Genomic DNA, 72089 nt, shown 5'->3' on the forward strand with positions numbered 1-72089 from the left:
ACTTCTCGAAGTTTGTGAATTCGTGTGTGTTTAGGGGTTTATGAGAATATTCCCATGGAATCTTACCCGGAAACTGCTAAAGATCCATCGTTCTTGCGAAGTTCTAGTCCAATAGTAGTCCACTCCTGGCCAGGTTTAGATCTCCGAACAAGTTCACTTCTCGAAGTTTTCGAATTCCGATATGTTTAGGGGTTTATGAGAATATTCCCATGGAATCTTACCCGGAAACTTCTAAAGATCCATCGTTCTTGCAAAGTTCTAGTCCAATATTAGTGCACTCCTGTCCAGGTTTAGATCTCCAAACAAGTTCACTTCTCAAAGTTTGCGAATTCGTGTGTGTTTAGGGGTTTATGAGAATATTCCTATGTAATTTTACCCGGAAACTGATAAAGATCCATCGTTCTTGCGAAGTTCTAGTCCAATAGTAGTCCACTCCTGGCCAGATTTCGATCTTCGAACAAGTTCACTTCTCGAAGTTTTTGAATTCGTGTGTGTTAAGGGGTTTATGAGAATATTCCCATGGAATCTTACCCAGAAACTGCTAAAGATCCATCGTTCTTGCGAAGTTTTTGTCCAATAGTAGTCCACTCCTGTGCAGGTTTTGATCTCCGAACAAGTTCACTTCTCGAAGTTTGTGAATTCGTGTGTGTTTAGGGGTTTATGAGAATATTCCCATGGAATCTTACACGAAAACTCTTAAAGATCCATTGTTCTTGTGAAGTTCTAGTCCAATAGTAGTACACTCCTGGCCAGGTTTCGATCGCCGAACAAGTTCACTTCTCGAAGTTTGCGAATTCGTGTGTGTTTAGGGGTTTATGAGAATATCCCCATGGAATCTTACCCGGAAACTGCTAAATATCCATCGTTCTTGCGAAGTTCTAGTCCAATAGTAGTCTACTCCTGGCCAGGTTTAGATCTCCGAACAAGTTCACTTCTCGAAGTTTTCGAATTCGTGTGTGTTTAGGGGTTTATGAGAATATTCCCATGGAATCTTACCCGGAAACTGCTAAAGATCCATCGTTCTTGCAAAGTTCAAGTCCAATAGTAGTCCACTCCTGGCCAGGTTTAGATCTCTGAACAAGTTCAATTCTCGAAGTTTGCGAATTCGTGTGTGTTTAGGGGTTTATGAGAATATTCCCATGTAATCTTACCCGGAAACTGATAAAGATCCATCGTTCTTGCGATGTTCTAGTCCAATAGTAGTCCACTCATGGCCAGGTTTCGATCTCCGAACAAGTTCACTTCTCGAAGTTTGCGAATTCGTGTGTGTGTAGGGGTTTATGAGAATATTCCCATGGAATCTTATCCGGAAACTGCTAAAGATCCATCGTTCTTGCGAAGATCTAATCCAGTAGTAGTCCACTCCAATCCAGGTTTAGATCTCCAAACAAGTTCACTTCTTGAAGTTTGTGAATTCTTATGTGTTTAGGGGTTTATGAGAATATTCCCATGGAATCTTACCCGAAAACTGCTAAAGATCCATCGTTCTTGCGAAGTTCCAGTTCAATGGTATTCCACTTCTGGCCAGGTTTCGATCTCCGAACAAGTTCACTTCTCGAAGTTTACGAATTCGTGTGTGTTTAGGGGTTTATGAGAATATTCCCATGGAATCTTACCCGGAAACTGCTAAAAATCTATCGTTCTTGCGAAGTTTTAGTCCAATTGTAGTCCACTCCTCACCAGGTTTCGATCTCCGAACAAGTTCACTTCTCGAAGTTTGCAAATTCGTATTTAGGGGTTTTTGAGAATATTCCCAAGGAATCTTATCCGGAAACTGCTAAAGATCCATCATTCATGCGAAGTTCTAGTCCACTCCTGGCCAGGTTTCGATCTCCGAACAAGTTCACTTTTCGAAGTTTGCGAATTCGTGTGTGTTTAGGGGTTTATAAGAATATTCCTATCAAATCTGACCCGGAAACTGCTAAAGATCCATCGTTCTTGCGAAGTTCTAGTCCAATAGTAGTCCACCCCTGGCCAGGTTTCGATCTTCGAACAAGTTCACTTCTCGAAGTTTGCGAATTCGGGTGTGTTTAGGGGTTTATGAGAATATTCCCATGGAATCTTACCCGGAAACTGCTAAAGATCCATCTTTCTTGCGAAGTTTTTGTCCATTAGTAGTCCACTCCTGTCCAGGTTTTGATCACCGAACAAGTTCACTTCTCGAAGTTTGTGAATTCGTGTGTGTTTAGGGGTTTATGAGAATATTCCCATGGAATCTTACCCGGAAACTGCTAAAGATCCATCGTTCTTGCGAAGTTCTAGTCCAATAGTAGTCCACTCCTGGCCAGGTTTAGATCTCCGAACAAGTTCACTTCTCGAAGTTTTCGAATTCCGATATGTTTAGGGGTTTATGAGAATATTCCCATGGAATCTTACCCGGAAACTTCTAAAGATCCATCGTTCTTGCAAAGTTCTAGTCCAATATTAGTGCACTCCTGTCCAGGTTTAGATCTCCAAACAAGTTCACTTCTCAAAGTTTGCGAATTCGTGTGTGTTTAGGGGTTTATGAGAATATTCCTATGTAATTTTACCCGGAAACTGATAAAGATCCATCGTTCTTGCGAAGTTCTAGTCCAATAGTAGTCCACTCCTGGCCAGATTTCGATCTTCGAACAAGTTCACTTCTCGAAGTTTTTGAATTCGTGTGTGTTAAGGGGTTTATGAGAATATTCCCATGGAATCTTACCCAGAAACTGCTAAAGATCCATCGTTCTTGCGAAGTTTTTGTCCAATAGTAGTCCACTCCTGTGCAGGTGTTGATCTCCGAACAAGTTCACTTCTCGAAGTTTGTGAATTCGTGTGTGTTTAGGGGTTTATGAGAATATTCCCATGGAATCTTACACGAAAACTCTTAAAGATCCATTGTTCTTGTGAAGTTCTAGTCCAATAGTAGTACACTCCTGGCCAGGTTTCGATCGCCGAACAAGTTCACTTATCGAAGTTTGCGAATTCGTGTGTGTTTAGGGGTTTATGAGAATATCCCCATGTAATCTTACCCGGAAACTGCTAAATATCCATCGTTCTTGCGAAGTTCTAGTCCAATAGTAGTCCACTCCTGGCCAGGTTTAGATCTCCGAACAAGTTCACTTCTCGAAGTTTTCGAATTCGTGTGGGTTTAGGGGTTTATGAGAATATTCCCATGGAATCTTACCTGGAAACTGCTAAAGATCCATCGTTCTTGCAAAGTTCAAGTCCAATAGTAGTCCACTCCTGGCCAGGTTTAGATCTCTGAACAAGTTCAATTCTCGAAGTTTGCGAATTCGTGTGTGTTTAGGGGTTTATGAGAATATTCCCATGTAATCTTACCCGGAAACTGATAAAGATCCATCGTTCTTGCGATGTTCTAGTCCAATAGTAGTCCACTCATGGCCAGGTTTCGATCTCCGAACAAGTTCACTTCTCGAAGTTTGCGAATTCGTGTGTGTGTAGGGGTTTATGAGAATATTCCCATGGAATCTTATCCGGAAACTGCTAAAGATCCATCGTTCTTGCGAAGTTCTAATCCAGTAGTAGTCCACTCCAATCCAGGTTTAGATCTCCAAACAAGTTCACTTCTCGAAGTTTGTGAATTCTTATGTGTTTAGGGGTTTATGAGAATATTCCCATGGAATCTTACCCGAAAACTGCTAAAGATCCATCGTTCTTGCGAAGTTCCAGTTCAATAGTATTCCACTTCTGGCCAGGTTTCGATCTCCGAACAAGTTCACTTCTCGAAGTTTACGAATTCGTGTGTGTTTAGGGGTTTATGAGAAAATTCCCATGCAATCTTACCCGAAAACTGATACAGACGCATCGTTTTTGCGAAGTTCTAGTCCAATAGTAGTCCACTCCTGGCCAGGTTTAGATCTCCGAACAAGTTCACTTCTCGAAGATTGCGAATTCGTGTGTGTTTAGGGGTTTATGAGAATATTCCCATGGAATCTTACCCGGAAATTGCTAAAGATCCATCGTTCTTGCGAAGTTCTAGTCCAATATTAGTCCACTCCTGGCCAGGTTTCGATCTCCGAACAAGTTCACCTCTCGAAGTTTGCGAATTCGGGTATGTTTAGGGGTTTATGAGAATATTCCCATGGAATCTTACCCGGAAACTGCTAAAGATCCATCATTCATGTGAAGTTCTAGTCCACTCCTGGCCAGGTTTCGATTTCCGAACAAGTTCACTTCTCGAAGTTTGCGAATTCATGTGTGTTTAGGGGTTTATGAGAATATTCTCATGGAATCTTACTCGAAAACTGCTAAAAATCCATCATTCGTGCGAAGTTCTAGTCCATTCCTGGCCAGGTTTCGATCTCCGAACAAGTTCACTTCTCGAAGTTTGCGAATTCGTGTGTTTAGGGGTTTATGAGAATATTCCCATGGAATCTTACCCGGAAACTTCTAAAGATCCATCGTTCTTACGAAGTTCTAGTCCAATAGTAATCCACTCCTGTCCAGGTTTCGATCTCCGAACAAGTTCACTTCTCGAAGTTTGCGAATTCGTGTGTGTTTAGGGGTTTATGAGAATATTCCCATGTAATTTTACCCGGAAACTGATAAAGATCCATCGTTCTTGTGAAGTTCTAGTCCAATAGTAGTCCACTCCTGGCCAGATTTCGATCTTCGAACAAGTTCACTTCTCGAAGTTTGTGAATTCGTGTGTGTTAAGGGGTTTATGAGAATATTCCCATGGAATCTTACTCAGAAACTGCTAAAGATCCATCGTTCTTGCGAAGTTTTTGTCCAATAGTAGTCCACTCCTGTGCAGGTTTTGATCTCCGAACAAGTTCACTTCTCGAAGTTTGTGAATTCGTGTGTGTTTAGGGTTTATGAGAATATTCCCATGGAATCTTACACGAAAACTCTTAAAGATCCATTGTTCTTGTGAAGTTCTAGTCCAATAGTAGTCCACTCCTGGCCAGGTTTAGATCTCCGAACAAGTTCACTTCTCGAAGTTTTCGAATTCGTGTGTGTTTAGGGGTTTATGAGAATATTCCCATGGAATCTTCCCCGGAAACTGATAAAGATCCATCGTTCTTGCGATGTTCTAGTCCAATAGTAGTCCACTCATGGCCAGGTTTCGATCTCCGAACAAGTTCACTTCTCGAAGTTTGCGAATTCGTGTGTGTGTAGGGGTTTATGAGAATATTCCCATGGAATCTTATCCGGAAACTGCTAAAGATCCATCGTTCTTGCGAAGATCTAATCCAGTAGTAGTCCACTCCAATCCAGGTTTAGATCTCCAAACAAGTTCACTTCTCGAAGTTTGTGAATTCTTATGTGTTTAGGGGTTTATGAGAATATTCCCATGGAATCTTACCCGAAAACTGCTAAAGATCCATCGTTCTTGCGAAGTTCCAGTTCAATGGTATTCCACTTCTGGCCAGGTTTCGATCTCCGAACAAGTTCACTTCTCGAAGTTTGCGAATTCGTGTGTGTTTAGGGGTTTATGAGAATATTCCCATGCAATCTTACCCGAAAACTGATAAAGACGCATCGTTTTTGCGAAGTTCTAGTCCAATAGTAGTCCACTCCTGGCCAGGTTTAGATCTCCGAACAAGTTCACTTCTCGAAGATTGCGAATTCGTGTGTGTTTAGGGGTAAATGAGAATATTCCCATGGAATCTTACCCGGAAATTGCTAAAGATCCATCGTTCTTGCGATGTTCTAGTCCAATATTAGTCCACTCCTGGCCAGGTTTCGATCTCCGAACAAGTTCACTTCTCGAAGTTTGCTAATTCGGGTATGTTTAGGGGTTTATGAGAATATTCCCATGGAATCTTACCCGGAAACTGCTAAAGATCCATCATTCATGCGAAGTTCTAGTCCACTCCTGGCCAGGTTTCGATTTCCGAACAAGTTCACTTCTCGAAGTTTGCGAATTCATGTGTGTTTAGGGGTTTATGAGAATATTCTCATGGAATCTTACTCGAAAACTGCTAAAAATCCATCATTCGTGCGAAGTTCTAGTCCATTCCTGGCCAGGTTTCGATCTCCGAACAAGTTCACTTCTCGAAGTTTGCGAATTCGTGTGTGTTTAGGGGTTTATGAGAATATTCCCATGGAATCTTACCCGGAAACTGCTAAAAATCTATCGTTCTTGCGAAGTTTTAGTCCAATTGTAGTCCACTCCTCGCCAGGTTTCGATCTCCGAACAAGTTCACTTCTCTAAGTTTGCGAATTCGTGTTTAGGGGTTTTTGAGAATATTCCCAAGGAATCTTATCCGGAAACTGCTAAAGATCCATCATTCATGCGAAGTTCTAGTCCAATCCTGGCCAGGTTTCGATCTCCGAACAAGTTCACTTTTCGAAGTTTGCGAATTCGTGTGTGTTTAGGGGTTTATAAGAATATCCCTATCGAATCTGACCCGGAAACTGCTAAAGATCCATCGTTCTTGCGAAGTTCTAGTCCAATAGTAGTCCACTCCTGGCCAGGTTTCGATCTCCGAACAAGTTCACTTGTCGAAGTTTGCGAATTCGTGTGTGTTTAGGGGTTTATGAGAATATTCCCATGGAATCTTACCTGGAAACTGCTAAAGATCCATCGTTCTTGCGAAGTTTTTGTCCATTAGTAGTCCACTTCTGTCTAGGTATTGATCACCGATAAGTTCACTTCTCGAAGTTTGTGAATTCGTGTGTGTTTAGGTATTTATGAGAATATTCCCATGGAATCTTACCCAGAAACTGCTAAAGATCCATCGTTTTTGCGAAGTTTTTGTCCAATAGTAGTCCACTCCTGTGCAGGTTTTGATCTCCGAACAAGTTCACTTCTCGAAGTTTGTGAATTTGTGTGTGTTTAGGGGTTTATGAGAATATTCCCATGGAATCTTACACGAAAACTCTTAAAGATCCATTGTTCTTGTGAAGTTCTAGTCCAATAGTAGTCCACTCCTGGCCAGGTTTAGATCTCCGAACAAGTTCACTTCTCGAAGTTTTCGAATTCGTGTGTGTTTAGGGGTTTATGAGAATATTCCCATGGAATCTTACCCGGAAAATGCTAAAGATCCATCGTTCTTTGAAAGTTCAAGTCCAATAGTAGTCCACTCCTGCCCAGGTTTAGATCTCTGAACAAGTTCAATTCTCGAAGTTTGCGAATTCGTGTGTGTGTAGGGGTTTATGAGAATATTCCCATGGAATCTTATCCGGAAACTGCTAAAGATCCATCGTTCTTGCGAAGTTCTAATCCAGTAGTAGTCCACTCCAATCCAGGTTTCGATCTCCAAACAAGTTCACTTCTCGAAGTTTGTGAATTCTTATGTGTTTAGGGGTTTATGAGAATATTCCCATGGAATCTTACCCGAAAACTGCTAAAGATCCATCGTTCTTGCGAAGTTCCAGTTCAATGGTATTCCACTTCTGGGCAGGTTTCGATCTCCGAACAAGTTCACTTCTCGAAGTTTGCGAATTCGTGTGTGTTTAGGGGTTTATGAGAATATTCCCATGGAATCTTACCCGAAAACTGATAAAGACGCGTCGTTTTTGCGAAGTTCTAGTCCAATAGTAGTCCACTCCTGGCCAGGTTTAGATCTCCGAACAAGTTCACTTCTCGAAGATTGCGAATTCGTGTGTGTTTAGGGGTTTATGAGAATATTCCCATGGAATCTTACCCGGAAATTGCTAAAGATCCATCATTCATGCGAAGTTCTAGTCCACTCCTGGCCAGGTTTCGATTTCCGAACAAGTTCACTTCTCGAAGTTTGCGAATTCATGTGTGTTTAGGGGTTTATGAGAATGTTCTCATGGAATCTTACTCGAAAACTGCTAAAAATCCATCATTCGTGCGAAGTTCTAGTCCATTCCTGGCCAGGTTTCGATCTCCGAACAAGTTCACTTCTCGAAATTTGCGAATTCGTGTGTGTTTAGGGGTTTATGAGAATATTCCCATGGAATCTTACCCGGAAACTGCTAAAAATCTATCGTTCTTGCGAAGTTTTAGTCCAATTGTAGTCCACTCCTCGCCAGGTTTCGATCTCCGAACAAGTTCACTTCTCTAAGTTTGCGAATTCGTGTTTAGGGGTTTTTGAGAATATTCCCAAGGAATATTATCCGGAAACTGCTAAAGATCCACCATTCATGCGAAGTTCTAGTCCAATCCTGGCCAGGTTTCGATCTCCGAACAAGTTCACTTTTCGAAGTTTGCGAATTCGTGTATGTTTAGGGGTTTATAAGAATATTCCTATCGAATCTGACCCGGAAACTGCTTAAGATCCATAGTTCTTGCGAAGTTCTAGTCCAATAGTAGTCCACTCCTGGCCAGGTTTCGATCTCCGAACAAGTTCACTTCTCGAAGTTTGCGAATTCGGGTGTGTTTAGGGGTTTATGAGAATATTCCCATGGAATCTTACCCGGAAACTGCTAAAGATCCATCGTTCTTGCGAAGTTTTTGTCCATTAGTAGTCCACTCCTGTCTAGGTTTTGATCACCGAACAAGTTCACTTCTCGAAGTTTGTGAATTCGTGTGTGTTTAGGGATTTATGAGAATATTCCCATGGAATCTTACCCAGAAACTGCTAAGGATCCATCGTTCTTGCGAAGTTTTTGTCCAATAGTAGTCCACTCCTGTGCAGGTTTTGATCTCCGAACAAGTTCACTTCTCGAAGTTTGTGAATTCGTGTGTGTTTAGGGGTTTATGAGAATATTCCCATGGAATCTTACCCGAAAACTGATAAAGATGCATCGTTTTTGCGAAGTTCTAGTCCAATAGTAGTCCACTCCTGGCCAGGTTTAGATCTCCGAACAAGTTCAATTCTCGAAGTTTGCAAATTCGTGTGTGTTTAGGGGTTTATGAGAATATTCCCATGTAATCTTACACGGAAACTGATAAAGATCCATCGTTCTTGCGAAGTTCTAGTCCAATAGTAGTCCACTCATGGCCAGGTTTCGATCTCCGAACAAGTTCACTTCTCGAAGTTTGCGAATTCGTGTGTGTGTAGGGGTTTATGAGAATATTCCCATGGAATCTTATCCGGAAACTGCTAAAGGTCCATCGTTCTTGCGAATTTCTAGTCCAGTAGTAGTCCACTCCAATCCAGGTTTCGATCTCCAAACAAGTTCACTTCTCGAAGTTTGTGAATTCTTATGTGTTTAGGGGTTTATGATAATATTCCCATGGAATCTTACCCGAAAACTGCTACAGATCCATCGTTCTTGCGAAGTTCCAGTTCAATGGTATTCCACTTCTGGCCAGGTTTCGATCTCCGAACAAGTTCACTTCGCGAAGTTTGCGAATTCGTGTGTGTTTAGGGGTTTATGAGAATATTCCCATGGAATCTTACCCGGAAACTGCTAAAGATCCATCGTTCTTGCGAAGTTCTAGTCCAATAGTAGTCTATTCCTGGCCAGGTTTCGATCTCCGAACAAGTTCACTTCTCGAAGTTTGCGAATTCGGGTATTTTTAGGGGTTTATGAGAATATTCCCATGGAATCTTACCCGGAAACTGCTAAAGATCCATCATTCATGCGAAGTTCTAGTCCACTCCTGGCCAGGTTTCGATCTCCGAACAAGTTCACTTCTCGAAGTTTGCGAATTCGTGTGTGTTTAGGGGTTTATGAGAATATTCCCATGGAATCTTACCCGGAAACTTCTAAAGATCCATCGTTCTTGCAAAGTTCTAATCCAATAGTAGTGCACTCCTGGCCAGTTTTAGATCTCCAAACAAGTTCACTTCTCGAAGTTTGCGAATTCGTGTGTGTTTAGGGGTTTATGAGAATATTCCCATGTAATTTTACCCGGAAACTGATAAAGATCCATCGTTCTTGCGAAGTTCTAGTCCAATAGTAGTCCAATCCTGGCCAGATTTCGATCTTCGAATAAGTTCACTTCTCGAAGTTTGCGAATTCGTGTGTGTTTAGGGGTTTATGAGAATATTCCCATGGATCTTACCCAGAGGAATATTTTTTTGGTCACCATATATATTTATTTCGCGACAAAAGGTAAATTTTGTCTTAAAAGTGGTCACCATATATATTTTTTGGTCACCATATATATTTATTTCGTGACAACTTGCTGGTGACCAATTTTATCTCTGTCTCTAAATATTTCTTTTGTGACCAAATATAGTGACCAATTCTGTCTCCGTCTCTAAGTACTTCTTTGTGACGAATTATTTCGGTCAAGAAATTGGTTTCTAGCGACGAAGAAAAATTATAGTCTCCAAACATATTATTGCTAACAATCCAAGACTTTTGTCCCTGAATGTATCTTACGCCGACCAAATTAGTTTGTTGTCGAAATGAATGCCCGTCAAACAAGGATTTTGCCGTTAGAACTATTAGTATCCAAACAAATTGTTGTCACAAATGGAATGTTTTATACTGACAGAAAAAATGTTGGTCTCCAAAAAAAGTATTGATGACAACGTGTAACTTTTATCCCTATATCTATTTTTGCGGACAAAATTTAATTCGTCCGAAAAACTATTGCTGGCGACGTGTGACTTTTGTTCATATACCTATTTATGCAGATAAAAATTAATTCATCATCTAAATGAATACGAAGCAAATCTGAAATTTTTCCGTTAAAACTTTGTTAGTGGCAAGACAAATTGTGGTCTGCAAATTCTAATATTCCGCGACTCAAACTATGAGGCCCAAAACCCTCACCCAAACCCATTTCCAATATCCATGCCCGCCTTCATCTTCAGCCGTCAGATTGGATCATCTCAGCATCCTACGGTGGCTTCATCATAGTGCATCAAAATCTGAAGCTCCTGTCAAATACTATAGCACCTAACTCCATCTTGAGCCGTCAGTTTCGTTGTACTTCCGCATCCAACGGTCGCTCCTCGCTTCCTTCTAAAGATCCATGGAATCTTACCCAGAAACTGCTAAAGATCCATCGTTCTTGCGAAGTTTTTGTCCAATAGTAGTCCACTCCTGTGCAGGTTTTGATCTCCGAACAAGTTCACTTCTCGAAGTTTGTGAATTCGTGTGTGTTTAGGGGTTTATGAGAATATTCCCATGGAATCTTACACGAAAACTCTTAAAGATCCATTGTTCTTGTGAAGTTCTAGTCCAATAGTAGTCCACTCCTGGCCAGGTTTCGATCGCCGAACAAGTTCACTTCTCGAAGTTTGCGAATTCGTGTGTGTTTAGGGGTTTATGAGAATATCCCCATGGAATCTTACCCGGAAACTGCTAAATATCCATCGTTCTTGCGAAGTTCTAGTCCAATAGTAGTCCACTCCTGGCCAGGTTTAGATCTCCGAACAAGTTCACTTCTCGAAGTTTTCGAATTCGTGTGTGTTTAGGGGTTTATGAGAATATTCCCATGGAATCTTACCCGGAAACTGCTAAAGATCCATCGTTCTTGCGAAGTTCAAGTCCAATAGTAGTCCACTCCTGGCCAGGTTTAGATCTCCGAACAAGTTCAATTCTCGAAGTTTGCGAATTCGTGTGTGTTTAGGGTTTATGAGAATATTCCCATGTAATCTTACCCGGAAACTGATAAAGATCCATCGTTCTTGCGAAGTTCTAGTCCAATAGTAGTCCACTCATGGCCAGGTTTCGATCTCCGAACAAGTTCACTTCTCGAAGTTTGCGAATTCGTGTGTGTGTAGGTGTTTATGAGAATATTCCCATGAAAGCAACAAAGATGGAGTGCCATGGAATGCCAATAGGTTTCGGCGCATACAAAGTAACTGTGACTACTTCTCGTGTTGATGATGCTCATCTCTACAAGCCATCGGGTAACTTGAAGCGTGTGTTGGATGCTGTAGGAACTTATGTCACATGGGCCAATGATCTGATAATGCCTGCCATCTGATAATCTATTAATTTTTTTAAATGTTGATCAGGAGACAATGGTTCTTTTTTTTGTTGCTTTCATCAGTTTAAAACAATGAGTGTTTCAGGAAACAATGCTGATCGGTTAACTTGTTTAAATGTTGATCTGTTGACTTGTTACATTTTAATGGTTTTTATCTGAATAAATGGAAGTCAATTTATATATATTTGTGTGCATCGAAAAGCAATTTTATATATTTTTTTTCTAAAAAGTAAAAGAATCACAACTTCTAAACATGGTTGTAAATCGAAAACCTATAATGAAAAAAAGGATATCACTACACAGGGCATGGGTTGTGAAACAATTCATTACAACCAAGCTAAGAGTTGTGAAACTGTAATTATACAACACAAACAAATATTGTGATACATTTTTATGCTAAACAAAGTACGGGTTGTGATACAAAAATAATGGTTGTGATACTTGTTTCTGCTACACATCGGATTTGTTGTGAAACAGTTGATTACAACAATGCACTGGATTGTGGAAATAAACTTCTACTATAAATACAAAGGTTGTGATACATGTTTATGCTACACAAGTTAGCAGTTGTGAATATGATGTCATACTACTATGAACATGGTTGTGATACGAGTTTCTCCTATACATATTTTTGTTGTGTAAGAAATACTTACAACCCAAGTAATGATTGTGAAACATGTCTTATACTACGCTGCCTTAAGTTGTGATACGGGTTCCTGCTACACAACCCTCTTGTTGTGAAACATGAGCTGGGAATGTCCTACAACTATAATAATAGTTGGGAGAATGGTATAGACACAACTGATATATTGGTTGTGTTAGATGTTTATAAGACATATAACTTGGTTGTGAAACAAATTATTACAACAACTTGAAGAGTTGTGTGAGACGTTGCCCAGTAATTTGGATGAAGTTTCACAACTGAAGCAAGTGTTGTACAAAACTGAACCACAACCACGTTTACGACTCTAACTGAAGAGTTGCAATGAATTGAAGACTTTCTACAACCCCGCTATTTTTCCGTAGATGTTGATGCATCTTTTCTTAAATCTACTTCTTTTGCAGGATAAGCTATGCTGGTTTGTAATGCTGATGGACTTTTCAATGCAGCTATGCTTCTTTTACTTATGCAGCTAATGCTTCTTTTATTTATGCAACTAATGCTACTCAGGTTGAATACAAGCCTTTAACTGCATCTCTTCAGTGGCTTCATCTGCTTAATAAATTACCAGCATGTAATAGATAATAGATTGTTTGCTTCCATCTCTGGTCCTTTGGAGTTACCACCATGTCAAAAGTAGAACCCTTGTATGTTATTTGTACATGGCGATTGGTCCTGTTTATATAACCCTCGTGTTTATAATCAACCAGATGACGCTTTAGCTAAACGTACGTGCAGGGATCAGGAATACTGCAAACTCGTGCTTATAATCAACCAGCTAACGCTTTAGCTAAGCGTACATACAGGGATAAGGAATAACTGTTTGCACTTTGCAGCATGAATGGTGGACTAATCCACCAAAGTGGCTAGTTTTTTCTAAACTGGCTGGAGATGTATAAGAAAAAAAACAACATCTTTCATCTATTAATTACCTACACAAGTAATTACAAGAGACCCAAATGGGTTTTATATAGTATGAAACTAGGAATATATGAGTCGATACACGTAACCACCAAGGATAACTATTAGCATACCCCCGACACGTCGTAGCTTCTGTGGCTTTGCCTAAGGCATGCATGGTTCATGCATGATGACACATACTAATTTACAACAAGCTCTTTCTTATAAAATTCTACTTTTGACATTCCTCAAGTCAGAGTTCGGACGTCATGCATATTAAAAGCATGAACCCTAAGTATAACCATTCTTCTACTCTACTGCCCAGAATTTATACCTAAAAGATCAAAGAAATAACCATGTCCTTCAAAATTAAGCAAGTAAGCTCAAAGCTAGTAGGACCAATGTACAATTGTCATGAACCAAAACCTGTTCCTGACTTTGTTCCGCTTTCTGTCTTTGACAAGTTAGTAGAAGATGAAGACAATCATGAAGCGATCATATATGTGTACAAACCACCGAACCCATCAAATACATTATTAGAGCAAGGTCTCCGTAAGGCTTTAGTCGAATACCCAGAAATGGCTGGCAGGTTTTCTACAAAGGATATTTGTGATGAACGTGTAATACTACTAAATGACAAAGGTATGAGATTCATTGAAGCAACCGCTGATTGCACTCTCGATGAGGTTATTCCATTCAAGCCAGCTACCTTGTCGAGTTTCAACCCAAATGAAAGAGGACTAGATGAATTGCCCCTTGTTCAGCTTACTAGATTCACTTGTGATTCACTGGTTATATTCTTTTCCAGCAGCCATACGGTGGCTGATGGAGCATCTGCAAGTCAATTCGTTGTTGCATGGAGCCAAGCTTGTCGAGGTTTACAGATTCCTCCACGCCCTTTGTACAACCGGAACATATTTGTTCCACGAGATACGCCTATAGTCGCTTACGACCACAAAAACATTGAAGTTGCAAAGAGGGTGATCAATCATAATGAGCTAATGGATCAACTACTTCCTTTCTCGGCAGATGATGTGGTCTATCATAAAGCACATTTCACGCCCGAATTTATTGCGAAGCTTAAGAATAAGGCTAATTCTCCAATTCCGGATATGGACAATGGTGAACAAAGGCCTTATTCGACTTTTGAGAGCTTGGTAGCTCATCTTTGGAGAACCATGGCTAGGGTCCGAGGTCTTGCAGATCTTCAGACAACCGAAATGAAGATTTCCGTGAACGGACGAAGTAGGTTGAAACCTTGTGTTCCAGATGAGTACTTCGGGAATTTGGTTCTTGCAGCATTTCCTCAATCTCGAGTAAAAGAACTTTTGGATAATTCTTTGAGCCACGCCGCAGAGGTAATTCATCAAGCTATAGTGAAGTTGAACTCGGATTACTTCAAATCTTTTATAGACTTTGCAAACAGTGACATGCAGAATGAGGATTTAATATTAGATGAAGCGAACTGGAAAGTTCCAACTTTGTGGCCGAATTTGGAGGTCGATAGTTGGCTTGGGTTTCCATTCAACACGGTGGATTTCGGTTTTGGAAAGCCTTACATTTTCATGCCATTATTTGGAGCTTGGGAGGGTGTGGTATATTTACTTCCTTCGTTTGATGGTGATGGAAGAAGCATAGATATCTACATAACTTTGTTTCAGCAACATTTGGATATGTTCCAAGAAATTTGTTTCTGCATAGACTAATTATTAATAAGAACGTGAAGAACAAAGACTTGAAATTACTACTACTGGTTCTACTACTAATGAACTCTGTATTTTACTTGTGATTTCGAGTTTGCAACTTGTTATTTACTACTCCCTCCGTCCCCTATTAAGTGACCTATTTACTTTTAGATTTTGTCCCATTGTTAAATATCCTATATCACTAAATAAGGAGATATTTCTTAAATTATCCTTTTAATTGATTATAAGAAATATATAAAATATGCATAATTTGATAGGCATATTTATATTCGTTACATAGGTGTTTTAAAATGTTTTTCAATGGTATAAAGTTTGCGAACATCAATGGTGTAGTTTAGAGATAAATCATTTCAAAATTTCACTAATTATTAAGGGTATAATTATAAAATATATTTAAAAATATTCTTTTCCATTGCTTGCCTTAAAAATTGTGCAAATTTGAACTAAGTCACTTAACAGTGGGATGGAGGAAATATGAACCTTTATATTGCTCAAGTGGATGATTTGTTTTCAGTAAAAAGATAAGTTCATATGAAGTTGTGTGTTATCTATCTCCCTGTCTCGCTTTCTAATCCCATTGAAGTGCGCTACTTTTCTTTACAAGGTTTCATAATGTAAGAATAACTTCGCTAGCTTGCAAGGGTTCGCTTACAATGGTAGAAAAAACCAAAGCAATGGCATTTGGTATTTAGAAAGTACCATTCTAATGCTTGTTCCTATTGACCGCTAATTTGCATTTCGCTTATTCATCAAGGAAGTTTGAAAAGTTGGGGAGGAATTTTTGGCCAGTTATGCTACGACAAAAAAGATAACATCATTAAGGTTTTGTAGTCCAAAGAGAGGTGCCTTGACAATCAATCATCCTCATTGGAACGATAACATGAAAAAAATCAAAGCTACGAGACAGAACTACTAGATATTACGATTGTATTATTGAATGAGATAATTTACATTGAGAACCCATAAGGTATATATAGCGACACCATAACTTGGTATGCAAGACTAATACTTGTAAATCAATTCATACTAAATATATCGAATACTAAATATAACTCTAAACACTAAAACTTTCCATATAATATTTGTATACTCTAACACCCTCCCTCAATCTCATCGGGATTGGAAAAATCGCATGAGCTTGGCCATGAAAGTTGTTGATGAAGTGCGGTGCCAATAAACGCCCGAGAATTATAAGAAGAAGCGTGTAACTATTAAAAAGAATACCGATTCGGAAAACCATAACTTGTGCGTCACCATAACTTGTTTAGCACGACAAAACCAAGTGAGAAAATGACGTTGTTGGCTGATCATCAGTGACCAAGACTGGCCATGATGGAGAAATTAGGCCGAGAAGAGATGAAAGGATCAAGACAGTGATCGGTGGAACGAGAGTGGAATGATCCCTGCTTCCAATGATGGTGGTGACTGGAACAGATGATGACCATAAAGAATAGGCCATAATGCAGAGAAGGGGAAATAGACAGACGTGTATGCTAGGCTTGGACTAATGGCTACAGGAATGACTTATGTTTTGGGAACTGGTGGTCTTGGTTTAATGGATGAGCTTAGAGGATTTGGTGGGCTTAGATAGTGAACTAGGAAAGCTCAGGTGGTGGACTGGACGGGCAGTAGGATAGAATTGGAGAGAAGAAAAATAGGGGATGGGAACAATCAACTAATTGATCGACAAGAGAGGAACAGTAGTCAGAGGTAGTGATGGAAGAATTTAGAGGCTCGGGATTGAATAGTGGACCAGAATCGGGGAAAACGAGTGATATACTTGGACAGAGAGGTGAGAAGAAAAGATGGTGGGGTAAAATTAATGGGACAGAAGAGGTGATGGAATAAGGCAACAAGATTAGAAGAACAATATAGCACCCGGTGATTTTTTTTTTTTTTTTTTTTTTGGTAATTGGAAAAATAATAGGATAGTTGATAATATGGTTTGGTTGGCAAATTAATTAAAGAATATAGAGGAAAGGTGGTGATGTGAAATATTGGACTAGGTGGAGAAGTGGGGTACTTGACGGATTAATGTTCTAAACAGTCAGTTGGGAGAGGAGAGAAGTTACGCATGAAAACTCAACCGAGGAAGGAAAAATGGAAACGAAGAGAGAAAGGAAAGTGAAGGAGGACGAGATGCGTTGGATGCAAACCTAATAAGAAAAACTAATCATATTGCAGCGGAGGAAAGATCCGGCGGACGGTAGCATTGAAGGCTACCGCCGACGGTTAGAAAAGAAAACGAGGTGAGCAACAGGTCCGGATCGAACCTTCTGATACCAAGACAGAACTACTAGATATTACGATTGTATTATTGAATGAGATAATTTACATTGAGAACCCATAAGGTATATACAACGACACCATAACTTGGTATGCAAGACTAATACTTGTAAATCAATTCATACTAAATATATCGAATACTAAATATAACTCTAAACACTAAAACTTTCCATATAATATTTGTATACTCTAACACTACGAAAAGTTATATGTTATTTTCAGAATTCAGTTGCCAAGAGTCTAAATCGTACTCCAAAATTTTGTATCCTAATAATCTTATAAACTTCAAAATAAACAAAATTCCAATTTGACTTTAACCGTTATGAAAATGTAGGTTTTTAATTATATGTCAAAAACCAATAAGTTACTCGAGATCGATCTTGCTACTGAGAACTCTCGAGGCAAAAATCACAACGGACTATGATCTTAAACATGTTGTGGACCACAATAATTCTACACAACAGATTCCACGATTTTTAGATGAGATCAAGTTGCGGACAAAAGTCGACACAACAATTAGCACGAACATCATGTTGCGGACGGAAAAGATAGGACAAATTAACATTTCACGTACACCCCTAAAGCTTAAAAGAACTTTGACCTTGAACACGAGTACGTTGTGGATTGATAATCGATACAACAGCATTTTTGATCCTTGAAAATAATATTGAGTTTTCATTTGATGGTGGCTGATGACCGTTTTCGAGGTAGCTGCACCATGCCTTGGATTTAATTTTTCAAAAGCAACACTTTTTGCCTCTATGTTGGTGGGGATTGAAAGACGGACGTAATAAAACAAAGATCAGCGGGTCAATCGAATCGGTTTCTAATGTAACACTGATGACTAGAGAAGGTGCTGATGCAACAGATGATTTTCCGATGTTTTACGCTGACAGTGTGCTTACTAGACTAGTTGGATTGGTTTGGTCCAATTCATGAATCATTTGTTGAACCGTATCCAACTGGTCAGGTTGGATGGAGATATCTGTAGGTAAAATTGAACGGGTCAGAAATGTCCAGTCTATTCTGGTTTAGCTCATGCTTCGGCTTGGGAAAAAAATTTACAAGATTCCTGTAGTTGGTTGGAAACATCCGAGAGCTTATGGATCCGCACAAGAGGCTCTGACGTGGAAGTTCGTCTAAGGTGATTGCGGCTCGGTTGAAAGAACGGCGTAATCGTCAGCGTCAGCCTTATGTAATGGCTTGGCTTCACTTAATGCCGAACTGTGGTCTTTCCTTTCAAACTTTTTGTAACAGTCTTTTCGAACTGTTATCTTTTCCTACAGAACTTCTTGTAACGGTTATTCGACATTCCTTTGTAAACCTTTTCATCAAACTTTCGTGATACTTTTCTGGAGGTCTTCTCTAGGGTTTTCCCCTCCAGTTTCTGTCATATATGTAGTTGGTGTTATTGATGGAATAGATGATGCAAACATCTAGAGATGCAGGTAGCTAGACGGCCCTGCGAACATGGTAGTAGTTATTCTGAAAAACTACGAACTCGAGTATGTGGTTGATGCGTTATTTAAAAAGCAATTTCTTTAAACTTTGGACTTGAACATGCTGCGGGTCGAACATCCTGCCAATTATTTTAACGATCTTTACAGTAATAAAGTTTTGGTCGCTTTCAAAGGTAATAGCTTCATCAAACCTCGAACTACGAAGTTGGATTGCAGCAGTTGCAATCATCTGGACTGCAATAACTATGATTTGCTAGATTGCAACAACTGCGATCAGCTGGATTGTAGAAATTGTGATCAAAACTGGATTGCAGCAGTTACGATCAACTTGGTTGCAACAGTTATTGTTGACAGCGTCCAAATTGCTTTTCTCGTAGTTCCCATTAGTCGGCGTCAACGTTCGTACCTAGAAATATTTCCAGGAACGTAAAAAACACATTGTGTTTGGTGATGATGATGAAAACATGGGTTTACACAAAACAAGCATAAATAAAAGAGACACGAATTTAACGTGGTTCAACATGTTTTGCTTACATCCACGAATAAATCACCGTAGGGAGAGATATTATATTGATGTTTGGGTTACAGTGATTTATGATCCCTTTTAGGGTTTTCTTGTGTAATTTCGAGACAAACTTCATATGGAAGCAACTTGGTCTGCAAGTCATCCAGAAACTTCTAGAATCTTCTTCCAGGGTTTTTACACCGGGTCGGTGTTAATGGGACAAATTGACATGTGCTAGCGGGTTTGACCAGCGACCTTGTCTTTGACTGATATGGTTGACTTTTTGGTGTTGGTTGCAACTGTCGATCTTTGACTGAAAGACTGCCTTGAGTGGAACCCTGACTGGAGGACGGATAGTTGTCAACATGGATGGAGGCTGGCTGACAACACGATTGGAAAGATGGCTGAAATCTGGATAGCAGCGCAGTTGGCAACATGTTTGGAAAGAGGCTGTCAGCATGGCTGTGTGGTTGGAAACAGGATGGTAGCATGGCTGGAAACATGGCTTCGACAGTTGACTGACGGTTGACCAGCCATTGACTTTGACGACTGACTGGTCGTTAACTTTGACCACTGACCGGTTGTTGACTTTGACCGTTAACCGACCAACAAATTCGGTTATTCCGTAACTGAGTTGACTGGCTGAATGGAAGACTTGAACGAGATCCAAATGGTGGTTCAAGTAGCAATCATGCCTAAAATATAGCATTTTTACTTATGGTACAAACACCCTGCTTCCAAAAGAATTAGAACACGCGCGAAACTTGATGAAGCTCTTGAATAACTTGAAATATCTGACATTACAATTTTGTTTTTCCCAAAAAAAATGCTATCTCTAGAGATACCTATAACTTCCAAAGAGAATGTTTACTGGGAAGGGACCTAGAAAAAGGTCCAATTTGGTAATTTTACTATTCCTTATCAAAAATTCCAAAAGGGATGTTTTAGAATTTTTGCGATGTTTTTAACCCTTTTTACCCCTTGCGATAGATTTTTCACAATGATTTTGGTCAAGGGGTCCTCTTAGAGTCTAGTTGACTGATCAAGGACAAAAGACTTCCGTCCTTCACCAGTTGACTCGTCAAGGACGAGTGTGAACTGCTACTAGATATAATATTGTTAACCAGTCAGTATGATTCTATTAACCAGATAGTATCTCGAGCGCACTCCAAAAATTTCATCATGCAGTCATGTACATCATCACTTCAGAGACATAGGCGGTATATTTTTGGATAAAATTTGCCCTTTTGGTCATTTGAACCTGTTTTTGAATTGAGTAGGATTCTGGGGGCGCCGAATTTCACCTTTTTTTAAGTCCTAATGGCAAAAATCTCCTTCCAAATAATTTGCATTCTTCGATTTTAGTTTCAACCAACTTATTTCCCTTGCGTTGCTAGTCCTAATGTGGCAAAAATCTCCTTCCAAATCTTTTGCATTCTTCAAATTTAGTTTCAACCACCTTATTTCCCTTGCGGTTGCTAGTAAATGGAATCACTTAAGATATTGTAGAAATGAAACTGCATGCATACCTTATTTAGTGAAAGTTGGATGAATTGTGGTTTAATTGAGAATGAAATGAGCTAATGATGGTTCCTTTGGACATTCTCAAATTACTGCAAAAACGAAAGTATTTCAGCTCGAAATAAAAATAACCTTTGAATTTGATAAAAACAAGTCCAAAAAAATGGTTAATTAATTAGTCGATACATTTTGTGATCAAGAACCTCACGCAGTGTCCATACCACACCATATCTCAATGCTAATGTCCCGGCTTAACATTTCACAGGAGCTATAAATATTCTTTCCTGCTCAATGCACTTTTGACAGGAGCTAAATCCTGAAAGAGCACAGTTAAACTATTTAGTTTGTTTATACTGGTAGGCCTGAGAGGCCCAAGTGCTTTTGTGACGTAACATAGATATATAAAATGTGAAAACAGGAGCAGAAAGATATAAATGACCAACATGGCTGGAATTATTTAATCAAAAACATCATTTCCTCTCACCTAATTTACTCACACCGACATGCCTTATTACGCTGCATGGGTTGTTGTTGCATTAGAGGGTTATTTTCTTTGCATACCGTAAGCTATTTGGTTTGTGCTTTTACTATACAGATTTCTTTTGGCCCCTGGGGTCGTATCTTTTCTTTTTCTCTCTGGTAAAGCTGTCTGTTATAAAACTGTATTAGTACCTCTGCCATTCAAACAAAACAATTACATACCTAATATATGTTACGTTACATCCGCAAGTCAGAGTTGAGAGACAGATCACAATACTAAAAGCATGAACTCTCACATATAAAATCGCTTCTAAATAGGTACAACTAACTACAACGCCAACCTAAGTTTCTTCTACTTCCCAGCCATGTCCATTATCAAAGTTGTTCAAGACAGTTCAAAGCTTATTAGACCAACATTTTACGATGATTCGAGTGATGAAGATCATTATGGTCGAGCATCAAGTCTCACTACTAGCGAGTTTGTTCCTCTTACTGTCTTTGATAGGTTAGCAGAAGACGAGCATTCGTGTACATTGTACGCTTATAGACCACCAAACCCATCAAACATACTGCTAGAAGAAGGTCTCCGGAAAGCTTTATCAGAGTATCCAGAATGGGCTGGAAGGTTTGGTATAGATGATTGTGGTCGACGTGTAATTCTACTCAGCAATGAAGGTATGAGGCTCATTGAAGCATCGACTAACTGCACTCTCGATGAGGCTATGCCCTTTAAAAAATCTACATTACTGAGCTTTAACCCAAGCTATGAAGGAATTGAAGAATTAGCTCTAGTTCAGCTCACTAGATTCACTTGTGGTTCATTAGTTTTAAGTTTTTCATCAAACCACATGGTTGCAGATGGTATTCTTATGAGCCGATTCATGATCGCATGGGGTCAAGCTTGCCGTGGAATTGACATGCATCCGTGTCCTTCACATGACCGAAACATTTTTTCTCCTCGTGTTCCTTCTTGTGTCAAGTTTGATCATATGACTGCTGAGATCACAAAGAGAGATATCATTCAAGAATTTGTCAAACCTCCATATTCAGGGGATGATGTGATTCAACACAAGGTTCATTTCAGCCCCGAGTTTCTAGCCAAGATAAGGAGTAATGCTTCTTCTTTACGGTCAGGTATTGTGAATGGCGAGCAAAGACCTTATAGCACATTTGTAAGCTTAGCTGCTCATTTATGGAGAACCATTACAAAGGTTCGAGATCATGCCAAATTTCAGAAAACTGAAATGCGGATATCCGTGAACGGTCGAAGAAGGATGAAACCACGAATTCCTGACGAGTTCTTTGGTAATTTAGTACTCTGGGCTAACCCTGAAGCTCAGGCAAAGGATATATTGGATGAACCACTGAGTAGTACTGCGGAGACAATACATGATGCAGTAGCTAAGGTGAACGATGATTACTTCAAATCTTATATTGACTTTGCAACTTACAACATACAGGAGGAAGATTTAATACCTAAAGAAAATTGGTCAGTGCCATCTTGGTGGCCAAATCTGGAAGTTGGTTGTTGGCTTGGATATCCATTTAGTGACATTGATTTCGGGGTTGGGAAACCGTGTATTATCATGCCTCCGTTTCATGATTGGGAGGGTGTTATATACTTACTTCCATCCTGTGGTGGTGATGAAGGTATAGATGTTTACTTGAGTTTATTTCAACAACAATTGGGTCTTTTTGAAAAGTTATGTTACTCCATAGACTAAACGCTTTTTCTTGTATTTTCATAGTTAGCACATCACTGCTGAAATTAATAATCCATGGTGTTTTTCTCATTACAAGCTGACACCGACTTCATCCCGGAAAGTAATGTTTTTTTTTCGAAACACCAAAATTCATTCCATGAGTGATGCGAAAGCACAAGAAAAACATGAAGTACAATAATCACAATAGTTAAGCGATGGGATTACGTGTTGTCTCTAAATTTTTCCCATATACACATAAAATCATCGAAAGTAAAGATTCTAAGCTCTTTATACATAGAATCCCAGGTGTGCAGAGTTGCTTTAACATTAATGAGCAATTTCTCGTAAGTGATTGATTTACTCCTGAACACCCTGTTGTTCCTTTCGGTCCAAAGAACACACCATATCGCAAATGGGAGGCAGTACTTGATGAATATCGACGGTTTCAAGCTAAATTAAAGTTTCCAATCGGTTAGAACATGGAGCACTGTATTGGGAGGAGACTATGTTGAATCAAGCAAACCTAAAAATGCAACCATAAATCAGCTGCGACCTTGCAGCTAATAAAGAGATTGTTTGCGGACTCATCTTCGTTATTGTTGCAAAACCTACATCTACCGTTCTCAATTAATGTTAAAACACACTACTTTCCAAGTTTCCAGTTCTCCGGATATCTGAAAATGTTCAGTTTCCGACTACAATATCATCCGTACGAGAATCATCGACTCTATATGTTTGATGTTAGGAATATCAGAGATCGCTTTCAAAATGTTGTTATTTATCAGTTTTATTACTTTTATTATTAAACAACCGGTTGTAGTCTTGTACATGTGGGTCATGCATGAGTAGTCTCGGACTCTCGGTTGTAATAATCAACTCTGGCCAGAAGAGCAGATTATTATAGGCAATCAAACCAAATGTTTTGACTCGCGTGTTCCACGTTTATCGGTCGCCTTTGCTAAGGTGTTGAGTCGCTCCATATTAAGACCATACTCTTAAGATTGGAAAACCGGTTGGGATAGATGTCTAAACCAAAGACCCACCATTTGCCATGTCTGCACTGGCATATTCCATGCTTGTTTTGCAACATTTTCAAAAAGTTTTGTCCAAGTGGGAAGGAATAGAGGTGTAAAACGTGCGGCCTGGTTAACCCAGCCCACAAAATCACGTACTTAGCGTGATACGTGCTGGCTAGGTTGTGCCAGAGATTCAGCTGTGCCGTGCTAAATGATGATATGACACAGAGGAAACAGTCGATTAGTAAATGTAACCTAGGAGAATCCACTCCTAAAAACAGTTTAACAACTACAATCCACGAGCTAAATCAAAAGGATATGCAACTCTAATACAAGAGTTCAGAGAAAGAAATAATGGTCTAATCACAATTAACTGATTGATTAATTTTAATATCAAAAGAGTGAGCTACACTATGGGAAAAACAGTTATCCACAGCTGTAGCTTTACAACTCGTATTTTTAAAGTTGTAGAAGAGGGTATGTTTTACTACTTTTTTCAAACAAAGAGTTGTCAAACTAAAAAAGGTCTAACTCTTAGGCGGAAAGAGGACCAAAGAGTAGTGATGAGAATCAAAACCACAACGGTTTGCGTGAAAAGAGTTGCGTACAGGAGGGACCACCTTTAGACTTTAACAACTGATATCGTAAAGGTAGTGAATATCTATATAACAACATTGTTAAGGGTTGTTGAAGCAAAAAGAAAATATCAGTTATATAACAACATTCTTAAGGGTTGTTGAAGCAAAAAGAAAATATCAGTTGGAAAAATAATGTTTGAGAGATTTGAACACGAGACTACTGTGTGCTTAGCACAAGTCATCAACCATCCTTCCGGATTCACAATTTTGGTAGTTTTGTGGTTGTTTTTTTTTTGTCATTTATAATCACAACCCCTATAAGAGTTGTAAAAATAAAAATTGATTTTGAAAAAAAAAAAATTTGGTAGTTTTGTGTTTTTTTTTTGTCATTCATAATCACAACCCCTATAAGACTTGTAAAAATAAAAATTAATTTTGAAAAAAAAATGAGGTTGAGGTTAGTCGAACCTGAGCCACCTCCTTTCAAGTCTAGGATTCCAACCATCCTTCCACATTTACATGACTGATTATATTTTACATCTACTATAAAAAAAGTGATAAGAAAAAAAATGTTAAGGAAACAAAATAAATGGAAGGTTATGATGTAAATGGATGGTTATGATAGGAGATTGAAAAGATAAGGAGAAAAAGATAAATAGACCTTCTATAACCCCTTAAGAGTCGTCGTAGAGGTATAAACACTTTTGCTAAATTTTTCTCACTTCTGCCAGATTTTATTAACTTCTGGAAAAAAAAATCTCACTTCTGCTAAAAATTATTTTGGTCTCCGGTTCCGTTAAATTTGTCACTTCTGCTAAATTTTTCTCACTTATGATAAATAAACCTTCTACAACCCCCTTAAGAGTCGTCGTGAAGGGTTAAACGGTTCTGCTAAATTTTTCTCACTTCCGCTAGATTTTTTTCACTTCTGCAGAAAAAATCCCACTTCTGCTAAATTTTTCTTACTTCTGCTAAAAATTATTTTGGTCTCCGGTTCTGCTAAATTTTTCTCACTTCTGCTAAAAACTATTTTCTCTAACACCCCTCACTAAACTCTAGAAATCTAGGCCTTTCAAGATTGGGTAGAAATATCTAAAAGAGGGTCTTTTAAGGTTTTAGAGAATATTCAGATGAAATCTTACCTATAAATGGTTCATCTTTATGAGTTTCTATGATATATCCTGATAAATTTGGAACTGGAACCACTTCGAATACTGAGGGTTCATGGTTCGTATGTCCTTGAACCACATTTGAAGATATTAATGACACATAAGCTCCACCTTTATGATTTTCTATAATATATCCTGCTAAATTTGGAGTTAGAACCACTTTGGACACTGAGGGTTGATGGTCTTATATATCAACCTCCTAATGGGTGGATTCATTGTTCTTACGAAGTTTCCAACTTATAATAGTCAACTCGCGGCCATGTTTCGAGCTCGGAACCAATTTATTTCTCGAAGTCGCCAGAAAAGGGTTTGTATAAGGTTTCAGAGAATAGTCCATGGAATTTTAACTATGAATAGTTGGATTCATAGTTCTTACGAAGTTTTCAACCTATAGTAGTCAACTCGCGGTCAGGTTTCAAGCTCGGAGCCACTTTCTTTCTCGAAGTCGCCATAAAAAGGTTTGTTTAAGGTTTCAGAGAATATTCCAATAGAATCTTACCTATACATGGTTAGATTCATCGTTCTTGCGAAGTTTCCAACTTATAATAGTCAACTCGGGGCCAGGTTTCGAGATCGGAGCCACTTTCTTTCCCGAAGTCGCCAGAAAAGGGTTTGTTTAAGGTTTCGGAGAATATTCCGATGGAATCTTACCTATGGATGGTTAGATTCATTATTCTTACGAAGTGTCCGACTTATAGTAGTCAACTCCCCGCCAGGTTTCGAGCTCGGAGCCACTTTTTTTCTCGAAGTCCCCAGAAAAAGGTTTGTTTAAGGTTTCGAAAAATATTCCGATAGAATCTAACCTATGAATGGTTGGATTCATCGTTATTACGAAGTTTCCAACTTATAGTAGTCAACTCGGGGCCAGGTTTCGATATCGGAGCCACTTTCTTTCCCGAAGTCGCCAGCAAACGTTTATTTAAGGTTTCAGAGAATATTCCGATGGAACCTATGGATGGTTAGATTCATCATTCTTACGAAGTTTCCAACTTATAGTAGTCAACTCCCATCCAGGTTTCGAGCTCGGAGCCACTTTCTTTCTCGAAGTTGTCAGAAAAGGGTTTGTTTAAGGTTTTAGAGAATATTCCGATAGAATCTTACCTATGAATGGCTGGATTCATCGTTCTTACGAATTTTCCAACTTATATAGTTAACTCGGGGCCAAGTTTCGAGATCGGAGCCAATTTCTTTCCCGAAGTCGCCAGAGAAGTGTTTGTTTAAGGTTTCAGAGAATCTTTCGATGGAATCTTACTTATGAATCCAACTATAGTAGTATCTGTTTAAGGTTTCAGAGAATATTCCATGGAATTTTAACTATGAATGGTTGGATTCATCGTTCTTATGAAGTTTTCAACTTATAGTAGTCAACTCCCAGCCAGGTTTCGAGCTCGGAGACATTTTCTTTCTCGAAATCGTCATAAAAGGGTTTGTTTAAGGTTTCAGATAATATTCCTATATAATCTTACATATGAATGGTTGGATTCATCGTTCTTACGAAGTTTCCAACTTATAGTAGTCAACTCGGGGCCAGGTTTCGAGATCGGAGCCACTTTCTTTCCCGAAGTCGTCAGAAAAGGGTTTGTTTAAGGTTTCAGAGAATCTTCCGATGGAATCTTACTTATGGATGGTTAGATTCATCATTCTTACGAAGTTTCCGACTTATAGTAGTCAACTCCCAGCCAGGTTTCGAGCTCGGAGCCATTTTATTTCTCAAAGTTGCCATAAAATGGTTTGTTTAAGGTTTTAGAGAATATTCTGATAGAGTATTACCTATGAATGGTTGGATTCATCGTTCTTACGAAGTTTCCGACTTATAGTAGTCAACTCGGGGCCAGGTTTCGAGATCGGAGCCACTTTCTTTCTTGGTTCATAGTTTGAATACCGTTATACCACATTTGAAGTTCGAATCGACACCGAGCTTCATATTTATCGATTTCGATGACGTATCCCGCTAATTTTGAAGTCAGAACCCTTCCGAATCTTCTTAGTTCATAGTTCGTATGCCATTATACCACATTTGAAGTTCGAATCGACAATGAGATTCATATTTATCGGTTTCGATGATGTATCATGCTAAGTTTGAAGTCTGAACCCTCTTGGAGCTTCTCGATTAATAGTGTGTATGCCGTCATGCCACATTTGAAGTTCGAAACAACACCTAAGTTTCATATATATCTATTTCGATGATATATCCTGCTATGTTTGAAGACAGAACCCTCCCAGAGCTTCTTGGTTCATAGTTTGTATGCCATTATACCACATTTGAAGTTTGAATCGACATTGAGATGCATATTCTTCGGTTTGATGATGTATCATGCTTAGTTTGAAGTATGAACCCTCCTGGAGCTTCTCGGTTCATAATTTTTATGCTTCTTGAGTCTACGAGTGTGAACTACAGTTACTTCATGACCTGTATGACTAGTCGAAATAACTTCGTGACCTATGTGACTAGTCGAAATTCAAATCGGAAGCACAAAGAGAAAGCACAAAAGCACAAAGAAACACACCAATTATCGAATTCATTTCTTATTTTTTAGCTTCATTTTTATAAATTTTTTGGATTTTTTTATATCAGAATGTCGATAACAATGTCTTAAATTTATTAATATTTTTTTGGAAATGTTTTTCGTGATTAAGGTCGATAAGTAAACCCGAATACATGAGTTCGTATTAGCACAAAGAGAAACACATGCTTCTCAATCCGTATGACCATCCCAAATACAATCTCAACCGTCCAGATTTTTTCTTAATCTGTATGAGTGGATCAAACATAATGTGGTCCGTCCATCATTTTCATTCGGATTCACTCATCAAATTTTTTCTGAAGCGTATGTTTACTCACTCGTTCTTGGTTGTATCACCAAACCCTCCCTCAACCACTCAAATCCAATTCCCATCAGTTTTTCTCTCAATCACCACTGCTGAAGAACACCTCTCCTCTCCTCCACATATGACCGTCGGCGCTCCATCACCACAACTCTCTTCTCTCAATCCCTCTTTTTCATCATCTTCTCTCAATCTCTCTCTTTAACTCCCCCTTTCTCTCATCAACAACAGTCAACAGTAGCAGCTCATCAAATCCATATCTGAACCAAATTCTAATCAACCCCATCACTGGTGGTGATAGAAAGATGATTTTGGAGATGTTGATGATGAATTAGAAGATGGGTTAAACTCAGATTTGAGTTTGGTTTGATTTTGGTGGGGTTCTCGAATTGCAAGTAGAGAGATGGATGAGAGGTTGCAGGCTGGTAAAGGCAGTAACTGTAGCTTGAAGTTTCAGCATCTCTCTCTGTTTATATAAAAACAAAACGTCCAAAAAAATACTCATCTTCTAATCTTTTTCCAGTCCATAAAAATACTCATCTCCCACAACCATGGCGTTCGAAATTTGTCTGAAAGCAGTTGCTGGTGCTCCCAATCTACTTGGTGACTGTAAGTTCATCCCGCAATTAAAATCCTCAAAATTCTTATTTTTATTTTCTTAGAGAAATTTCATGGTTTTTTTTGTTTTGTTTTGTTTTGATTGCTTGAAATTCAGGTCCTTTCTGTCAAAGAGTTCTTTTTAGTTCAATTTTGGTTGTTGTTTAATTAGTTTTTTTTTTTCAATCTTACCTATGGCAGCTTCATTTGGAGATGGAACTGGTGCCGGAAAGGATGCAGTGCTGAGCTGCAATGAGTTATAGAGAGTGCAGGTGGTAGTTGTCTCGAATGGTTTGAGCAGTTCAAGTTATTGCAGTGATGGTATCGTTGCAGCTACATGAGATGGAATTTTTGGTGGAGCTTCAGCTGTTGATACTGGTAGTTGTAGGCGGTGCTGTAATGGGTTAAAGGTGGCAGAATTGTTTAAGATGGTTATGCTCGATGAGATGGGAGTAAAGGTTATGTTGCAGCTGATTTGTTTAATGTGGGTCGATTTATTTTTATCATGTGAGTGAAACCATAACTAATTGCTTAGTATGGATTATATTTCTGTGATTCTGCTCTCTATTGTATCGTTCTTTTTATGTTGTGTATGTATTGTTCTGATCTCTTGTTATTTTCTATTATGAAGGCCTTGGACAAAATCAGATTTGAGGGTTGATTGATAAGAGCAAGCTCGATTCTCAACCCAAGCTCTTCTGTCTATTGTCATATAACCTAAGTAGTCAGATTGCTAATTTGCTGTCTACTATTGGCTGTTTCAGATTTGGTGAACAACCTTGGTACCATTGCAAGGTCTGGAACCAAAGAATTCATGGAAGCTTTGGCTGCTGGTGCTGATGTTAGTATGATTGGACAGTTTGGTGTAGGTTTCTACTATGCATACATTGTAGCTGACAAGGTTATTGTTACCACCAAGCACAATGATGATGAGCGATATGTCTGGGAATCCCAGGCTAGAGGATCTTTCACTGTTACCAGTGATACCTCTGGTGAAGTTCTTGGTAGGGGTACTAAGATTACTCTTGTTCTCGAAGTCGACATGGGTACGTCGACCGAACTTGCCTGTTCTTTGAATTGGACATTGGGACTATAGAGGAAACAATCTATATTGTAAACCGTATTCTTTAAACTTCTACGTAGAAGCGAGGTGAACTTGAATTTTATTTATATTGTAATTGTTAATTCACCCATTTAACAAGCTAGTGTTTGATTGCAGCCGCAGTTTGGTGTTGTTTCTGGTGACCTTGTTGTGAGAGATAGGTGCTTTGCAGGTTGTGTGCAATTGCTAGGTTGGAGTAGGTTATGTTGCAGTTAAGTAACTGTTAGAGATGGCCTGGTTTTTGATGAACCGATGGCTAGGGAGTTGTATTTCAGGCTCTAATGTTGTGTTGATACAATGAGTGTGTGCAAGTGTTAGATGCAGGCAGGAAGGGGATATGTTGGAATGATGTTGGTGATGAAGCAGTGTCATATTGAACTCATGGAGGAGATGCAGATGTGGATGCTTAGATGTATGTTTAGGTCTCAGGAGGTGGAGATGTGAAGCTGGTGATATTCAGATGGAGATTGATACTGTTTCAATGGGTCTGCTATTGCAGTTGAAGATTTGTTGTTGATGTTCATGGTACTTCTGGTGATGAAGGTAATGTGGAACAAGGTAAAATAAAGCAATACTAGATTGCTATAAGCAAGAAGAGAAGAGAATTCAAGCAAGAAGAGAAAGATAAGTTTTGTGTTTAATAATTTGATTGAGTAATAGATAGCTCTTACAAGACTTAATCTAGCCTTTATATAGGCTTGAAGAATAACTAAAGTAGGAAACAGAAAACTAAAAGGAAATCTAAAAGAATCCTAAAAATAAGAAAGACTGAAACTAGGAAACCATGGAAGCCAAACCTCTAAGCGGAATCTTCTGGAATTGTAGTATGCCCTGCATCAGTCCCCCCTTCTAGAGTAAAGCTCGTCCTCGAGTTGTCCAAACAAACCAGAAGTTCATTGTCACCATGAAACGTAAAAATCTCTTGAACATTAAATGTGTTGGAGATATTCCAATCATTTGGTAGATCAATAACATAAGCATTATCATTGATCTTCTTTAAAACCTTGAAAGGACCATATTTCTTCATCTTGGTTTTGTTATAAGTACCCACTGGAAATCTCTCTTTTCTTAGATGTATCATCACGAGCTCCCCTTCCTTGAAGGTTTTAAACCTCTTGTGTTTATCAGCATCCTCTTTATATTTAGAATTGGACTTCTCCAGTTTAGATTTTACTTCATTATGTAATTCAGTTGCTTTGTCTACAAAAGAGTCGGCTGCAGTGTTTGTACTCTGTGTGGTGGGTAAGGCTACCAAATCAAGAGTATGATTAGGTACTTTAGAGTACACAATCTCAAATGGAGTTTTCCCAGTAGAACGATTCACAGAAGTGTTGAAAGCGAATTCCATATGTGGCAATAACACATCCCACTGCTTACTATTATCCAGGCACTTAGCTCTAATCAAATTCCCAAGTGATCTATTAACAACCTCAGTCTGTCCATCAGTTTGCGGATGTGAAGTTGTGCTGTAGAACTGTGCCTAAGCGCATCCATAAACTTTTCCAGAAATAACTCAAAAATTTGGTATCTCTGTCAGAAGTGATAGACTTTGGAACCCCATGCAATCTTACTACTTCTTTAAAGAACAAAGAAGCAACATTAGAAGCGTCAGTTGATTTCTTACAAGCCACGAAGTGAGCCATTTTAGAGTAACGATCAACTACGACCATAACAGAATCATTACCTCTAGCAGTACGAGGTAAACCAAGTATAAAATCCATACTTATATCAACCCAAGGTGCATCAGGAACTGGTAAAGGAGTATACAACCCGGTATTTTGAATTGTACCCTTTGCTCTCTGACAGACCATGCATTTTTGTACGAACTTTTGTACATCACGTTTCAAAGATGGCCAGAAATATCTTTCTTCAATCAGGGCAATGGTTTTATCTCTCCCAAAATGACCACCAAGACCACTGCCATGTAATTCTCGCATAAGATGTAAACGTAAAGACCCTTGAGGAATACATAATCGATTCCCTTTAAAAAGAAAACCTTCTTGTATAAGAAAATCATCAACCCCATGAGTTTGAGAACTGCATTGATCCCATAGTTTGCCAAAATCTTCATCTTCTGGATAAATGTCTTTGATATAGTCAAATGCATAACTCTCATTACGAATTGTAGTTAATAGATGACTTCTTCTACTTAAGGCATCAGCAACTTGATTCAATTTGCCACTTTTGTCTCACGGAGAAAGTGTATTTGTTGAGTGTGGAAAGCCATCGATCATGCATTCTGTTAACTTTAGCAGAAGTATTCAAAAACTTCAAAGCATGGTTGTCAGTGTTGACAACAAATTCCCTATGTATAAGATAAGTATGCCACTGCTTAAGAGATTGAACAAGAGCCAATAACTCTAATTCATATGTAGACCATTTCTTTTGTGCATCTGAATTCTTCTCACTGTAATATGCAATTGGATGACCCTCCTGTGATAATACTGCACCAATACCAACAACAGATGCATCACAATCTATTTCAAAAGGCTTGTTGAAATTCGGAAGTGCAAGAATTGGTGCCGTACAAAGCTTTTTTTAAGAAGAATAAAGCTTTTATCCATTGCTTCCGTCCACTCAAACTTCTCCTTCTTGAGACAGTCAGTCAAAGGTGCAGAAATAGAGCTAAAGTTCACAAATCTTCGATAGAAAGAAGCCAAACCATGAAAACTACGAACATCACGAATAGAAGTAGGAACTGGCCAATCTTCAATTGCTTGAACTTTAGAAGGATCGACATGAATACCATCAGTAGAAATCACATATCCCAAAAATGTTACTGAAGAAGCCATGAAGGTACACTTCTTCAAATTAACATATAAAGAGTTGTCAGCAAGAACTTGAAACACTTGTGAAAGATGTTGGAGGTGTTCTGGCTCACTGCGACTAAAAATTAGTATGTCATCAAAATAGACAATAACAAATTTACTGAGAAAGGGTTGGAGAACCTGATTCATAGTCGCATAAAAGTACTAGGTGCATTAGATAACCCAAATGGCATGACCAGCCATTCATATAAACCTTCACGTGTCTTGAATGTTGTTTTCCACTCATCTCCACCTCGAATGCGTATTTGGTGGTAACCACTGCGTAAATCCAACTTAGTAAAAATAATAGCCCGACAGTAAATCAATCATATCATCAATACGCGGGATCGGAAATCTATAAGGAATGGTGATGCGATTTAATGCTCTGCAATCGATACACATCCTCCATCCATTGTTTTTTTACTAACCAAGAAGGCAGGACTGGCACAAGGACTGTTGCTAGGTCGTATCAAACCCTTTGTAAATCATTTACCTGTCCCTGTAATATCTCATGCTCAGCAGGACTCAAGCGATAGTGTGCTTGGTTTGGTAAAGAGGCTCCAGGAATAAAATCGATGCAGTGTTGAATATTCCGTAAAGGAGGTAATGCAGTTGGTAGTTCATCTGGAAATAAAACATTATATTGAAATAATAAGGGCTTCACCTTTGCAGGCAACTCAATCATAGGCTTAGAATCTTCATGGGAATGTAAAGAATGTTGTGGGTGCAAAGAACGAATAACAGTGGCTACGACAGCATCAGTCTGCGCACAAGAGTTTGAAGTGGAATTGGATGGACTAAGAACCTTGGTTTTCCCATTATGAACAAAAGTGTAAGTATTCTCGAATCCATTGTGAACCGCGTGAAGATCGTATTGCCAAGGTCTGCCAAGAAGAAGATGGGTTGCCGTCATATTAATGACATCACATAGAACTGTGTCTTCATAACCCTCAAAAGAGAATGACACATAACACTGAAGAGTAATCTTCTGTGTGCTAGAGGCATTAACCCATCCTACAGTGTAAGGTTCTGGATGAGAAGTTACTGGTAGTTCAAGCTTCTTAACTACGTGATCACAATATAATTATCCACACTGCCACTATCAATTATCATCTTGCAGATTTTACCCCCAATATAACATCTTGATTTAAAAATATTGTGTCTCTGAGACTTGAATTTTTGAGTAAGAAATAATGGACGAATCATCCCAACAAACTCGTCGTCATCACCAGGTGAGTCTTCATCTTCGAACTCATTAAGCGCACCAGTGACTTCATTAATGAACTGAGGTTCACCAATCAAAGCATTGAATTTCCGACAATCACTAGAAGTGTGCCCCGATTGCTGACATTTATTGCACTTATCTCCACGAAATTTTGTATAAACATTATTAGCTCGCTGTTGCGGTGGAAATTGTTGTTGCCTGTTATGAAACCGATTCCCTGTAGTAAGAGGAGTTGGTTGCAGAGAGTGAGACTGCTGACCCGGCTGAAGATCAACTGGATTGGCTAAGATAGGTGTAGCCAGAGGTGGAGTATAAGGCACAATATGGTTAGGTTGTCGATGTGAATGGCTAACATCATCATAAGGAGGACTGGGAATATTCAAAACAGTATCTGGAGAAAATTTTTGAGATGAATTGGTACCCCTGTAAATATTTGGATAACGCCCTTGTCTGGATGGATAAATCCTAGAAGAACGAATAAGACGATTTTCTATCTTAATAGCTTGTTGCACAGCTTCGACCATAGTAAAAACTGAATGAGTCATAGCATTTTGTATTAATATATTCAGTCCCTCAATGAATCTTGCAACTAACTGTTCTTCAGATTCTTTGAGTTGATTTCGTGCGACCAAATTATAAAAATCTGACACATATTCTTCAACAGTTCGTACCCCCTGCTGAATGTTTTGTAATTTGATGAAAAGTTGCTGCATAAAGTCTCTAGGTAAGAACTTATCCCTGATCAAAGTTTTCATACGTTTCCAAGTACGTATTTTCGGTTTGTTAGCGTTTCTACGATCATCACAGATCTTATCCCACCAAGCTGCAGCTCCTCCTTTGAGTTTGTATCTCACAAGTTTAACCTTAGAATCTTCAGGGACCTCCATGAATTCGAAAAAATATTCTACCTCAAAGAACCAATCAGTTAGTTCTTCAATACGAAAATTTCCAGAGAAGTTGGGAATATCGGCTTTTAGTTGATATTCTGGTAAATAACTGTAAGGGTTGTGACCAGTTTTTAAACGTCGTTCTTCAATCCAATTCTTCTCTAGATCGTTCTCACGTTCATCTTCATCATCACTGTCAAGTGCAGGAGAAACTATCTTCTTCTTTGAATGACCTATGAAACCTTCATACGGTTTCTTAATGTTTAAAGTACGCAATACATCTTCAGGTACTTCATCATTCTGTAAAAACTGAAGTATATCTTCTTTAGTTTTTCCTTCTAAGTCTACAAGCTCAGGCATATCCAAATCTATATTTATATGTTTTGCAACCTTCAAAAGTTGATTCTGCATGGTTTCAAGCTTGGTATCTCTTAACCCTAATTTGTCCTCCATGGACTTCTCAAGAGCTTCAGTAATGTTTTTTTCCAAAATCTCGGTATGAGATTTGATGAGAGCTTCGATTGCTGCTAGAGTAACTGGTTGAGCAGTCATTTTTTTTTTTTTTTTGTATACGAAAAGGAACTAAAAAAGGATTGAAAGGTGTTGCGGAAGCGATGTAAAGGATCAAGTTATAGGATGAAAACCTAAAACGAAGCGGTTGATACCAACTAATGTGGAACAAGGTAAAAGAAAGCAATACTAGATTGCTATAAGCAAGAAGAGAAGAGAATTCAAGCAAGAAGAGAAAGATAAGTTTTGTGTTTAATAATTTGATTGAGTAATAGATAGCTCTTACAAGACTTAATCTAGCCTTTATATAGGCTTGAAGAATAACTAAACTAGGAAACAGAAAACTAAAAGGAAATCTAAAAGAATCCTAAAAATAAGAAAGACTGAAACTAGGAAACCATGGAAGCCAAACCTTTAAGAGGAATCTTCTGGAATTGTAGTATGCCCTGCATCAGAAGGAATGGATGACATTGATGGGTGCTGATTGTGTATGTTGTAGGCTTTTGGTTTGAGGTTATGGCCCTGAATTGCAAAGAGCTTTGCACAGGTGGAATGACTGAATAAGTTGCATCTAGATACTCACAACAAGAGCAGGTGATGGCGTTCCGAGCATCTGAGGATTGTTGGTGCTAATTCTGCAGTAGCTAGGTCAAGAAGATGGTGTTGCTGGAGTTTCTCGTGTAAGATAACTTGTTAGAGTCTCAATCTGATGAATGATTACATTGTAAATTGTTGATAATTTCACAAGTAAGAACGGTTATAATAATTTACAGACTTGAGATGTTAGATTGGTTTAAGTGTTTGAATTCTGTCATATTTCAATGATTTACATTTAAATGAATGCTGGTATATTTTGAATACTGTGACCAATTTCATTATTTTTTTTCACAAATGAAAAATAACCACAACTGCTATGAAAAGTCGACAAATAAGTGACTTACAACTCAAATAGAAGTTTTCAAGGAAATGATACACAACTCTTCCCATAGTTGTCCAAGAACTGACATACAACTGTAATCATAGTTGTCGACGAATGTTCTACAACCCAAACAAGTGTAGTGTAGGAGTTATTTTCACAATCCATGTAAGAGTTGTATTAGGCATTAAGAGCAAATTTCGAAAGACTTTGACAACTGACAAAAGCATTTTACAAAACTAAACTACAACTATGTTTACGACTTTATCTGAAGAGTTGTATAGATTTGAGGACTTTCTACAACCCCCCTCCTCCCTTATGCAACCTATCGATAAACGTCGTCGTAGATGTATGACAACTCTTTTCGAGAGTAGTTGATCACTGTTTTTCCCGTAGCGCTAATCCAAGCTACTCTACAAGATGAAACACGGGAAATACTTATAGTTCTAAATGAACCCTAATAAACCCTAAAACCAAACTCTTACTGAATATAACAAAACTCTAAAAATCCAAAACATAACAAGAATACGAATATCTTCCCTTTATTGGACTCTCTATTTATGACGGGAAAAGATATGCCAGCTCCATTGAAAGGAAACAAGTACCTGCCACTGTGTTGTGTTTGGGAATGTCCCATATCAGGCTTCCCGCTGCGACTGAACTCGCCCCGAGTTTACCTCCATTATTGACAACCATATGATCACCATGAGTGTTAACAGCAACAACAACTAGAGCCTGATTGGGTAGCACTCCCTTTTCCTCCCTAACTTGTTGTTTCTTAGTCGGCAGTAAAACCACTTTTGATCCTCTCCAGTAGAATTCATAGGTAATCGCCCTGCTCCTAAACAAAGCATCCACATCATACTTCCAAGGACGCCCTAAAAGCACACGACATAAATCCATGTATATTACTTCGCAGATGATGGCATCACGATAGACATTTCCAAAAGCAATTGGAATTTTGCAGACCTGCTCAATTCTTGTCTTTAACTAAGTTTTAATCCAACCAACACGATAAGGATGGGGTCTCTGTCTGCAAACCAAGTTCTCAGACTAACTTCCACGACACAAGATTTTCAGTACTCCCGCTATCGATAATAAAATCACAAATTTTTTATAAAATAATGCCTTCGAATTCAAGTAACTTATTTCTTTTAGTTATTTTTTAATTCTACGAGCAAGGAGTACCTTTTTACTCTTAACTTCTCTTTGCAGTACTTTCTGTACCACTAGAACAGCATGTGCCGCTTCATCTGAGTAAACATGATGAACATCTTCATCTTCTTCAATTAGTTTGGAGTCTGTAGTCTTGTCGTCTTCGATTAATCCACGGGTCGTCGTTTAGGAAAGTCATTTAAGTGATGCCCTAGAAGCATACAACAGTAACACTTGTCCCCCGAAAGTTTCGCATAAGGATAGTTGTTTTTCTTGAGTGCAGAAACGTCGATCGTAGGCACCTTTAGTAATGGTGGAGTCTGAAAAGTGGATGGTATTGGTAGAGATTCAGTTGGACTTTCTAGTGTTGGCTTTATTCTCTTCGACTCACCGGGCGCTTTAGACAACAACTTGGGTTGTAATTCAATCTTTTGAGCTAGACCACGGCTTCCGTTACCTTGGATATTGGATGAAAGTATAAAACTTCTTTGATTTCCGGATCTAGTGAGACCAAGAGGTGATTGAACCCTCACCCCTAAGCATTCTATTGTGCACTGTCTGCTGCCGCCATGAAGCAGCTCCCCCCTTTAACTTATATGAAACCAAATTGACTTGTTGGGTTTCAGGAATTTTCATGCATTCAAAAAAATCCTCAACTGAAGCAATATAATCAAAAAAACCTTCATTATCAATCTTACCGTCAGACATCGGCACTTCCAACTTCATCTTGTATGTTAGTGTGTTATTGACCCCATCATAGAATGCATTAGCTTGAGACGTGTCTTTGTGGAGGAAATCAGCATCGTAATCATCTTCTTCACACTCATTCCGATCTGGTCGTTCATGCCTCCTTGATCTTGATTCGAATCTATGTCGACGTTGCACGAAATTATGGTTGGCTTGGTAAGGATTGTGGAAGTAGCTTCTACAAGCCACACGGTTCTGCACATGATTCTTTTGTATGACATCGTTTACATCTTCAAAATCCATAAAGCTATCAGGAGCGAAATCATATTCTGAAAACCCTCGGCCATCCCGAACATTTTTTTTCCCCGATACCCATTGATGTTTGACCCATTCCACGGATCCCTTGATATATAATTTCCTCTTCTGAAAGCGGTATCACCAGCCTAATATTAGGAGCACGACTTGGACCTGTTCTGAAATTTTTTCTTGGCCCATAAAGATCTCTTACATCGTATCCTTTCGAAAGAAATCTTTGGTTCTGGAAACGACTATTAGGACGCCGTTCTCTTTCCCGGTTATGATCAACATGGTATGATTTCCAAGATTCAAATCTTTCAATGAATCTTGTATATCCTTCAAGACTTTTGTATACAAAACTAAGGTATCCCCTAGCCCAGCAACGATTTTGTCTTAACTTTCAATCATCATCATCATAAGATCTTTATCGGAATTATTTTCTCCATGAACACCTTCTGTAGTCGTCATCTTTTCTGAATACCCTAGATTATACGGGACTCCTCAACCGTTTCTAAGATAGATATTAAAGATGAGAAGCAATAAAGAACTTACTAAAAACAGTTAAACATGTATAATCCATGAGCTAAAACAAAAGGATATGCAACTCTAATCCAAGAGTTAAGAGAAAGAAATAATGGTTTAATCACAATCAACTGATTGATTAATTTTAATATCAAAAGAATGAGCTAATCCAAACGGCTCTACAAGAGGAAAACAGGGAAACACTTATAGCTCTAACTGAACCCAACCCTAAAACCAAACTCTTACTAAACATAACCAAACTCTAAAAATCCAAAATATAACAAAACTCTCTATTTAGGATGGGAAAAGATATGCCAGCTCCATTGAAAGGAAACAAGTACTAGCCACTGTGTTGTGTTTGGGAACATCCCATATCAAATGGCGTGCTGTGCTGTGCCTTAAAAACAATCATGATGTGCCGTGTCCTTGCGTGCCTGCCCACTTATTTTATATTTTCTAAAGTAAATATTTTCTGATATTTTAGTTAATATTATAATATTATTATAGAAATTAATCAGCATAACGAAAATAAAATATCAAAAACTGGCTAAAATAAGGACTCAAAAAAGATGATGTAATACCTAGTATTTTATGCATGATTTGGCTTGCTTTCTTCCCATGTCATGTCGTGTTGTGTCACGTGCCGGTGTGCCTATTTTTCCGGCACATCACAACACACTAAGCTAATGTGTTGTTCCCGTGCTACGCTAGGTCACGTGGTGTACCGTGCTGTGTTGCGCCATAAACGTGCTGGTCCAGCCCAATTTACACCTCTAGGAAGGAAGCTTATCAAAAAAACAAATATGTACCAAAAATATATATAAATCAAAAACCACACATATAGTCAAGTGTCAAGTTTACCAGTATTGTTGACGTTGTAAGCCAACGTCCGTATCCAAAAGCAAATATAGACAGGTGACACGGACCCAGGAGATTCCACACGAAAGATACATAGAATCACAGATATTCGACCATCATGCCGGGAAAAGGAAAACATTTACTCATATAAATATGTGGATCATAGATTTATGCAGTAGCATATTTACCTATGACAATTCACTATAGTAACTGAATTCTTGAAGCACCGTTAGAGGGTTGTTTCTTTGAATTAGGCGAAGTTGTTTGTTTGGTACGGTTTTCCTTGTAAAATTATTACTTTCGCCATTCAAAATAATCAAATACCCAATATTTTCTTAAGTCAGATCTGCAAGTCAGAGTTCAGAAAGACAGTTCATAATATCGAAAGCATGGATTAAATCACCTATATAAAACTACACATCTAGGTAAGCATATTCATGAGTTACAACTCAAACAAAAGTTTCTTCAACTACCCATAAATTTTTCCTCTAAAAACAAGTCATGTCCATCAAAGTTGAGATTGTGAGTTCAAAGCTAGTAGGACCAATGTACAATGGTTATGAACCAAAACCAGTTCCTAATACATTTATTTCTCTTACTGTCTTTGACAAGGTAGTGGAAGATGATTACGCATCGGTCCTATATGTGTATAAACCACCAAACCCATCAAACATGTCATTAGAACAAGGTCTCCGGAGGGCTTTAGTTGAGTACCCAGAAATGGCTGGCAGGTTTTCTACAAATGAAAACTGTGATGAACGTGTGATACTACTAAATGACAAAGGTATGAGATTCATTGAAGCAACCGCTGATTGCACTCTCGATGAGGTTGTTCTGTTCAAGCCGTCTACCTTGTCGACTTTCAACCCAAATGAAAGAAGACTAGATGAATTGGCTCTTGTTCAGCTTACTAGATTCACTTGTGGTTCACTAGTTTTGTTCTTTTCCAGCAGCCACATAGTGGCTGATGGTGCATCTGCCAGTCAATTCGTTGTTGCATGGAGCCAAGCTTGTCGAGGTTTAAAGATTCCTCCGCGCCCTTTGTACAACCGGAACATATTTGTTCCACGAGATCCGCCTATAGTCGCTTCCGACCACAAAAATGTCGAGGTTGCAAAGAGGGTGATCAATCATAATGAGCTGATGGATCAACTACTTCCTTACTCGGCAGATAATGTGGTCTATCATAAAGCACATTTCACACCCGAATTTATTGCCAACCTTAAGAGTAAGGCTAACTCTACAGTTCCAGATACCGCTGACGGAAAACGTAGGCCTTATTCCACCTTTGAAAGCTTGGTAGCTCATATATGGAGAACCATGGCTAAGGTCCGAGGACTTACAGATCTTCAGACAACCGAAGTTAAGATCTCCGTGAATGGACGAAGAAGGTTGAAACCTTGTGTTCCAGATGAGTACTTTGGTAATGTGGTTCTTGCTGCATTTCCTCAATCTCGAGTGAACGAACTTTTGCAGAAATCCTTGAGCCATGCCGCTGAGGTAATTCATGATGCTGTAGCGGAGTTGAACTCAAATTACTTCAAATCTTTTATAGATTTTGCTCACAATAACATGCAGAATGAGGATTTGATATTGGATGAACAGGGATGGAAAGTCCCAACCGTGTGGCCCAATTTGGAGGCCGATAGCTGGCTTGGATTTCCATTCAGCGCCGTGGATTTCGGATTTGGAAAGCCTTATATTTTCATGCCATCATTTGCACCTTGGGAGGGTGTGGTGTATTTGGTTCCTTCATTGGATGGTGATGGAAGTATAGATGTCTACATAACTTTGTTCGAGCAACATCTGAATCTGTTCGAAGAAATTTGTTTCTGCGTAAACTAATTAAGATATAGACCTCTCTAATTAAACTTGCCGTATGTGAGAGCAGAACCAGCAGATGATTAATTCTATACCATGAGAAGTTTTCTTTCTTTTTTTCTTTTTCTTTTTTTTTTTTACACAATTTGTACGAGGGGATAAACCAGATTTGAAGTACTTCGATTTATATTATAAAAATCATGTTGGTAATCATGTTGGTCTATATTCTGTAAAATATTTATCGTATACATAATACCATCCTTCTTATATAGTTCTAGCTATAGAGAAAGCAAAATCTATTAAAAAGCATCACTATATATAAGATTAAAAAGCATCACTATATATGATTCAAGAGGTTTTACTTTGCAGCCCAATGGAAGATTATAGAATTGTCCCTCGTGATGTGTTGATTTGGTTTCTACAGCAGTAGAAACAAGCACCCATTAGGGCACTGTTTGTACGTGTATAAAATACACGGAAGGCCCGTTAATAAAGCCCGCTTATCCCGTGAAGGAAGATTCCTGAAGTTTCCAGGAGTCTTGTTGTCCAAATTATTTGCATATGAAGTTTATATCAGAGTTATATAAACATTATAAATACATGTATCCTAAACTCTAAGAGGACGCGGGATTTTAGCTTAACTAACCCGGGAAAAATTATCGTATCCTACAATCAATAAAATACTTCTCTGTTCCTCCGTGGATGTAGTTACAACTTGTCAAACCATGTTAAATTCTTCTCTCTTCTATTTATTTGTATACGTTTTCTATCCTAATTCACATCATCAACATCAAATCATCGTGTTTAGTGCCTAAAAGTAATTTTGGGGTACAAACATTGGCGCCAACTAAGGGGATTCGTGTAAAAGGATCGTGTTTTACCATTGAGAAAGGTGCGGAGCAAAAATCGTTCACAAGATTCCATGCAAAAAAAAGAAAAATTTAGGGTTCTTACGTAACTGTTGTGAAGTTGAAGAAACTTTTGCTAAACAGAAGCAGAAACTGCTGCGAAAGCTGCATAAACAGTAGCAGAAGCGTTATACAACAGTAACAGATACAACAATTACAGAAACGTTACAAAACTTTCCTGGTCATCTAGCCAATCTCGTTCGTTCAGATCCAAGATCCGGTTAAACCAAGACTACCTAATCAGCAAGCGACACGTGTTGTCAGAAAACCAATCAACTGACATGTCAGCTAACCCAATACAGTCAGCATCTGTCACGTCCACGATGAAATTTTGCCACATCAGTTTCGCTATGGTCCCGTCAGCAGCCAAGTCAGCAATTTGATCATGTCAGCAACTTCCACGTCAGCAGACCCTTCAGGGCTGACTGTTGTGCCACGTGAGCTTCCAGTCAATCGCCACGTCAGCACCGTACGAATGCTACATCAGCAACACATTCCAAGTCAGCAGTTCCATGTCAGTCTTTTGATTCTGTCAGCACTGTCACATATGCAACAACACGCGCGCTTCGATCAAATCTTGTTTCATCAATAACTTCTTCGTTTTAAATCCGAATTGAGTGATTTTTGGCTCCTTATAATCGTCTTTCCTGTATTCAAGAAACTTTTGTGTGCACTTGGAACAACAACATGATCGAGTTTGAGGTTCTTGGATAGTGACATGATCGAGCTCGACATGAAGATTGCTTAGACCGTTCAATATTTTTCCTTGCATCATATCGCAAGCACCTAAAGCCTCACCTTGCATGTGAGCATATAAGTGTTGCTCTTTTAGCAAGCATAAAATCTCGTCTTGCACGCGAGTATGAAAGACTTGCACCTTGTGCAAGAAGAAAGTCTCTTCTCAACCACGACACCAACGTCCGATATTGGTCCAAAGTCTCGTCGAACTACGAGCCCAATGCCCGATATTGGTGCAAAGACTTGTACTCAACACAAGCAACAGCCAGCCCGCCCGAGAAGTGAGCACTTCAGCCTTGTTACGTTGCGAGCAAAAAGCCTTGCCCTAACCTCAAGCACACTACATTCTACTCAAGACTCGACTAGCTCTCAAGCATCATCAAGTCCACCACGTGGCAAAAATTCTCACCTAGCTCGTGACCAAATTTTTTGCAGGTAATTACAGTTGGGGGAATCTTTGTAATATCTCTACTCAGGCTTGGGGGAGACTTACGTCATCGACGACTGACGCAAAGGAAAAAAACAAATTTCTTAACCCCCAACAAGTTGGAGGTTAAGAGGGGGCGGTATTTGTACCGTGTATAAAATACTCGGAAGGACCATTAACAAGATGGTCTAGCCAGTGAAGGAAGATCCTAGAAGTTTCCATAGGTCTTGTTGCCCAAGTTGCTTGTATACGAAGTTTACCTAATTAGGGTTACATATATAAATATATAAATACATGTATCCTACACCCTAAAGGGATATAAAATCCTAGGTTAGCAAACCCGAAGAAATACAATTGTATCATGATCATCAATAAAATCACTCCCTATGGGATTCCTCCATGGATGTAGGAAACAGTTGCCGAACCACGATAAATCTTTGTTTCTGTTATTTATCGTTTTTTATCCCTAATTTTGTGTCATCATCACCAATAAATCGTGTTTAGTGCCTAAAAGTAATTTTGGGTACAAACATTGGAGACGACTAAGGGGATTTGTGAAAATAATCGTGTTGTACCATTAAGATAACTTGTGGAAGAAATCATGTACAGGTTCCACCAAAAAGAAGCAAAAAGAAAAACAAAAAAGATTATGGTTCAGAGAAACCGTTACGAATGTTGAAGAAAATGTTACGAAGGTTGAAGAAAGCGTTACAAAGGTTGAAGAAACTGTGGCGAGGTTGAAAAAACTGTTGCGAAACATTTGAAGAAACTGTTACGAGCAGCTACAGAAAGCGTTGCACGAGTTGGAGAAAACGTCGCGAAAGCGCAGAAAGCGTTACGAAAACTTATTCTTCATCCAACCCACGTTCATCTTCTGATCCATCTCGGGTCCGTCAGATTCACAAGATCTCATCCATAGAAACAGTCCAGCTTCCGATCCAACTCTCGTTTTATCAAACCGGAACAAAAAGATAAGATAATCAGACAACGACATGTGTAAACCCAGTCTGATTCACCATCGATCCAACCACTTCATTAGATGGGCCAGACCGTTCGGATCAAGCCGTTGCAACACCATCACGGCGATCCAGTCAAAAGTTGACACGTAAGCAGACACGGTCTAGTCAGCACGAACTGAGACGGCAACACTTTCGAGTCAGCAATCTTTCACCGCTGACTGTTTGGCCACGTCAGCATCCATTCAGCTTCCACATCAGCAAACTAGCCAGCATCTAGTGATTTTCCACGTCATAAAACTCGTTGGTATCCGTTATCCCTGTGCTTCCATCTCAGCAATGGGGATCGCAATTAGCAGTTCCAGTCAGCGATTCTGCACAGTCATCACTGCCACGTCAGCAAATGTACGTGTGCTTCGTGAAAATCGTGTTTCTTCAATAACTTCTTCGTTTTTAAGTTCGAATCGAGTTATTTTTGGCTCGTTGGAATCGTCTTTAAATTCCCTACAAGATGGAAACAAAAGTTCCTGTGTTAGAGAAACTTTTATATGCACTTGGGGCAGCAACATGATCGAGTTCGAGGTTCTTGGATAGCGATATGATAAAGTTCGAGATGAGGATTTCTTAGACCCTTCAATGTTTAGTCTTGCATCACATCCCAAGCATCTAAAGCCTCACTTTTCATGTGAGCACTTAAGTCTTGCTTTTATCGCAAGCATTAAATCTCATCTTGCAAACGAGTATGAAAGACCTGCACCTTGGCAAGCATAAAGTCTCGTCTCAACCAAGAGCCCAACGCCCGATGTTGGTCCAACGTCTCGTCGAACCACGAGCCCAATACCCGATATTGGTCCTAAGACTCGTACTCAACACAAGCAACAGCCATCCTCCCCGAGCAGCGGGCGCTTCATCCTTGTTACGTTGCGAGCAAATAACTAGCCTTTCCCCAGCCGAAAGCATACACAAGACATTTCTCTCAAGACTCGACTATCTGTCGAGCATCACAAGTCCACCACGTGGCAAAAAGTCTCTCCTAGCACGTGAGCAATTTTTATTGCAGGTTATCACAGTTCGGGGCGTCTTTGTAATGTCTATACTCATGCTTGGGGGCGAGTTACGTCATCAATGGTCGACGCAGAAGGATAAAGGAATTTCTTAACCCCCAACAAGTTGGATGTTAAGAGGGGGCGATGTTTGTACCGTGTACAAAATACACGGAAGGCCCATTAATCAAGACCGCTTAGCCCGTGAAAGAAGATTCCAGAAGTTTCCAGGAGTCTTGTTTCCCAAGTTGCTTGCATATCAAGTTTATATCAGAATTATGGTTACATAAACACTATAAATACATGTATGCTAAACCCTAAGAGGACATGGGATTTTAGGTTATCTAACCCAGGAAAAATTATTGTATCCTACAATCAATAAAATACGTATGTGTTCCTCCGTGGATGTAGGCACAGCTTGCCGAACCACGTTAAATTTTTCTCTCCTCTATTTATTTTGTATATGTTTTCTACCCTATTTCACATCATCAACATAAAATCATCGAGTTTAGTGCCTAAAAGTAACTTTGGGTACAAACAGACATTGGCACATCCATTTAGAATATGCTCCAAACTGTGCAGTAACTTACACCATTAATATTCAACATGTGAATCAAACCTTGGAGGAATAACTATGGTTTGTGCTCGTAAGTAGGAGTAGGCCGGTAATGTAGACATCCCTAAAATACTCTAGAGATCTTGGTATGTAGCAGAGCTTATTAGAGGAACAGAGTTCCTCTCCGAGATTAGGGAAAAGTTACGTGTAATCTGAGAAATTTTCTGAATGCTTATTATTTATACTCTAAAGATGAGTTTAGTTACGCTTTTTTATTTTTCCAAAAGCACTTTCAAAATTTATATATGTCAATAATTTTTAAAACTAGTGTTTGGTAAAAAGAAAACTAAAGTGCTTTTATCAAAAGCACTTCCCAAATTCCTCAACTTTTAACAGATGAGGAAAATGAGCTTTTAAAAGCAACAAAAGCATAAGTTGTGGTCCCACCTAAATTTAATGCTTGATTTATCATTTATATCCCTACTTTATTTTATAAATGGAAAAAATTACCCTTAAACTTATATGCACTCAATTTTTTATTTTGTATAATTTTTTCTTTAAATATTATTGTTTTTATTTTCAAATTATTTTACATAACATTTCTTTTAATTTGTTACTAATAAAAATATAAATAAATAATTAATTTTAGTTTGATATTTTGTTTGAAAATTATAAATATATATATATATATATATATATATATATATATATATATATATATATATATATATATATCAAAAAAATGATCAAGTAAAGTAATTTTTTTAAAAGAACGGGCACCTAGCTCAGCTGGTTATACCCGTTTCTCAAAGTTTCATGCGTTTCAGGAGGTCCTAGGTTCGAGTCCCCAAAGGCGTAATATTACAGGAATTAACATGGAAGGTAGAGTTAGTTTGCTTGTGACACAATCTCAGCCCCACCATCCTCTTCGGCTCCCTTGGTTAGGTTACCCATGAGGCTCGCTGGTAGGCTAGCACCGCAACTTGTTCAATTAATATAATAGTATGTTGTTGGATCTTAGCTTGTTAGACTTCCAACTAGTTAATGTAATACTCTTTATCATAATAATAGCGACCAGGAAATTTAATATTATATTACATATTTATATTCAGTAATAAAAAATTAATTATTTTTAAGCCTAATAAAATAAAGTAAATCTATTTTCAGAGATATGTTTGTTTTTGTCATTTGCTACAACAACAATGCTTGAGTTTGATATTTTGACCAAACACATTTTAATAGTTTTTTTAATCAGCTTTAACTTTTTTTTTTAAATAATATAGCGCGCAAACGAGCAACAAGATGCGCCACAATCCATTTTTGAATAGCAAAGTAAGGTAGATCCTGGTTTTAAATATAGACATGATCATGTGAGAGATACATTATATGATGTTTTATGGAGGGATGGTATTTCAGCAAAGAAAGAGGCGCCGATCAAAGCACTCAGGACAGCAGATGTTCTTATTTTTGGGTGGACCAATGGAAAACATGTGTGTGTTGACCTAACTGGAGTTTCTCCATTAGTAGGCATTAGACACGGCTCTTTCACAGTTGGACAGGCAGCTTTGGTAAGGTAGCGAAGCATGAAAAAGCGTGTATTAGTAATGTCATGACTCCTGATTCGAGAGAGTTTGTGTTTATTATATAGCACGCGGAAGCAATCGAAACAAAACAGCAACAACAGGAGAATCCACTCCAAATATTGATAAGAAAACACTCCAATACAGGAGCAACTCTAATCCAAGAGTTACGAGAGACAATGGTTTAAACCAAAATACTGAATCAATAATATTAATCAAATAACGAGCTCGCAAGCTGCAACAAGAAGAGAAAGCAAATGCTATTTATCCCTAGACTGACATGAACTACACAACTTTGTAGGTTATCCTAACAACCTAATCTCCTAAACTCTTGTTGGTTCACTTATGTTATTAGACTCTGGTAAAACTAATTAACAACATAAGTAAATCTTAACAAAACAGCAAATGACCTGGACAGGAGACTCGCAACAATATGCTATTATATACGTCCCGTATCAGGCTCCCCCACTGCGATAAAACTCGCCTCGAGTTTACCTTGTTCATCCATAAACATATGATCACCACAAGAAACCAGTATTGATAACACATAAAGCCTTAGTAGGAAGCATTCCCGTTTCCTCCCTGACCTGTTGTCTCTTGCTCGGAAGCAGCAACATTTTTGTTCCCCTCCAGTAGAACTTATAAGTATTTTCCTTGCCACGAAACAATGTATCCACATCATACTTCCATGGTCTCTCCAAAAGAACATGGCACGAATCCATGTCTATCACCTTGCAGATTATAGTCTCACGGTAAACCTTTCCAAAAGCAGTGGGAACTTTACAGACCCGTTCAATTCTTGTTTCTAACCCGGTTTTGATCCATCCAACTCGATAAGGATGGGGGTGTGGTTCCGTTGGCAAACCGAGTTCTCAGAAAAGCTTCCATGATACAAGATTCTCAGTACTCCCACTGTCGATAATAAAGTCACAAGCTTTTTCCAGAATAATGCCCTTAAATTCAAACAATTTGTTTCTTTGGGTTTCTTCTCTTATTTTTGGGGTAAGGAGTATTTTTCCTTTCTTATCTTCACATTGCACCACCTTCCTTACCACCAGAACATTTACCCCCAAGTCATCTGCATAAACTTGCTCGATTACTTCATCTTCCTCGCTTACCATATGTTCTATAGACTAACTATCGCCGCCATTGACTAGTGTTGTTTGGGGCACTCGTTTGAGTGATGTCCTGGAATTCTACAGCTGTAACAAATGTCACTCATTGGTTTGGCATAAGGATTATTACCTTTCTTCACGGCAGAAGCGTCAACTGTAGGAACCCTTGGCAATGGTGACGGAGGTTGAAAAGTGGGTGTTATTGTCGGCGATTCTGTTGATGTTTCAAGTGATACTGATCTGGTTCGCTTTGGTTCCCCATTTGCCTTTGTTGACACCTTCGGTTGTAGCTCAATATTCTGAGCTAGGCTTACGGCTTCAGTCACCATAGATATTGGGTGAAGGTACAAAACTTCTTTGAATTCAGGGTCTAAACCACTAAGATAGCGCGAAACTTGTTGCGCCTCTGTCTCTAGCAAATTAACCCTTGAACCCAATCGATAAAATTCTTCGGTATACTCATCAATTGGCCTTCTATTCTGTGAACATTGTTGATAGCTTTGGAAAAGTTTTTGAGCATAATCGAAAGGAAGAAATCGACCCTTCATTAGGCGCCGCATCAGGGACCAAGACGTGATTGCAGCCTCACCCCTAAGTCTTCTATTATGCACGGTTTGTCGCAACCATCAAGCAGCTCCTCCCTGTAACTTATACGATACCAACTTGACTTGTTGGGACTCAGGAATTTTCATGCATTCAAAAAAATCTTCAACAACAGAAATATAATCTAGAAATCCTTCAATATCGATCTTACCGTCATAGGTTGGCACTTCCAGTTTCATCTTATATGCTGATCTGGTGTCGATTCCGCCATAGATTGCATCAGTTTGATAGACATCATCACAAGGAAAATCAGCATCCAAATCTTCTTTTTCCCACTCGTTCATGGCTGGTCGTCCAGGCCTCCTCGATCCTTCATACCTAAGACGATTCTGCATGAGATTTTTGTTATCCTGGATATGATTATGGAAGTCAGTTCTCATACAAATTCGATCTTGCATAGGTTTTCTTTGCATAACATCTTCCACCTCCTCAAAGTCCATAAAGTTATCAGGAGCAAAGACATATTCTAAAAACCCTAGCCCATCCCGAGCAGTTCTTCTGCGATATTCATTGATGCCTTGCTCATTCCATGAAACTCTTGGTATAAGGTTTACCTTTCTAAAACCAGAGTCACCGGCTTCTTCGAAGAAGTTAGTTGTCCGGCTTGGGCCTCCTCTGAAATTTCTTCTCGAACCATAGGGATCTCCACTCTCATATCCTTTAGCGTTAAACTTTTGGCCCAATAGGTTTTGAAAACTATTGTAAGGTCGTCGTTCTCTTTCTTGATTATGCTCAGCAGGGTACGGTTTCTCAATCTTCAAATCCTTCATTGAATCTTGTATATCCTTCAACATTTATGTATGGGACAGTAAGGTATCCCCTAGTCCAGCGATGATTTGGTCCTGAACTTCAATCATCACCAACATAGGATCTTTCGCAGCGCCCGTTTCCATGTTATCGTTTTCAGTTTTCGTCATCTTTCCTGAATACCCTAGATTATATGGGAATCCTCAACCGAATCTAAGATAGATAGTAAAGATGTGAAGCAGGAACGAACGGTAGCTTTGAATCCACCTGATATAGCACGCTGAAGCAATCGAAACAAAACAGCAACAACAGGAGAATACACTCCAATCCAAGAGCAACTCTAATCCAAGAGTTAAGAGAGACAATGGTTTAAACTAAAATACTGAATCAATAATATTAACCAAATAACGAGCTCGCAAGCTGTAACAAGAAGAGAAAGCAAATGCTATTTATCTCTAGACTGACCTGAACTACACAACTGTGTAGGTTATCCTAACAACCTAATCTCCTAAATTCCTGTTGGTTCACTTATCTTATTAGACTCTGGCAAAACTAATTAACAACATAAGTAAATCCTAACAAAACAGAAACAATGACCTGGAAAGGAGACTCACAACAATATACTATTAGATATGTCCCGTATAAGTTTAAGAGGATAGGGTTTGCTTTAACTTTAATTAAATTTTTACCAAACGTCTAACTGCTTTTTTCTCACAGCACAGCACAGTAACACACATCAGAAAAGTGCTTTTACAAAAACCGCAGCAATACCAAATTAAGTCTAAAGCATATCATAAGTATTGTTTTTTTCTTTTGACTTAAAAAAGAATGCAACGTTAGCATGCGACGTACACCACAGAAACAGTTTTCAACTGAATAGTACCAAGAAGATGAATGTGAGCATTTTTTCTTTCTTTTTTATTGATAATGAGTTTCAAATTCAGGTCATTCGCATCATTACCCAAACATTTTATCACAGTATTATCGTGATGTCGGAGATGAAGGTGATTAGGGAAACGTGGTTCTTTAATCAAAAACATATGCTCTTGCATTCACCTTTTAAAATCACATAATTTTTCATTTACTTTTCTTACTTCCAATAAAAAGCTCAACTAATTTACTTGTAGGAATATGTAGCTCAGAGATGCATGAGCAGCACATTTAATTAATCACAATTCATAGAAATAACTGAATTTCTCGAACACAGTTGGCTAACAGTCAAACGAATACTTATTCTCTTTGATCATTAAGTAGGATTTGAGAGTGCAGTCAGTGCACCAGTTATGAGCTAATCAGGTCAACAGTGATATCATCGCCCAGTGAATAGTAGATATACTATAAATTAACATGCGTGCATAAATTCCCTGAAGACGGGTCGGTATATTGGAGGGTTGTTTTCTTTTCATTATTAGGTGTGTTGGCTTTGTGCTTATACTAACCCTTGGGGCATCATATCTTTTCTTTATTATAAAATTATTATTACTTTGGCCATTCAAAAACAAAAATTAATCAATACCCCCTTATGTTTCGTTGCATCTGCAAGTCAGAGTTAAGACAGACCATTATATTGAAAGCATGAACCTCCTACATATAAAACCGCATCTAGCTAGCTAAGTATATTCAAGCACTACAACTCAAACCAAAGTTTCTTCAACTACCCAAATATTTTTCTTTCAAAAATAAGCCATGTCCATCAAAGTTAAGATAGTGAGTTCAAAGCTAGTAGGACCAATTTACAATGGTGATGAACCAAAACCTGTTCCTAATCAGTTTGTTCCGCTTAGTGTCTTTGACAAGTTAGTAGATGATGATTATGCAACGATCATATATGTGTATAAACCACCAAACCCATCAAATATGTTATTCGAACAAGGTCTACGGAAGGCATTAGCCGAATACCCAGAATGGGCTGGCAGGTTTTCTGCAAGTGAAAATGGCGAGGAGCGTGTGATACTACTAAATGACAAAGGTATGAGATTCATCGAAGCAACCGCTGATTGCACTGTCGATGAGGTTATTCCATTCAACCTGTCTACCTTGTCGAGTTTAAACCCAAGTGAAAGGGGAATTGATGAATTGGCTCTAGTTCAGCTCAGTAGATTCACTTGTGGTTCATTAGTTGTGTTCTTTTCGGGAAGCCATATGGTGGCTGATGGAGCTGGTGCAAGTCAATTCGCTGTATCTTGGAGTCAAGCTTGTCGAGGTTTAGAAATTCACCCACGCCCGTTGCACGACCGGAACATATTTGTCCCTCGAGATCCTCCTAAAGTCGCTTATGACCACAAAAATGTTGAGGTTGCAAAGAGGGTGGTGAACAATAATGAGCTGATTGATCCAATACCTCCTTATTCGGCAGATGACGTGGTCCGACATAGAGCACATTTCACACCGGAATTTATTGCCAGGATTAAGAGTAAGGCTAACTCCTCAGTTCCAGATATGGTCAATGGTGGACGCAGGCCTTATTCCACCTTTGAGAGCTTGGTTGCTCATTTATGGAGAACCATGACTAGGGTTCGAGGACTTGCAGAGCTTCAAACAACGGAAATGAAGATCTCCGTGAATGGACGAAGAAGATTGAAACCTTGTGTTCCAGATGAGTACTTTGGTAATTTGATTCTTTCCGCATTTCCTCAATCTCGAGCCAAAGAGCTTTTGGATGAATCCTTGAGTCGTACGGCCGAGGTAATTCATGAATCTGTAGGGAAGGTGAACTCGGACTACTTCAAATCTTTTATAGACTTTGCAAGCACTAACATTCAGGATGAGGATTTGAGGTTAGAGGAAGAAGGCTGGAAAGTCCCAACTTTGTGGCCCAATGTTGAGGTAGATAGCTGGCTTGGATTCCCGTTCCACGCAGTGGATTTTGGTTTTGGAAAGCCTTACCTTTTCATGCCATCATTTGGAGCTTGGGAGGGTGTAGCATACTTAGTTCCTTCGTTTGATGGTGATGGAAGCATAGATGTCTATATAACTTTGTTTCAGCAACATTTGGATCGGTTCCAAGAAATTTGTTTCTGCTTAGACTAATTAAGATAGCTTTGTGCAAGTTGCTATCTCAGATCGAGCAGATAACGCTCTTCCATGAGAAGTTTGTTTTCTTTTCTTTTTTTTCGAGTAACGATTTGAATGAGGGAATAATACAAAATTGCTGATGTACTTCAATTTATAATATAACTCATAAGGTGCAAATCATGTTGGTCCATCTATTACATCTCTACCGCCGCCCTGCTAATACTTCTTGCCATCGACAATAGTTGACACATATACCACATACAATTACTAGAACACCGCTATCACGGTTGGGAGGGCCGACAGAAAAAAAAAGAAACACCGCTAATTGCATAACACTTTATACATTTTTTGTTGTTGTTATGTTATTTTTGAGGCATATTATTAGGAGAATATATCTTTCTAGATTTAGGAATTTGATATATAGGTAAACAGAGTTATTCTAGGAAAAGAATTCCTTCAGAGTCAAGGCAATGCCGACTATTGTAACCTATATAAATAGTTTGAGATTAATGAGAAAAGGGACATAAGATCTTATTAAGAATTCAACGTGGCCTCAGAGCCTGATTTTAACCTAAATTTTTAAAGCTTCTTTTCAGCCGAAAAAAAACAGAAACCCTAAAACTAGTTTTGAGTAATGGCAAAAGATGATGATGATCCACAAACGTCAAACATGACGAAGAAAGATCCAGTTTATCACCTAGGATCAAGTGATGGTCCGAGTATTATTATTACCCCGATCATATTGAAGGGAACTAAGTATGATGAATGGGCTAGAGCCATTGTAAGATCTTTGAAAGCAAAGCGTAAGTTTGGCTTTGTTGATGGAATCGTGAAGAAACCTACTGAAAATGTTGATCAGGTGGAGGAATGAGTGATGTACATTCTATGATTGTTTCATGGATTATAAATACTTTAGATTCTTCTATCCGATCAACACTGGGAGATTATGATGATGCAAGTACTCTCTGGACACACTTGAAGAATAGATTTTGTGTTGTTAGTGAAACCGAACTTTCCAACTCAAATCTTCTCTGAGTGAGTGCAAGCAAGGAAAATCTGAACCTGTGCTGTGTACTTTGAAAGACTTAATAAAATATGGGATGAATTGATCACATATATGAAAACACCAAGATGTAGTCGTGGCCTGTGTACTTGTGATATTGCAACACAAGTCACTACTTTAAGAGAAGCAGATTATCTTCATTACACCAAGATGTAGTCGTGGCCTGTGTACTTGTGATATTGCAACACAAGTCACTACTTTAAGAGAAGCAGATGATCTTCATTATTTTTTAATTGGTTTAGACAATATGTATGGCTCGATTCATGAACAATTATTGGCAAGAGATCCATTGCCAACGATTGATGATGCATACCAAGCTGTAGTGAGTGCTGAGCGCTTGAGAATAAGAGAGGTATCATTGTCTAAAGAAGGACAAGATAATGTGATGGCTTTTAAAGTTCAACCTTTCCCAAAAGGAAATACTGGTAATTCGGTTACTAGTTTAAAGGTGTGTAACCACTGTCAGCAAGAAGGACATACAGAAGATAGCTGTTTTGAAATAATTGGATACCCTTACTGGTGGGGAGATAGACCACGAGGTGCGTTTTTCTCTGGTAGAGGATCTGGCAGAAGTAACAGGGGTGGTGGTAGAAATAATTCTGGTCGTGGTGGTTTTGCATATGGAAGAGGTGGAAGAGGAAATAACAACACCAATCATGTCCGTGCAAATAACTTGAGTATGTCAGCCAGTCAACAGTCAAATACAAGTGCAGGACCTGCATATGGAGCTGGATTAGTTGGAGTGACAACAACTCAACTTTAACAAGTACTTGAATTTTTGAATTCAAACAATCGAAAATACAATTACAAGGTAAGAAGAATCGTGACTCCTGGATTTTGGATACAGGGGCAACAAATCATGTCACATGTAATTTAGATGACATGATAGAAGTGAAGAAAAATAGAAATTGTTATGTTGGTCTACCAGATGGAAATACAACAATCTATGATAAAATCTGAACCATTATTCTTCCTGGTGGTTTAAAGCGTGATAATGTCCTTTATGTGCCTCAGTTAAATTGTAACTTGATCTCAACCACTCAGATGATTGATGAGTCTCTTTGTATTTTGCAGTTTACTAACAAATCATGTGTTATACAGGACCTATGGACGAGGAAGGTGATTGGAATGGGTGAGAGACAAGATGGACTATATTTATTCCGTGGTGTTCCTCCAGTTAAAGTGTTAGCAGTTAGTAAGGATTCATACGAGCTATGGCATCACCGAATGGGTCATCCTTCAGAGAAAGTGTTGCAGAAAATACCAGCTGTCAGTGGTTCTTGTAGGAACAATAATAAAGCTTGTGATATATGTCCTCGAGAAAAACATCATAGGAGTAGTTTTCTTTTAAGTCAGAATAAAGCTGGTAGTTTATTTGAATTGGTTCATTTGGATTTATGGGGGCCTTACAAGACACCTTCGTCTTGTGGAGCTCACCACTTCTTGACAATAGTAGATGATTTTTCAAGAGGTGTTTCGATTTATTTGATGAAAAATAAAACAAAAGTTGAATCAATGTTTCTTAAATTTATTGCTCTTATTAAACGTCAATGACACGGAAATCAAATGTGTTAGAAGTGATAATGTAACGGAATTTAATTATTTGCGTGCGTACTTTAAGTCTAATTGTATAATATTTGATACATCTTGTGTTGGTACACCTCAACAGAATGGAATAGTTGAGAGAAAACATCAACATATTATGAATGTGGCGAGAGCATTAAGATTTCAAGCTAACTTGACAATAAAATTTTGGGGAGAATGTTCATTAGCGTACTTAATTAATAGAACACCCACACCTTTACTTGGAAATAAGACGCCATATGAGATTATGTTTAGAAAATTGCCTCCATATGATCATTTGCGTGTTTGGGTGCTTGTGTTTTGTGCATAATCAAAACAGCAAATGTGACAAATTTGCGAGTAGAGGAAGAAGATGCGTGGTTCTTGGATATCCATTTGGTATAAAAGCATGGCAAGTATATGATTTGGACACACACCAATTCTTAGTGTCCAGAGATGTGGATTTTTATGAACTGGAGTTCCCATATGTTGAGATAAAATATGAACAACTTCCCAACAATGCAACAACAAGTAATGAAGCACGTTGGAGTGATGATGGGGATGTGGAGGAGTTACCGTTACCTAGAAGTGTAAGTGAACTTCCAGAAAGTGGTGAAGATATACATGAAAGCTCTTCACGACCAATAGAAAGAACATAAGAAAATAGAAAAGAACAGATAAAGGAGAAAGAACAAGAGATCATATCAGATTCTAATGGTGACAGTGAATGCAGTACACCAACAGAGACAGTGGTAGATAACAATGTCAATGAGATGGGTAAGGGACGGCCTAAGAAAATTCCTTCGACAAGACTCAGAGGTTTTGTGACGCATACAGTTCGAGAAAATAGTCCATCTTATCCTCAATCTGCACAATCATCTACCTCGGGTACACCTTATCCTTTAACATATTATGTTAGTTGTGATCGTTTTTCCGCTGTGCATAGAAAATATCTTGCAGCAGTTACTGCAACAAATGAGCCAAAGAGTTTTAAAGAAGCTATGAAACATCCAGGTTGGCGGACAACTATGGATAGAGAAATCCGAGCCTTAGAAGAACAAGGAACATGGGAATTGGTGGAGATGTCACTGGAAAGAAAGCATTAGGAAGTAAATGGATCTATACATAAAATAGAGATGACAATGGAAATCTAGTACGCTTGAAAGCAAGGTTGGTGATCTTTGGTAATAATCAAGTTGAGGGTTTAGATTATAATGAGACGTTTGATCCTGTGGAAAAGATGACGACAGTACGAACTTTTCTGGTAGTTGCAGCTGTTAAGAACTGGGAAGTGCATCAAATGGATGTACATAATGCATTTATTCATGGTGATTTGGAAGAAGAAGTGTACATGAAGATACCTCCGGAGTTTTCTAAGGGAAATCCTAATATGGTATGTAGAATGAAGAAATCGTTATACGGCTTGAAGCAGGCACCTCGATGTTGGTTTGCAAATTTATCGACATCTTTGAAGAATTATGGATTTACACAGTGATATTCAAATTATTCACTTTTTACAATGACAAAAGGGAAGATGCAACTTAAACGTATTGGTATATGTTGATGATTTAATTGTAGAAGGCAATGATTTGCTTGAAATTCATAATTTTAAGACATACTTGGGTCATTTTTTCAGAATGAAAAATCTTGGGAAGTTGAAATATTTTCTTGGACTAGAAGTGGCACGGAGTAGACAAGGATTTTACATATTCCAGAGGAATTATGCTCTTGACATTATCATGGAGACTGGATTATTGGGAGCAAAGCCTGTAGAATTTCCACTCGAAACAAATCATCGTCTAGCTTTAGCAAAAGGAAAATTACTAGAAGATGTGGATAAATATAGACGATTGACAGACGCATTTATGTGTCTAAGTTGTCCCAATTGTATATATTGTCAGTGCTCGATTTTGTACTTATTTTGTTATTTTATTTATTTCTAGGTGTTTTTGGAAAAATATTCTTTTGCGGCGAAATTGGCTCAAAATGTGGCATTTGAACCTCCGTAGATAACGTACCAGAAGCACCCCAGAAGTATGTTGGAAGCACCCCAGAAATACCCCGGAGGAACCCTGAAAAAGTGTTGAAAATATCCCAGAAAAATTACTATTTGCACCCAAGGGGCAAGTGTTATTCGGACTCTCACTATGGATAAGGGGTAACCCATTTCGGACATGTGCTAAAGGGACACCAACTGGATAAGGGGGAGGTCACCTTCACTGTTTGAAAACAAATTTTTGCGGGAAAAGTTTTTCTCACCAGACAGATTTAGGGTTGGATTTTCGGACGAGTTTTAATGAGATTCAATCACTGATTCATAGTTATCTAATAAAGAGTTTGGAAGGATTGGGAGAGTTTAAAAACGCGTGAAGAGAGTTTGGCAGAAAAAAGAGTCCGTAACTTGGCAGAAAAGAATAATCCGAGATATACTCGGATTCGATTAGGTTTTTGTGTATATATGGAGTTGCTACGAGTCCCAGAAAGAGAATAGGGAGTTTGGGGACCGAACGGAGGGTTTGGAGAAGTTGCAGAGCCAAGAAGAGGCAGTGCAGAATATCATCTCTGCCGCTGCTGAAGAAGAAGGAGACGAAGAACATTGGACAAACAGAGACAGTCGCAGATTCTGCTACACCAGAGAACTGTCGTTCTGCTACGGTCTTAAAAACCTGTAACAGTGACTTCTGTAACGCTTATAAACGTTGCAGATTCACTAATTTGTTTATTTTTGATTCATTTCTTCAATAAAAACACCGTTTGAGCCATGAATAATTATTTTGATTTTGTTTTGAACATGAGGAGCTAAACCCCAACACTAGGATGACGGAAGAAGCCCTATTTCACGCATGTGGTAATTCTAATAATTCTTTTATGACTATTTGCATTGATTTTTAATCGATTTATGATTTTTATTGAATGGGTGTGATTTCGTTTGATGGTGTATGCTTGGTCAATGTATTTTTGATACATCATGCTTTTGATTTACAGTCATTGCTTTTCAAAAATCTACTTTTGGCAAATAACAGAGTCTATAATTGTTATCTTTGGAGTTATAAATGTCTAGAATTATTATTTGAATCACATGAATGGAATTTGGTGGAATCCTGAGTCTCAGTGCCTCTCGATAGTGTGACAACCTTTTGGATATATATTTTCTATTTTTATTATAAGTCCAAAATCGAATCTCAACATGTCCGAGTTTGAACGAACTTAACTACCACTTAAATAATGGCAGTTACCAAAAAGAGATAAAAAAAAATGGCAGTTACCAAAAATTGATGTAGTTTTTAAGTGGTAGCTAAGTTCGTTCAAACTCGGACTTGTTGAGATTCGATTTTAGACTTATAATAAAAATAGAAAATATATTTACAAAAGGTTGTCACAGTATCGAGAGGCACTGAGACTCAGGATTCCAGCAAATTCCATTCATGTGATTCAAATAATAATTCTAGACATTTATAGCTCCAAAGATAACAACTATAGACTCTGTTATTTGCCAAAAGTAGATTTTTGAAAAGCAATGATTGTAAATCAAAAGCATGATGTATCAATAATACATTGACCAAGCATACACCATCAAACGAAATCACACCCATTCAATAAAAATCATAAATCGATTAAAAATCAATGCAAATAGTCATAAAAGAATTATTAGAATTACCACATGCGTGAAATAGGGCTTCCTCCGTCATCCCAGTGTTGGGGTTTAGCTCCTCATGTTCAAAACAAAATCAAAATAATTATTCATGGATCAAACGGTGTTTTTATTGAAGAAAGGAATCAAAAATAAACAAATTAGTGAATCTGCAACGTTTATAAGCGTTACAGAAGTCACTGTTACAGGTTTATAAGACTGTATCAGAACGACAGTTCTCTGGTGTAGCAGAATCTGACTGTCTCTGTTCGTCCAATGTTCTTCGTCTCCTTCTTCAGCAGCGGCAGAGATGATATTCTGCACTGCCTCTTCTTGGCTCTGCAACTTCTCCAAACCCTCCGTTCGGTCCCCAAACTCCCTATCCTCTTTCTGGGACTCGTAGAAACTCCTTATATACACAAAAACCTAATCGAATCCGAGTATATCTCGGATTATTCTTTTCTGCCAAGTTACGGACTCTTTTTTCTGCCAAACTCTCTTCACGCGTTTTTAAACTCTCTCAATCCTTCCAAACTCTTTATTAGATAACTATGAATGTTGGGGAAGCTTTCCTAGCCGTTTAAACTCCCTGAATTGTCGAGAAAATCTTCAAACAGCAACCCGTGAGCATATCACCTCTGTTTCAATCTCCCGGATTATCTAGCCCAATTAAGCCCATGAAATCACCCATACTAGCATTGTATATCCATATCACGTCCAGCCCATGAGAATCAGTGATTTAATCTCATTAAAACTCGTCCGAAAATCCAACCCTAAATCTGTCTGGTGAGAAAAACTTTTCCCGCCAAAATTTGTTTTCAAACAGTGAAGGTGACCTCCCCCTTATCCAGTTGGTGTCCCTTTAGCACATGTCCGAAATGGGTTACCCCTTATCCATAGTGAGAGTCCAAACAACACTTGCCCCTTGGGTGCAAATAGTAATTTTTCTGGGATATTTTCAACACTTTTTCAGGGTTCCTCCGGGGTATTTCTGGGGTGCTTCCAACATACTTCTGGGGTGCTTCTGGTACGTTATCTACGGAGGTTCAAATGCCACATTTTGAGCCAATTTCGCCGCAAAAGCTTATCTTTCCAAAAACACCTACAAATGAATAAAATAACAAAATAAGTACAAAATCGAGAACTAACAATATATACAATTGGGACAAATTAGACACATAAATGCGTCTATCAAATACCCCCAAACTTATTATTTGCTAGTCCTCGAGCAAAAATAAAATAAAAATAAAATCCTAACTCACTGTCGCAGGCATCGTCGATTGCATTTAGCGTATGCAATAAGCCTTTAAACCCCTAGGTGGCCCTAGTAGACGAGTTATAGTCTCGGGAGGGCTTACAAGAGATATACCCACAAAACCTGTACTCCAGACCCTAGCTATCTACAACGAACCTTGGAAGGCACTAAAGAATCTCCTTGGTTGGCATACTTATTGACTACAAGAGGAAGTACCCTGATGCGAAATTCCAATTGTTGTACACGAGTTTGCACTCAAGCATACTAAAATTCATATAAAGTGACAGATTTCTACTCACATAGTTGCACTATGGACATCATATTCGGAGTCAAACTAATCACATGGAAAGATTAAGAGATGGATATAAAAAAACATAGATGGTTTTGATGTTTACTAAGTGAACGGCGTTTCCCATATCTGTCTGAAGGCCTCCGCCAAAATGAACCTATCCTAATGGATTGAGATATTAGTATGACTAATATCAACACACTGGCATATACAAGGGAACCAGTGGTCGAAAACCTAACTCTAGGTCAACACAACTTGCATATACAAGGGTACCAGTGGTCGACTTTATTGAATTTATTCCTTTTGGTCAAATGGTCTGGTCTCAAAAAATTTTCTTTTTTTTTATCTCTTTTTGGTAACTGCCATTTTTTTTTCATCTCTCTTTTTTTTTCTCTTTTTCTTTTTCAACTTTTTTTTTATTTTTTCATGGTATCTCAATCACTCTAATTCACCCTAGCATTGGTAACAACTTGAATCGTGGGCCCCACCTATCACTTAGAGAAACATAGTTTAAAAACAAAATAAAATAAAAATAGAAGTGAAAAGGACTCAACGAGATATGGTGAAACTATCATGTTATTTCTAACACCTGAGCTCTGTGCTTTTATGAATAGACTCTTTAGATGTTTCCATCTAATCAGATTGATTCCTCCACTCCTACGATCAAAATGCTTCCATCCACTTAGATTAGTTAGTGCCATCCTAAATACGCATAAATTTCTAGGCTCTGGAGTTTATTTATTGCAACTAAAAAGTTTCTCCCATACCCACAAACTTAAATCTAACATTGTCCTCAATGTTCTAAAGATGAAATTAAAAGCATGAACAAGGAGAAACGGTTACCATTTGAAGCAAAAGAGATAAGGAAAGATATTACCGTGTCGCATGAATGTTGGGTTACCTCTCCCAAGAAGTGCTAAGTTTAAAGTCTTCAGCCAAACTAAGAAAGGATTAGTCACCTCATAGAATCATAAAGTAATAGCCGAAATTTCTGTGGGTCATCAAAACAAAATAGAGCTATCACAAATAAAAGGAATCTGCAACCTTCCAAGAAAATTAACAAATAAAGCGCACCCTTGTCTAGTTTCCTGTTTAAGACAACTACATCTAGCTGTGGTTCAGGTTCTATAACTGGGTCCAAATAAAATATTTTCATGGGTTGCAATTCCTCAAATCTAAGATCCGGTTCAGGTATTAGAGTCTGAAGAAACTCAAGTAAAAATTTAAAAGCACATAATAATAACCTGAATAATTGAGGATCCTTAAAGTCAATCAGTTTTGACTCACACAATCGACCACGATGAAACTGGTGGTCAATCTTAAGAAAATGTATCGACCCTAATCTAAAGTAATTAGGTTTAGTCTCAAAACTAAAGAATTGACATATCTGAAATTTATACGTTCCCACAATTGGTTGAAAAATATTTGGTGGGAAAACAAAGTCGATCTTGATATCATAGACTGGGTAAACCACATCAACCAGAGGATGGGTTTCTAATAACTGAACTTCCTTATGGACATCACTAGGTTCAGGAAAACGTGTGTGAAGATAATCTTGTAAAATGGTTGAGGCACATGGAGAATGATAATCTCCCCCAAACTTAGAGTTTTGGGTATCTCTAGATAGACCAGCTACAATTTCCTTAATTTCTAGATCGTTGGAATCCTGAAAATAGTCAATTGCTTCTTCTAGGTTATACTCAAGTGACGCATCCTCACCCATATTTAATAGTTGTACGAGTTCATTTTCTTCTTCTAAGACCATTGTTTCTAAATCGCTAGACTCTAAAACGATATTCTCAGAATAAACTCGTTCCTCTAAACCATTATCGACTTCGTAATCAAAAGGAAATACTACATCATCTAAAGAAGTGGTATCTCTAATCAAATCCTCGTCCTTTTGAATAGGTGAATAATCATTAAAATTATCGGGATCTGAACCAGAAATAACACTATCATCATAAAGTTCATTTGGAGTAACAAATTCCTGATCACTATGCCTACATGTTTCAAATTCTTCATCAACACTATCCTCATCATAATCATCATTATAATAACATAAAATGGTTGAACCTCTTCTAAAGTAGTGTTACCAATTCTAACCTCGTCATCTTGATTATTGATGAGTGCCAAATAATGTATATATTTATCCCTTTTTGTTGGCAATTTAACTCATCTTTTATGCATTAATTCTACATTTTATCCCATATTCTGTATTTTCATTGTTTTCAAGAATAAATATTTTTATTAATTAATTTTGCATTTTTAGGTAATAAATAAAGTTCGGATGAGTCGCGGAGCGAAAAGAGCAGAAAAGTAGTGAAAAGCCGGGAGAAATTACGCAAGGAAGCCGCGAAGAATGGTACGCACAACCTCATTTTCTACACACAAAAGCGCCTCCGTTCTCAGCTGTCAGATCAGTTCTCAGAAGCATCCAACGGTCGCTCCTTCATAGAGCATCAAAATCTGAAGTCTCTGCCAAGCACCACAGCACTGAAATTCCAAGCCTTCAGATTAGATGGTAGTTGAATCCAACGGTCGATCCCTTGCTGTGCATCGAAGTTTGATATCTCCGCCTAACACTACAACACCTAACTCCATCTGGCGTCGTTGATTTTGTTGTATTATATAATCCAGCGGTCGCTACAAGCTTCACTTCATCTCACCGTCAGATTGATCTTTCATCTCCCTATCCCACGGCTCAGCGTCGCAGATCATCAAACGCGATACACTCGCCTCACACCCTAGCGACCGAGCACCTACACCTCAAACAAACGCACCCTTCCCTTTCTCCATCGAACCCATCTCCTCCATCAACCCCCTCTTCAGAACCACCATGCCCCGTACCACCACCATGTCCGTCTCCATCACCACCACCTCACCCCAAATCACTCCACTATCTTCTCCCCAAATCACTCTACCTATACCCATCATCACTATCACGTTTTACATCAACTAATCTCCTCAATTTCTCATCTCTGCTCACTGAAACCCTAGGTGAGAAATTGAAGATATAAGTTGATGTTAGAGCAGCAATTGGAGCGGGAGATGACTCAGGAAGAGAAATAGAAGATTGGGTCGACGAGATGGAGCGAGTATCTCATCAACAGTAGGTAAATCAATTTCACCAAACCCTAGTTCTACTGATTTTGGGGGAAAATTGGGGGAAAACCCAAAAAGGTGTAATGGGTATAAATTGATGTTATGTGAAGTGTGTGGGGAAGACACTGTATACCTCTCTGGACTAGCCAGTAGAGAATTTGCTACAATTTTTATGAACTTCAAATTTCAGTGCTTTTCAGTTGACAGTTGCAAATTGCTTATGTTCTTGGTTATCTGATATGTTGCTAAATGTGTATGAATTATCTATGTTAATGTATGTATGTTGCCATAATATGGTTAGCATGAGCTAATCAGCTTCAGGCCAAGGCTCAGTGAAGCCTTGTGCACTGTCAAGTGTAAATGAGCTAGGATAGTTACTTCCTTGTATGTTTTGATTGTGCAAATGAGAGATGCCAATGCTCATAGAGCCTGTGATTGGCTGTACTGTCAAAAGACAGCCAATGCTAGGGGTAGACTAGTGAGCAAGTTGGTGTTCTTCCATTTCTAGTTGTATGCTTAGGAATGAACATAACCTAGAAACATGTCACTTGATTAGGACACAAGGTGGATCATAAGCCTTGGTTTACCCACCAATTCCCTTTCAGTCACTTATATTTTCAAGTCCTGTGTGTTTGCAATTTAGTTAATTTTCTTGCTTTTTATTTTCTTGCACCTTGTAGCTTTTGTGCACTGAAGTCAGTGCATAATCCTCACCCTGCCCTTGGCTGCCAAGCCTTGGTTATTTGCTGCTTTTCTTGGCTGTTTCTTTGCTGCTTTACCTTCCAAGCCTTGGTTATTGTCTGTTTTTCTTTACTTACCTTGTATTCTTGTCTGTATGCCATTTACCTTGCCTGCCCTTAGCTCACTACACACCTTAGCTAGGAAAACTTCTTATATGCTCCTCTCCCTGTGGACAAACCCCTACTCACCCTTTTATTACAAATCTTGACCTTGTATACTTGCAAGTGTATTGTGTGCATCTTAATCATCACACCAAGTTTTTGGCGCCGCTGCCGGGGAGCTGGCTGCCATATTTTTGAAGTTTTCAGAGTCTGCTGCTGTTGTTGGCCCTGCCAAGTTGCTGCTGTTGTTGCTGCCTAGCTGTTGCTGCTGCCAAGCTGTTGCTGCTGCTGTTGCTGCTGCCAAGCTTGCTGCCAACTGAAGCTGCCAAGTTGCTGCCAAGCTTGCTGCCAACTGAAGCTGCCAAGTTGCTGCCAAGCCTGCTGCCAAGCCAACTGGGCTACCAACTGAAGCTGTCAACTGGGCTTGTACACCCTCTGCTGCTGGGCTTGTGCAACCTCTGCTCTTGGGCTTGAACCAACTGAGCTGGGCTCAGTAACCTCAAATTCTTCTGGGCTTGCAACTTCTTCTGCTGGGCTTGCAACTTCTGCTCTTGGGCTTCGCTGCTGCTGCTGGGCTTGGACGTGAGCTGCTAGGACGATCCTAAAGCCCAACTGGGTTGTGCAACTAAAAGGGGACTAAAAGCCTATTTTTGGGCTTCCCTCCAAAAAACAAGTAAGCCTAACCCATGAGTTAACCCACTTGGGCCTCATTTAAATTCAAATTTGGGCTTGTAATAATTAATTTAATTATTTATTTGGGATTGTAATAATTTTTATTTTCTTTTTCTTTTTTTTTATATTTGGGACTGTAATTATTTTTTGTTTTCTCTTATTTTTCTTTTATTTTTCTTTTTTCTTTTATGGGCTTGTTTTAATTATTATTATTGTTTTTATTTTCTTTTATGAGTTGTGATAATTTATGCTAGGTTTAGTTCAAAAAAATTTTCCAAAGCCCAATTTTTTTTTAACCAAAAACAAAACCCCTTCTTTAAACCAAAACCCATACAAAACCAAATCTTCATAACCCTTGGGTCAAATTGTTTCCGATTGCTCTGTCTGACCAACATGTTAGTTACGGTACCTACTAGGACATGATTGTGACCTACAGAGACCAGACAAACAGACTTGTTAGAATTAACCCAGACGAACCTATCGAAATTCTAAGTTCTGAGGGAGACAGTCCAGATCAACCAGAAACAATGGGAGAACCACGTACCCTCAAGGATTATATGTACCCAACTAGAGCCAGTCAACCTTCTTGTATTTTGCTACCCGAGGCTAATGGCCATTATGAGCTGAAATCAAGCACAATACAGATGCTTCCTATTTTTAGAGGTGTTGAGAATGAAAACCCATACCACCACGTGAGAGAATTCGAGGAAATTTGTGGAACTCTGCGTTTCACTCAAATGACCGACGAAACCCTGAAGTTAAGGCTTTTTCCTTTCTCCCTGAAAGATAAGGCAAAGGCCTGGCTCTATGCTTTACAGCCTCAATCCATCATGACATGGGATGACCTCACAAAGGAGTTTTTCAAAAAGTTTTTCCCGAACCACAAGACTGCGACAATTCGTCAAAGTCTGAATAGCTTTGTGCAATTAGAAGGTGAGACCTTAGCTAGATACCTGGAGAGATTCAATGAATTATTGCTCCAATGTCCCCATCATGGTTTTGAAAAATGGAGACTTGTGCAAATTTTATATGAAGGTCTAGATGTGTCCACCCGAACAACGGTTGAGTCGATGTGTAATGGTCTATTCGTAGATAAAACTGCTGACGCATCTTGGGACTTCTTAATTGAAGTAGCTGAAAAGACGCAACAGTGGGAATCCATCCGTGAAACCAAAAAGACTACATCCGAAGCAAAGGCTTTTAGGATTGAAGCGGATTTTGAGGGTAGAGCAAACATGGCATCAATATTAGGAGATTAGAAGAGTTAGAACTACATAAAAATTCAAAACCTTCCACCACTACTCTCCGAGAACATGTCGCTTCGTCTGTTTGTGCTGCTTGTAACGACCCCAACCATCAATTCCAAAATTGTCCAGATTTGCTTGCAGTCCAGGAGTCTAGGCTTGAACAGGCACATGCCATGTTTCAAAAACCAGAGCATAACCCTTATTCACAGACCTACAATCCAGGATGGAGAAACCACCCTAACTTTTCATGGTCAAAAGGACCCACTCAAGGAGGACCATCTCAACCCAATCAGAGCTATCAAAACAATCAGGGATATCAGAACAATCAAGGTTATCAACACCCGAGAAACCCTCAACAACAATCAAACTCTCAACAACAATCATATCCTCAACACAATACCGACAAGAGATTATCCACCTAGAGGAAATGTTCCAGAGTTTGATGCAAAGTCAGAAAAATCTAGATCAAAAGATGGATCAAATATGTGAGAGAGAAAAGGGTAAACTTCCGAGCCAACCCCAACAAAATCCAAAGAGGATATTTCAAACAGGCACAACATCCTGCACTGAAACCTCACCTGATCAAATCCATGCCATTACCACCCTCCGAAGTGGTAAAGTCATCGAGAACAACGTAGGCGAACCTAATGAGTCTGATACAAATTCCACGTTGTCTCCACAACCCCAGAAAACCAAAGAATCTGAGCAAGTTGGAAAATCTGACAATTCTACTGCTGTGAATGTCCCTTTGCCAACTCATTCCTGTTGCTCCATTTCCTCAAAGATTGATCTATCAACAGAAAAGTACCCATTACAATGAGATGTTAGATCTGTTCAAGAGAGTCAACATCAACATTCCTTTTCTTGAAGCAATCAAGCAAATCCCTGCTTATGCCAAATTCCTCAAAGACTTGTACTCAAAAGCGCAAGCTCAATGTGCAAAAACGTGCTTTCTTAGCTGAGCAGGTGAGTTCCATCATTCTGAACAAAACTCCACCCAAGTTTAGGGATCCAGGATGTCCAACAATTTCTTGCACTATAGGAGAACACACGGTCAATAAAGCGTTATTAGACCTAGGTGCAAGTGTTAACCTACTGCCATATTCTGTTTATGAGCAGTTAGGTCTTGGGGAGTTGAAACCAACATCTATCACTCTACAACTGGCAGACCGATCTGTCAAGATTCCTCGTGGAGTGGTCGAAGATGTTTTGATCAAGGTTGACAAATTCTATTTTCCCGTAGACTTCATTGTCTTAGACACTCAACCTGTACAAAACCCAGACTGTCACATTCCTGTCATCTTAGGACGTCCTTTCTTGGCTACGTCCAACGCGATCATCAACTGTCGGAATGGAGTGTTAAAACTGTCTTTTGGTAACATGACGGTAGAATTGAATGTGTTCGATATTAGTCAACAACCTGTGAATCTTGATGATGATGATGTGCATGAAGTTAATATGATTGAAGGATTAATGCAAGATTCGTTGACTAACATTCTATCCGTCGACCCCTTTCAAGCATGTATGGAGAACTTTAACCCTGATTTCTATGATGATGCATACTGTAGTGACGTCCTATCTCTGCTCGAATCTGTACCTCAAATGGACGTCACTGAAAGGAAATATGAAGTGGAACACCCCTATTCTCTGATTCCAAGCTTATTCCATCCATTGTTGAGCCACCCAAGCTTGAATTGAAAACATTGCCTAGTACGTTGAAGTACGCATTCCTAGGTTCTTCTGATACTTTACCTGTCATTATTTCATCATGTTTAGACACGGAACAGGAAAGTAAGCTTTTAGAAGTACTTAAGGAACACAAAGAGGCCTTAGGATGGACCATCTCAGATCTCAAAGGAATTAGTCCCACCATTTGCATGCACCACATTAACCTTGAAGAGAATGCCAAACCATCGAGGGAAATGCAAAGGAGACTTAATCCTAACATGAGAGATGTAGTCAAAGGAGAGATCCTGAAACTACTTGATGCGGGTATCATATACCCAATTCCCGATAGCAAATGGGTTAGTCCCATTCAAGTTGTGCCTAAGAAGTCAGGCATTACTGTTGTTCAGAACGACAAGAATGAATTAGTCCCTACTCGTACAACCACAGGATGGCGAGTATGCATCGACTACAGGAAGTTGAACACAGTAACAAGGAAGGATCACTTCCCGCTCCCTTTCATTGACCAAATGCTAGAACGTGTGTCTGGACACAGTCACTACTGTTTTCTAGATGGCTTTTCCGGTTATAACCAAATTCACATTGCTCCGGAAGATCAGGAAAAAACTACATTCACGTGTCCATTTGGGACGTTTGCTTATAGACGTATGCCCTTCGGGTTGTGTAATGCACCTGCTACTTTTCAGCGTTGCATGATGAGCATTTTTTCTGACATGATAGATAGTTTTCTCGAGATCTTTATGGATGATTTCTCTGTTTTTGGTTCCTCGTTTGACGAATGTTTGAAGCATCTTGCCCTCGTGATATCCAGATGTAAAGAAAAGAACCTTGTTCTAAATTGGGAAAAATGCCATTTTATGGTGAATTCAGGAATAGTTCTAGGACACATCATCTCAAAAAGGAATTGAAGTGGAAAGCTAAAGTTGACCTCATTCAACATCTACCACAACCTTGCTCTGTGAAGGAGATCAGATCATTTCTAGGTCATGCTGGTTTTTACCGGCGATTCATCAAAGATTTCAGCAAAATCTCCAGACCTCTGTGCAGTCTTCTCTCCAAAGATGTTGCCTTCAATTTCGATGCTGCTTGTGTGAAGGCATGGGAGGAATTAAAAACCCTTCTCACCACCGCTCCTATAGTCCGACCACCCGATTGGAAGCTTCCGTTCGAACTTATGTGTGATGCCTCTGATTATGCTGTTGGTGCTGTTTTAGGACAGCGAGTTGATAGACTACCATATGTGATATACTATGCTAGCAAAACCCTTAATGATGCCCAACTCAATTATTCAACTACCGAGAAGGAATTGCTTGCCGTCGTTTTCGCATTAGACAAGTTTAGATCTTATCTGATAGGGTCTAAGATCATCATATACACAGACCATGCGGCTTTGAAGTATCTTCTTTCCAAGAAGGATGCTAAAGCTCGCCTTATTCGATGGATACTCTTATTACAGGAATTCGATCTCGAAATCCGTGATAAGAAAGGTTGTGAGAATGTGGTTGCTGATCATTTGTCTAGATTAACTTTAGAGTCTATTGATGAATGTGAGCTGATTAGAGAATCATTCCCAGATGAACAGCTGATGTCTATCTCAGACCTTCCTTGGTTTGCTGATATTGTTAACTACCTCGCTACAGGTAGGATGCCCTCACGTTGGTCGAGACAAGACCGCTCTAAATTCCTGGCTGAAGTCAAACATTTCCTTTGGGATGACCCATATTTGTTTAAGTACTGTCCAGACCAAATCATTAGGAGATGTGTCCCCAACACTGAACAGAAAGATGTGATATCTTTCTGTCATGACCAAGCATGTGGAGGCCATTTCAGTGCCAAGAAAAGCTGCAAAGATCTTGCAGTGTGGATTCTATTGGCCATCATTGTTCAAGGATTGCCATGATTATTGTGTTGCTTGTGAACGCTGTCAAAAGCTAGGAAGCATTTCGAGGAGAAACATGATGCCATTGAACCCCATTTTGATTGTGGAGATTTTTGATGTTTGGGGGATAGACTTCATGGGTCCATTTCCCATGTCTGACAGCAAGTTGTACATCCTAGTCGCAGTTGATTACGTTTCTAAGTGGGTAGAAGCCATAGCAACCAGAACAAATGACCACAAGGTGGTACTTTCATTTCTAAAGGAGAACAATTTTCACGTTTTGGTACCCTAGAGCTATCATCAGTGACGGCGGTTCACATTTCGTAACAAGTATTGAGTCTTTAGTACGCACGTATGGCCATAACTCACAAGGTTGCTACTCCGTACCACCCTCAGACTAGTGGACAAGTGGAAGTGTCTAATAGGGAAATTAAGCACATTCTGGAGAAGACGGTCAACCCGTCCAGGAAAGATTGGTCATTGAGATTGAATGATGCTTTGTGGGCCTATAGAACAGCTTATAAGACACCAATTGGCATGTCCCCCTATCGTCTAGTGTATGGAAAGCCGTGCCATCTACCTGTGGAATTAGAACATCGTGCCTACTGGGCAATCAAAGAGCTGAACTTTCTCTGGACGAAGCTGGAATTCAACGGAAACTTCAACTCAACGAGTTGGAAGAATTGAGAAATGAGGCTTATGACAGTGCCAAGCTGTACAAGCAGAAGATGAAGATATTTCATGATAAGCGTATTCTGCGCAAATCCTTCACTCCTGGTCAGAAAGTCTTGCTGTATGACTCCCGATTACATCTTTTTCCAGGAAAACTGCGTTCCAGATGGAAGGGTCCGTACCTAGTACGCACAGTTTTTCCTCATGGAGCTGTATGAGCTGGAGGATGTCTCCAACAAGAACGTTTTCAAAGTCAACGGGCAGAGATTAAAGCCATTCCTTGAGCCATTTCCACCCGACATTGAAACAACCAACCTGGAGGACCCAGTCTATGTGGACTAAACTGGTCCACTCTTTCCCTAAATAACCAAAAAGTTTTCCAAATTTTCCCTAAAAACCAAAATTTTTCGTTTTCCCATCAAAACCAAATGTTTCCCAAAACCAAATTTTTTCCAAAAAGTCCAATCCCATTAAAAACCAAATTTTCTTGTAGATAATGTGTTAGTTAAATTTCCTTTTGTATATTTTGTGCTCATCCATTGTGACTCCTAATATGATGGAT

General features: G+C 38.9%; 4 protein-coding genes and 1 pseudogene across 4 annotated transcripts; all 5 read left to right on the forward strand.

Moving 5' to 3' along the window:
- Positions 1 to 13660: 13660 nt before the first annotated feature.
- Positions 13661 to 15010, forward strand: LOC113280793 (agmatine coumaroyltransferase-2-like). The gene has a single exon (XM_026529374.1). The coding sequence runs from the start codon at positions 13661 to 13663 to the stop codon at positions 15008 to 15010; it is 1350 nt and encodes a 449-aa protein (XP_026385159.1).
- Positions 15011 to 21627: 6617 nt separating this feature from the next.
- LOC113280794 (agmatine coumaroyltransferase-2-like) lies at positions 21628 to 22986 on the forward strand. Its single transcript, XM_026529375.1, has one exon. It carries the CDS (start codon positions 21628 to 21630, stop codon positions 22984 to 22986), a length of 1359 nt encoding a protein of 452 aa, XP_026385160.1.
- Positions 22987 to 29776: 6790 nt separating this feature from the next.
- Positions 29777 to 30264, forward strand: LOC113280795 (annotated as a pseudogene).
- Positions 30265 to 40571: 10307 nt separating this feature from the next.
- On the forward strand, positions 40572 to 42089 carry LOC113278601 (agmatine coumaroyltransferase-2-like). The gene is made up of 2 exons (XM_026527409.1): positions 40572 to 41617; positions 41723 to 42089. The coding sequence occupies exons 1-2, from the start codon at positions 40619 to 40621 to the stop codon at positions 41960 to 41962; spliced, it is 1239 nt and encodes a 412-aa protein (XP_026383194.1). The 5' UTR covers positions 40572 to 40618; the 3' UTR covers positions 41963 to 42089.
- Positions 42090 to 52297: 10208 nt separating this feature from the next.
- Positions 52298 to 53641, forward strand: LOC113280796 (agmatine hydroxycinnamoyltransferase 1-like). Its single transcript, XM_026529376.1, has one exon. The coding sequence runs from the start codon at positions 52298 to 52300 to the stop codon at positions 53639 to 53641; it is 1344 nt and encodes a 447-aa protein (XP_026385161.1).
- Positions 53642 to 72089: the final 18448 nt, after the last annotated feature.

The sequence above is a fragment of the Papaver somniferum genome, chromosome 5 (genome assembly GCF_003573695.1).
Source record: "Papaver somniferum cultivar HN1 chromosome 5, ASM357369v1, whole genome shotgun sequence".
Classification (NCBI taxonomy): domain Eukaryota; kingdom Viridiplantae; phylum Streptophyta; class Magnoliopsida; order Ranunculales; family Papaveraceae; genus Papaver; species Papaver somniferum.

What these genes read in the sequence shown, in the direction of transcription:
- LOC113278601 (XM_026527409.1), top strand. Translation starts at nt 40,619, where the DNA reads ATGTCCATCAAAGTTGAGATTGTGAGTTCAAAGCTAGTAGGACCAATG. An exon ending in CCTTGAGCCATGCCGCTGAG is followed by an intron (nt 41,618 to 41,722) that starts GTAATTCATGAT and finishes TTGGATGAACAG; the next exon opens with GGATGGAAAGTCCCAACCGT.
- LOC113280796 (XM_026529376.1), top strand. Translation starts at nt 52,298, where the DNA reads ATGTCCATCAAAGTTAAGATAGTGAGTTCAAAGCTAGTAGGACCAATT.
- LOC113280794 (XM_026529375.1), top strand. Translation starts at nt 21,628, where the DNA reads ATGTCCATTATCAAAGTTGTTCAAGACAGTTCAAAGCTTATTAGACCA.
- LOC113280793 (XM_026529374.1), top strand. Translation starts at nt 13,661, where the DNA reads ATGTCCTTCAAAATTAAGCAAGTAAGCTCAAAGCTAGTAGGACCAATG.